This window comes from Beta vulgaris, chromosome 3 (assembly GCF_026745355.1).
Source record: "Beta vulgaris subsp. vulgaris cultivar EL10 chromosome 3, EL10.2, whole genome shotgun sequence".
Lineage (NCBI taxonomy): Eukaryota > Viridiplantae > Streptophyta > Magnoliopsida > Caryophyllales > Amaranthaceae > Beta > Beta vulgaris.
In genome coordinates this window covers 45230686-45302774 of record NC_079204.1, presented here as the reverse complement: position 1 = coordinate 45302774, position 72089 = coordinate 45230686, and the positions used below count along the sequence as shown (strand labels likewise).

The 72089-nt window shown below is 35.0% G+C and overlaps 3 protein-coding genes and 1 long non-coding RNA gene across 4 annotated transcripts; 2 read left to right on the top strand and 2 right to left on the bottom strand.

Moving 5' to 3' along the window:
- Positions 1-31876: 31876 nt before the first annotated feature.
- Positions 31877-32453, bottom strand: LOC125495909 (uncharacterized). The gene is made up of 2 exons (XM_057393273.1): positions 32135-32453; positions 31877-32061 (listed from the first exon to the last, which is right to left on the bottom strand). Exons 1-2 carry the CDS (start codon positions 32445-32447, stop codon positions 31952-31954), a joined length of 423 nt encoding a protein of 140 aa, XP_057249256.1. The 5' UTR covers positions 32448-32453; the 3' UTR covers positions 31877-31951.
- Positions 32454-39257: 6804 nt separating this feature from the next.
- Positions 39258-40110, top strand: LOC104888707 (hypothetical protein). Its single transcript, XM_010673742.4, has 2 exons — positions 39258-39621; positions 39716-40110. The coding sequence occupies exons 1-2, from the start codon at positions 39451-39453 to the stop codon at positions 39818-39820; spliced, it is 276 nt and encodes a 91-aa protein (XP_010672044.1). The 5' UTR covers positions 39258-39450; the 3' UTR covers positions 39821-40110.
- A 306-nt stretch (positions 40111-40416) lies between these two features.
- On the bottom strand, positions 40417-45903 carry LOC104888708 (uncharacterized). Its single transcript, XM_010673743.4, has 3 exons — positions 45427-45903; positions 41351-41419; positions 40417-41216 (listed from the first exon to the last, which is right to left on the bottom strand). Exons 1-3 carry the CDS (start codon positions 45667-45669, stop codon positions 40599-40601), a joined length of 930 nt encoding a protein of 309 aa, XP_010672045.2. The 5' UTR covers positions 45670-45903; the 3' UTR covers positions 40417-40598.
- Positions 45904-46017: 114 nt separating this feature from the next.
- Positions 46018-49254, top strand: LOC130590643 (uncharacterized). Its single transcript, XR_008968478.1, has 3 exons — positions 46018-46640; positions 48640-48747; positions 49112-49254. It is a non-coding gene; the product is annotated as an uncharacterized LOC130590643 (long non-coding RNA).
- The last annotated feature ends 22835 nt before the right edge of the window (positions 49255-72089 follow it).

The window sequence follows — 72089 nt, the reverse complement described above, 5'->3', positions numbered from 1 at the left end:
CCAAGAAAGAAATTTAACTCACCCATCATACTCATTTCAAATTCATTCTCATGAGACTTGAGAATTCTTTGCACAATGTTTCATTAGTAGCTCCGAATATGATGTCATCAACATATATTTGAACAAGAAAATTCAGTTCCTTTAGATTTTAGGAACAAGGTTTTATCAACCTTTCCTCTTTTAAAATGTTTTTCTAAAAGGAACTTGATAATCTCTCATACCATGATCTAGGTGCTTGTTTTAACCCATAAAGAGCTTTATCAAGCTTGTAGACATGATTTGGGAGATTATTATTTTCAAAGCCGGGGGTTGTTCAACATATACATCTTCTTTAGATAGCCATTTAAAAATGCACACTTAACATCCATTTGATATATTTAAATCCCATGTAAGCAGCAAATGCAATTAAAATTCTAATGGCTTCTAATCTAGCTACAGGAGCAAAGGTTTCTTCATAATCTATTCCTTCTTGTTGATTATAACCTTTTACTACAAGTCTAGCTTTGTTTCTTACAATGGTTCCATATTCATCTAGTTTGTTTCTAAACACCCATTTTAAGCCAATTACTTTTTGTTGTTTAGATGAGGGAACTAGATGCCATACCTTGTTTCTTTCAAACTCATTTAATTCAGCTTGCATTGCAGTAATCCAATCAGAGTCAGTTAAGGCTTCTTCATGATTTCTTGGTTCCATCATTGATAGGAACGCATGAAATGCACAAAAGTTCCTTAACTGAGATCTAGTTTGCGTACCTTTGGATATGTCGCTGATTATGAGTTCCATGGATGTGACTTTTGTATTCTCCAAGGTTTTGGTTGAAACTCTCTTATAGGAACATGTTGTTCCTCATGAGTTCCTTGAGTAGATGAGGAACTCTGTCAGTTGTTCCTCTGTTAGCCTCGGTGGACTCAGTTCCTTCATTTGAGGAACAGGAGCATCTTCTCCTCCTTGAGGAACAGGAACATCATGATGTGATTATCAATTCTCGTTCCTTTCCTCTTTCACTTCTTCTTCTTCTTGTGAATCTCTTTTTTCACTTGGTTGTCCAACCCTATCTCATAGTCATCAACCTGTATGCTTGGATTTATTTGTCAGATTCATCAAAGATTACGTGAATGCTTTCTTCAACACACATAGTTCTCTTGTTATATACTCTATAAGCTTTACTATGTGAGAGTATCCTAAAAAATTGCTTCATCACTCCTTGCATCAAATTTTCCAAGATTATCTTTTCCATTATTATGCACATAACATTTGCACCAAATGTTCTAAAATAGTGATATTGGTTTCTTTCCAAAATAAAGTTCATAAGGAGTTTTATTAATGATAGGTCTCATCATGGCACGATTAATTATGTGACAAGCAGTATTAACAGCTTCAGCCCAAAAGTTCCTTGGAAGTTCACTAGCAATTAACATGGTTCTAGACATTTCCTCCAAAGTTCTATTTTTCCTTTCTACAACACCATTTTGTTGTGGTGTTCTAGGGGCAGAAAAATTATGATCTAGGCCATTATCTCTGCTTAAGTCATCAAATTTATAATTTTCGAATTCTTTGCCATGATCTGATCTAATGTGCATTATTTTATGACCACAAGTTTTGAACTCTTTTAGCAAAGACAAGGAACTCATCATAAGTTTCATCTTTACTAGTGAGAAAAATAACCCAAGTATACCTAGAGTAGTCATCTACAATACAAGTACATACCTCTTTCCACTTCTGCTTTGAATTCTCATGGTCCACATAAGTCCATATGAATTAATTCTAATGGTTTAGTGGTACTTACAATCGTTTTAGATTTGAAAGAGGATCTTACTTGCTTACCTCGTGCACATGCATCACAAACTTGATCAATATGAAATTTTATGGATGGTAATCCTAAAACAAGATCTTTTGATCTAAGTTTCTCAAGTAATAAAAGCTAGCATGTCCTAGACGCTTGTGCCAAGAAGTGAATCATCTTCAATAACACTAAGACAAGTTAAATTGATTTGAGGAACAAGGTCTAGATCCACAATGTATGTGTTCCCTTTCCTTGTTCCTTCCAAGATAACCTTCTTAGTTTTAATGTTGATGATCAAGCATTTTTCTTTATCAAATTTTACAGTATTTCCTTGTCACAGAATTGAGAAATGCTTAATAGATTATGTTTTAGACCTTCAACTAAAAATACATTTTCAATGGAGTGTAGTGGTGACTTACCAACCTTACCCATGCAACTATGTTACCTTTCTTATTTCACCAAATGTTACACTTCCACCTTCATAGGTTGTGAGTGAGAGAAACTTGTTTTGTCTCCTGTCATGTGCTTGGAACAACCACTATCGAGATACCATGTGTTGTTCCCCCTCACTCCAACCTGCAAAAATCAACTAGTGTTAGTTGTAGGAACCCCATCTTTCGTGGGTTCCTGTTCTTGACTAGGATTTGTTTTGACAACCCATTTTTTCTTACTTATTGTCACATTTTTCCAATCATTCAGATTTTAGTTGACATTGATTTATGTAATGACCTACCTTCCACATAATACAAAATTATCACTAGGTAGATCAACATATTTCTTGTCTTGTTCCTTTTCTTGTAGTTTCAAAACCAAGACCTTCCTTCCTTTGGTCTGTGGTTTCTCAATCCACTTAGGAAACTTCATGATTTTGCCTCTGTTCCTTGCGACAACCAGTTCCTTTTTAAGATTACAGATCTGTTCCTTTAAAAATTTTTCTCTTTATTAATTTTCAATCTCAGATCTGTATCCTTTCAAAGGGTTGATCTTATATCAAAGGAACTCAGAACAGGGACAAACTCCTTCAAGTGTGAAATCTCTAAATTAATTAGATAATTTTCATTTTTCAAACTTTCATATTCTTTGATTTTTAAGTTTTTATCAAATAAATCAAAGAATCTTGTTTCAACATCTGTTCTCATTTTCTTAAGCCATTCTATGTGTTCCTTGCAGACCTTTAAGGCTTGTTCCGTTTGTTCACGTTTTTCACGTTCATCTCTACATTCAAGAATTGCATCATAAAGAAGATCATATATTTCAGGCCTAGTTTTACATCTAAGTCTGACTCAAGACCATGTTGACTTACCTCAACTTTTTCTTCATCTTCTTTTTCGTCAGTTTTGCCATGAGGCAAAGGTTTGCTGTTTCTTCAGTTGTTGTTCCTCTTCTTCTTCCGTCTCTGAATCTCCCCAAGCAGCTATCATAGCTTTGCGCACTTTGCCTTAGAGAAAGGTGCTTTGATTCTTTGTTCCTTTCAGCAAAGCGTTCCTTGTTCCTTTCTTTGGTTTTGTCATTTTCCCAAAGAGGACATTCCTTGATGAAGTGATCTGTAACCACATTTATGACAAGCAGCTTTGTTTGAAAATTTCTTAGTTTTATGTTTGAAGTTTCCATTCTTCATCTTTCGAAATTTTCGAACCATGAGGGCTGCTTCTTCTTCTTCTGAGTCCGAATCATCTTCATCATCTGCTTTGAGAGCAATTGATTTTGATTTGGAGCTTTCACCATATTCAGTATCAAGGTGAAGCTCATGAGTCATAAGTGACCCTGCCAGCTGTTCTAAGTTGAACTTAGTGAAGTCTTTTGTTTCTTGAAGAGCAGTGACTTTAGCCATCCATCTGTCCTTAGGAAGACTCCTAAGAACCTTTCGAACCTGTTCCTCAGATGAAATAAACTTTCCAAGAGAAGCCAACTCATTAATAATGTTAGTAAAACGAGTAAACATTCTCATTTTTTAGATTTCATGCAGAACAGTTCATATTGATTCATAAGTAAATCAATTTTCGATCTTTTAACTTCATTAGTTCCTTCATGGGTTACTTCTAGTAAATCCCATATTTGCTTTGCGGATTTGCATCCCATGATCCTATTATGTTCATGGGGTCCAAGTCCACAATGCAACAGTTTAATAGCCATGGCATTTACTTCCATTTTTTCAAAATCAGATTTGTCATAATCAGAGAGGGGTTTTAGAGTTACCTCATTTTTGTCATTTGTAGTTGTGACTTCGAAATCACCAACTTCAATGACTCTCCATACCTGATAGTTTTCAGCTTTGATGAATATCTCCATGCGGTTCTTCCATAGTTGTAGTACTTCCCATTGAACATAGGAGGCCTTTGAGTGAATAACCTTCCTCAAGTTTCTCGGTGGTATTCATTGTTACTTGGATCTTTTTCTCAATAGGGTTTCCTATGTGTAGAAATAAACGTAACTTTTTGCGGAAATTTAAACTTAAACAAATAAACAAGCTAGAGGAACACAAGGGATTTTTACGAGGAAAAACTTCTTGGGCCCAACAAGAAGAAACAACCTCGACCACTAGGGATTTTAAACTCAACTCTTTCACTAATTAGGCCAAACAACTTTGTTACAACCTAATTCTATTCTTGAGCCACACCTTGAGTTCCTAAACTCAAGTTCCTGAGACATTGTTCCCTTAACAGTAGTTCCTCTCAACTTCACTCGAAGTTTTCTCACTCTTACTAGCTTTACTCAAAGCTTCTCTCTTACAGAACTTCACTCAAAGTCCCCTTACCCCAAAAACCAAAATACGATTGATCGAAATAAGCTTAGTGGAATTAGAGTAAGAAAGCAAAGAACAAATGGCTATCATGAGAGAATGAAGGCACTGACACTTAATTAGTTAAACTCACTTAATTACTTAGTCAGGCACACTCTGGAACTTATTTAGACTTCAATATTTATAGTGACAAACATATAGAACGTGGGAATTAAAATCGAGTTCATGTTAAATCCATTATCCCATGATGTTCCTTCCCTTAAGGAACACGTTCCTTAACATATCCCATGATCCCATGATCTCATTTTGGACGTGGACATGTTTTAGCCACTGCTCCTAAAGATTAGGAGTTTTTTGAGCTTTATCCGAAAATTAGTTAACTTTAAAACAGATTAAAACTGAATTTTAATCATTAAGAAAATATTATCTTTTAAATAAAATCGTCTTAAAAACCGGATAATTATTTTCTTTTCTTTTTCAAAAAACAAAATCTTTTCTAAAAAGATTTTCTATAAACTGATTTTCACTTAGATAAAAACGGTTACCTATATTTAGGCATGACTTACTCAACTTCATAATCGAACCGTTATACTGCTTCAAGCCTAAGTCTAGTTCCTTTTATTTGTTAAGTTCCTTTAACATATTCGTTTAGTGCCATTTAGTTTGTTCCTTAGAAAGGAACAAACTCTCATTCTCAAATAAGACTACCAATGTTCCTTACCATCCTTACTTGTTCCTTTTACAATGGAACTAGAAAATAAAACGCCTTGCTTTTATTCTTCTTGATCCAATGCTGCTCCAGTATCAACTTCTAGAAACATATTTACTTAGTCTTTGAAATCCTCTCTTGACTTCTTCCTTGACTTCGTATCTCCTAGTTCCTTTCACTGATACCTTAAAAATCATACACTTTAAATAACTCATTAGTTCACTACTTAGTTTGCATCTTTGTTTCTTTGTCATCATCAAAACTAGGGTTCAACATTCTCCTTTCCGCTTTCATTTCTCGCTCTAGTTTCTTTCTTTAATGATAATTTTTCGAATTACCAAAATAGTTTAAGAAATAATGATGTTTAACATATTGATATTGAAGCATTATATATCTTATAATAGTTTGGTACACAAGGAGTTATTTATATAGTCATTAATACGAAATACAGCACCCCTTGAACATGTAAAAGATCCAAAATTTATCAATTGTCTTTCTCATAAATGGTTCATTCCTCCCGCTTTTAGACATGAATTTTATTAAATTAATATGAGGTTTATTTCACCTTCCAAATCGAACATATGAGCAAATTGGCGACAATAAATCGGTAATTTGTAACATCAAATTGACTATATCTCGGCAACACTAACATGCAAAATATCTGCAATATACTTTTTGAAAATTAAGAGTGTCTTTCATTGCAGAAAAAAATATAATCAATATAGTATGCCTATCATATTGTTGAGAAATAAACCTAACCTAAAATATTAATCAGATGCTTTTATATGGAAGTTGATAGATTGGTTATGGTTGTCCCATAATTTGAAAATTTTTCGTTTTGATCTTTTTCTCAATTTTTTAAAATGGACTAAATTAGAAAATTTAGCCTCAATGATTCCCCAAATGTAAGAATTATTATTTCAATTTTTGTGTGTGTGTGTTATTCCTATATATTTTCGATACACAGAGATATTGTTTCTCATGATTGGCAAAATTACTTTCTAATTCACATAGTTTTCTCAAAAGTAGAATGTTATTCATACATTTATGCTACACATGGACATGATATATATAAAACATGGTTTGTATGAAAATTGGGCCTGTTATTTTATTTTCATATAATATAGCTTCTTTGCTATCTATTTTACGTACCTTTTATAATACACTCAAAAAAGAAGTAAAAAAGTAGTTAATTACTTACAACAATGGAATCTATTCAAAGAAACTACATTTAAATAGAGCAATGTGGATAATAATAATCCTATGTGAGTGTCCACTGATTTTGAGTTTTGGAAAACATATGATATATGGTCATAACAATAATAACAGTTTTTCAAACTTATATAATAAGTCAAATATAATAATTTATATAAGTTTTGGTATATGTTGTCAAATGCCAGCTTACTAATTAATTATAATTTTGCATTACAGGGTGTGACTAAGGTATGTTTTGATGCATTGTCTAGTTTACTTTATGTACAAAGTTGTGGAATGAGATATTGTTGCATATGGCTATAGAACTAAATTTGTAGGAACAGATGTTTGGCATTGGGTACCACTAAGAAATGCCTTGCACCTTTTACTAGTTTGAAATAAGTTGTAATTTAACATAATTCAATATCGTGACAAGATTAAATTTTATGTGGAGGGGAAATTGTATTTGTAGATTAATGTAAAATAGAGGTTCACACCTTTTACTAGTTTACTCGTTGATTTAAGCAAAGCGTAGACACAAAATAACCAATGATGAAAACCACTATTATAGAACACAACCTCCAATCATCAATGAGCTTGAACATTCAAATTTTTCTTCCTCATTTCTCCTTTGTGATTTTACAATTTTTATCCATTTAAGTTAGTCAAACAAGTCATAAGTCATTTGAATCTTCTCTAATCCCTTTGGTATTGGTAGTTTTACTTTCATTTGTCTAAGAAATTTTTGAACTAGGTTGATCAAAAAGAAGACAAATGAACTATTATTCTGCCGTGTTAATCATTTTTATGGTCATTGAACCTAATTGGATATTATGAAATCATAAGGACAAGTTAGAAACTTATACAATGTAAATTTCCCAGTCATAGCTTCATGATTGGTCATTGAATGGAAAATTGAGTTTGAGGGTGAGGGTACGAACATGATCATGAATCAGGTTGTCCCATTGCTGGCCTCTATTCAACATGATTGTAGACAAGTTTTATGCAATTATACAATTAAGAAGTAAATTTCAACGCACTAAAAAGAATTGTTTAAATCGGTTCATTAAACACAAAAAAGACTAATTTTTAGTGACATGTTATTAAGCAATCATATTACTGCGATCTTACGTCAATTGTCCAAATTATATTATTAGAAGTTAGAATATTTGTTTAGGTATTGTACTTGGAATTAATAAGCATCTCAAGTTATAAAAATAATAAACATGGAAACAAAAAAATATAAATAAAAGTATAGAGAATATATTAAGGAAAATAATATACACAAGTCATGAAATTATATTGAGATCTACATCATAAAAAGTGCGTTAGTAACTTTAAAGAAATAAATATAAAAGAAAAATAATGACCCTCAGGAATATACCAGCGTCGCCTAAGTATTATAGAGTAAAGATCTTTTGAAGGAGCAATCGTGGATCTTGTAACAAAACAAATGCAAGACCGAAAGTATGTATGTGTTTAAACTGTTTAAGAGCGTATTTACATTAAGTATGTAGGAGTAGATGGTATTAAGATGAGTATAAGAGAGTACAAACGCATAAGAAAACGTGCCAAAATTTGGGGGAGGCTTAGCCTATTTATTGTTAAAACCGAGAAAAATAAAAGATAAGATCCAGCGTTGCACGGTGCGCAATAGTGATGCACCACGTGCAGCACTGTGCGCTGATGCATCCTCCTACGCGTTTCTGGATTTTGCTTTCTGTCTCGCAGTTGTGTGTGCGCAAGAAGTTATGTCATAAAGCATTGAGATGAAGCGCATCCGCATATCTGACCCAGTTTGTAATTAAATCATTCTTTAAATGATACTTATTATCTTTATCAAATATTACCATTTAAATCCGAAAATCAATTATTTAAAAAGACAACATAATATTTTAATCCAAATCCGTTATCTTAGAAAATATGTATTAAAAATTGTTTTTAAAAATAATTAGTTATGAAGAATAATTATTTGGACTCCTTTAACAAAATGGGTTGAGAATACAATTAATTATCATGAATAAGTAATTGGGTTTTTTTTTCTGAATCTTTAAAATAAACAAACCTTTTGCTTTTGAAACGGTTTTTCGCCTATCTCTTCGGCTTATAATATATTTCTGATCGAACCAATTAGGATGGTGGTATGTATAATCATTGGGTACTCAAATGAAAAGACATGATTATGTGTCTACAATAATTGAATATGTGATCCTCCAACATTAGAAAGACCCAAATTGATATTTAATAAAAATAGGTGATAAATCATTCATATATAGTATTATAAAGAAAATAAATAGAAATAGTGATTTTTAAAAAAAAAAAAAGTATATTGTAATCAATGTAAATATATAGAAAGAAATGAAATCATGATTATCTTTAAAAAAATCAACAATAATAGAACTGCCCAATTATATAAAGAGCAAAAAGTATGTAGATTTTTTCTCATATCTCTACATACTAGTTCACTGCTTTATCTTTACTTTTCCTAAAACCAATTTACTCTAAAAAAGTTTTCAAGTCTCAACCAATGGCAGAAAAGACATCATTTATGCGCATTGTAATAGTGTTATTAATCATCTTATCCTTTGGTAAGCGAAAAAGTTGTTAGTAGCGGTACTTACCATCATTATTATTGTTGTTGAATCATATTTTAAATAATAGTAATTAAAGATTATATTTTATAAAATATATATGGCCCTCTCATCATTTAACATGTTAATAATAATTAAATATTTATATGTATAGCTCAAACCACACTTTTTGATATTTCATAATATGATACTTATTTATAAACAAGGATTTCTAATATTTTAATTACATATAATTTTGAGAAATTTTGGATTGAAATTTTTTAATTAATTTTCCTAACTAAAACAACTAAAAACAATGAAAAGATATCACCTAAGGCCAGTTCAACAAAAGTAGTTCTATGGATTGTGATGGTATTTTTCTTATCTTCGTAGAATTTTATCGGGTTTTATTACATTTATTATTTAGTTTATGAATTGGTAGTATCCTATTTCTTTTTTTTTTACTATTAAAGACATGGACTCCCAAAAAAGAATAAATGAGATTTATCTAATAAGTACAATAATTGATTAATATGGAATTTTATCAGTCTAACTATAAGATAAAAACTAACAATCAAAACCACACTTGATTCAAAAAAAAATTGAAAATTGAGATTTGTAGCGGATACATGATGTTTGATGTTGATGTACAAAGTTATTTTGGTTTTCCTTTGAATAAAAAGTTCATTTGCTATATCTAAGGGGAAAGAAACTTACAAAAGAATTCTGATTTTTAATGCATGAAAGATATGGTCACGTAGATGCAACACTTAAATAAAACAAATTTCATCATCTATATATGATACATTTATTATTTAGAAATTGCAAAAATTGGAGCTTTAATTAGACAAACATTATATACGCTTCTTCAATATTCTTATTGACATTAAGGGAAAAAAATATATGTAGAAACAAATTGGATTTGTCACAATACGTATAATCTATACTCAATCACGTAAGAACAGAAAGCTAAAATATAACAACACCTAAATGACAGCCTACAACCTTCATTTGTAAAGTAGAGCTAGTTTTGTTTTGTTTTTTTTACTGTATGATAGAATTTTCATTTGCCTAATATTTTATTTCATGGCTCAAGGTACTTGTGTTATGAGTTCAAGATCTAACGGACATTTTGGAGTCGATCGATTTGACTCTTGTGTTCCCCAAAGCAACTGTACATTTGATACATGTACGCAATATTGTGGAGTGAGCTCTCTTAATCGTCATTGCGTAACAAGCAACCTTTGTTGTTGTACTTAAAACAATGCAAAAAACTGTGTTTTACATATATGTATTCTTAAAACCATTACTGAATAAAATAAATGTGGCACATATTTGAATTGAAAATAAATATTTATTGTTGTTATTTACCTTTTGTTGTTGTTCTCCTTTTCGCTATCATTTCTCGCTCTAGTTTCTTTCTTTAATGATAATTTTTCGAATTACCAAAATAGTTTAGGAAATAATAATGATTAACATATTGATATTGAAACATTATATATGTTATAATAGTTTGGTACACAAGGAGTTATTTATATAGTCATTTATACTAAATGCAGTACCCCTTGAACATGTAAAAGATCCAAAATTTATCAATTGCCTTTCTCATAAATAGTTCATTCATCCCGCTTTTAGACATGAATTTTATTAAATTAATATGGGGTTTCACCTTCCAACTCAAACATATGAGCAAATTGGCGACAATAAATCGGTAATTTTGCTGTAACCTCAAATTGACTATATATCGGCAACACTTACATGCAAAATATCTGCAATATACTTTTTGAAAATTAAGAGTGTCTTTCATTGCAGAAAAAAAATATAATCAATATAGTAAGCCTATAATATAATTGAGAAATAAACCTAACCTAAAATATTAATCAAATACTTTTATATGCAAGTTGATAGATTGGTTATGGCTGTCCCATAATTTAAAAATGTTTCGTTTTGATCTTTTTCTCAATATTTTAAAATGGATTAAATTAGAAAATTTCGTCTCAATGATTCACCAAATGTAAGAATTATTATTTCAATTTTTGTGTTGTGTGTGTGTTATTCCTTTATATTTTCGATACAGAGAGATATTGTTTCTCATGATTGGCAAAATTATTTTTTGTTTCACATACTTTTCTCAAAAGCAGAATGTTATTGATACATTTATGCTACACATGGACATGATATATATAAAACATGGTTTGTATGTAAATTGGGCCTGTTATGTTATTTTCATTATACATATAGCCTCTTTGCTATCTATTTTACGTACCTTTTTCAATACATTCAAAAAAGAAGTAAATAAAGTAGTTAATTACTTACAACAATGGAATCTATTCAAAGAAACTACATTTAAATAGACCAACGTGGATAATAATAATAACACTATGTGAGGAGTCCACTGATTTTGAGTTTTTGGAAAACATATGATATATATGGTCATAACAATAATAACAGTTTTTCAACCTTTTTATAATAAGTCAAATATAATAATTTATATAAGTTTTGGTATATGTTGGCAAATGCCAAGTTACTAATTAATTATAATTTTGCATTACAGGGTGTGACTAAGGTATGTTTTGATGCATCATCTAATTTACTTTATGTATAAAGTTGTGGAATGAGATATTGTTGCATATGACTATAGAACTAAATGGTAGGAACAGATGTTTGGCATTGGGTACCACTAAGAAATGGCTTGCACCTTTTACTAGTTTGAAATAAGTTGTAATTTAACCTAATCATCTATCGTGACAAGATTAAGTTTTATGTGGAGGGGAAATGGTATTTGTAGATTAATGTAAAATAGAGGTTCACACCTTTTACTAGTTCACTCGTTGATTTAACCAAAGCGTAGATACGGAATAATCAATGACGAAAACCACTATTATAGAACACAACCTCCAATCATCAATGAGCTTGAACATTCAAATTATCTTCCTCATTTCTCCTTTGTGATTTTTACAATTTTTATCCATTTAAGTGAGTCAAACAAGTCATAAGTCATTTGAATCTTCTCTAATCCCTTTGTATTGCTAGTTTTATTTTCATTGTCTAAGAAATTTTCGAACTAGGTTGATCAAAAAGGGGACAAATGAACTATTATTCTGATGTGTTAGTCATTTTTATGGGTCATTGAACCTAATTGGATATTATGAAATCATAAGGACAAATAAGAAACTTATACAATGTAAATTTCCCAGTCATAGCTTCATGATTGGTCATTGCATCGAAAATTGAGTTCGAGGGTGAAGGTACGAACATGATCATGAATCAGGTTGTCCCATTGCTGGCCTTTATTCAACACGATTGTTAGACAAGTTTTATGCAATTATACAATTAAGAAATAAATTTCAAGGCACTAAAAAGAATTGTTTAAATCGGTTCATTATATAGTACACAAGAAAGACTAATTTTTAATGACATGTTATTAAACAATCATATTACTGCGATCTTAAGTCAATTGTCCAAATTCTATTATTAGAAGTTCGAATAATTGTTTAGGTATTGTACTTGGAATTAATAAGCATCTCAAGTTATGAAAATAATAAACACGGAAACAAAAAAATATGTACAAAAGTATAGAGAATATATTAAGGAGAAGAATATACACAAGTCATGAAATTGTATTGAGATCTACATCATGAAAATTGCGTTAGTAACTTGATTGAAATAAATGTAAAAGAAAAATAATAACGACCCTCGGGAATATACCAGTGTCGCCTGAGTATTAGAGATTAAAGATCTTCTGAAGGAGCAATCGTGGATCTTGTAACAAAACCAATGCAAGACCGAAAGTATGTATGTGTTTAAACTGTTTAGAGCGTATTTACTTTAAGTATGTAGGATACATGATATTAAGATGAGTATGAGAGAGTACAAACGCATAAGAAAGCATGCCAAAATTTGGGCGAGGCTTAGCCTATTTATAGTTAAAACCGAGAAAATAAAATAAGATCCAGCGTTGCACGGTGCGCAACAGTGATGCACCACGTGTAGCACTGTGCGCTGATGCATCCTCCTACGCGTTTCTGGATTTTGCTTACCGTCTCGCAGTTGTGTGTGCGCAAGAAGTTATGAAATAAAGCACTGAGATGAAGCGCATCCGCATATCTGACCAAGTTTGTAATTAAATAATTCTTTAAATGATACTTACTATCTTTATCAATATTACCATTTAAATACTAAAATCAATTATTTAAAGAGACCAAATAAGATTTTAATCCAAATCCATTATCTTAGAAAATATGTATAAAAAATTTTTAAAAAAAAATAATTAGTTATGAAGAATAATTATTTGGACTCCTTTAACAAATTGGGTTGAGAATACAATTATTTATCATGAATAAGTAATTGGGCTTTTTTTTAATCTTTAAAATAAACAAACCTTTTGCTTTTTAAACGGTTTTTCGCCTATCTCTTCGGCTTATAATATATCTCCGATCGGACCAATTACGATGGCGGTATGTATAATCATTGGGTACTCAAATGGAAAGACATGATTATGTGTCTACATTAATTGAATAAGTGATCCTCCAGCATTAGAAAGACCCAAATTGATATTTAATTAAAATAGGTGATAAATCATTCATATATAGTATTATAAAGAAATTAAATAGAAATAGTGATTTTCAAAAAAATGAAGTATATTGTAAATCAATTGTAAAATATATAAGAAAGAAATGAAATCATTAATCTTTAAAAAAATCAACAATAATAGTATTGCCCAATTATATAAAGAACAAAAATTTTGTAGTTTATTTTCTCATATCTCTACATACTAGTTCACTGCTTTATCTTTACTTTTCCTAAAACCAATTTACTCTAAAAAAGTTTTCAAGTCTCCACCAATGGGAGAAAAGCCATCATTTATGCGCGTTGTTATAGTGCTATTAATCATCTTATCCTTTGGTAAGCAAAAAAATTGTTAGTAGCAGTACTTATCATCATTATTATTGTTGTTGAATCATATTTTGCATAATAGTAATTAAAGATTATATTTTATAAAATATATATGGCCCTCTCATCATTTAACATGTTAATAATAATTAGATATTTATATGTATAGCTCAAACCACACTTTTTGTTATTTCATAATATGACACTTATTTATAAATAAGGATTTCTAATATTTTAATTACATATAATTTTGAGAAATTTCGGATTGAAAATTTTTAATTAATTTTCCTAACTAAAACAACTAAAAACAACGAAAAGAGACATCACCTAAGGCCAGTTCAACAAAAGTAGTTATATGGATTGTGTTGGTATTTTGTTATCTTCATAAATTTTATCGGTTTTATTACATTTATTCTTTAGTTTATGAATTGGTAGTTCCTATTTCTTTTTTTTACTATTAAAGACATGGACTCCCAAGAATAAATGAGATTATGTAATAAGTACAATTGATTAATATGGAATTTTATCAGTCTAACTATAAGATGAAAACTAACAATCAAAACCGTACTTAATTAAAAGACATAAATTGAAAATTGAGATATGTAGCGGATACATTATGTTTGATGTTGATGTACAAATGTATTTTGGTTTTTCTTTGAATAAAAAGTTCATTTGCTATATCTAAGGGGAAAGAAACTTACAAAAGAATTCTGATTTTCAATGCATGAAAGATGTTGTCATGTAGATGCAACACTTAAATAAAACAAATTTATCATCTATATATGATACATTTATTATTTGAAATTGCAAAAATTGGAGCTTTAATTAGACAAACATTATATACGCGTCTTCAATATTCTTATTGACATTAAGGGAAAAAAATATATGTAGAAACAAATTGGATTTGTCACAATACGTATAATCTATACTCAATCATGTAAGAACTAGAAGCTAAAATATAACAAAACCTAAATGCCAGCCTACAACCTTCATTTGTAAAGTAGAAATAGTTTTGTATTTTTTTACTGTATGATAGAATATTCATTTGCCTAATATTTTTTTTCATGGCTCAAGGTACTTGTGTTATGAGTTCAATGTCTAACGGACATTTTGGAGTCGATCGATTTGACTCTTGCGTTCCCCAAAGCAACTGTACATTTGATACATGTACGCAATATTGTGGAGTGAGCGCTCTTAATCGTCATTGCGTAACAAACAACCTTTGTTGTTGTACTTAAAACTGCAAAAAACAGCGTTTTCATATATGTATTCTTAAATCCATTACTGAATAAATAAATGTGGCACATATTTGAATTGAAAATAAATATTATTGTGTGTTATTTACCTTTTGTTGTTGTTCTCCTTTCCGCTATCATTTCTCGCTCTAGTTTCTTTCTTTAATGATAATTTTTCGAATTACCAAAATAGTTTAAGAAATAATAATGTTTAACATATTGATATTGAAACATTATATATGTTATAATAGTTTGGTACACAAGGACTTATTTATATAGTCATTAGTACTAAATGCAGCACCCCTTGAACATGTAAAAGATCCAAAATTTATCAATTGTCTTTCTCATAAATAGTTCATTCCCCCCGCTTTTAGACATGAATTTTATTAAATTAATATGAGGTTTATTTCACCTTCCAACTCGAACATATGAGCAAATTGGCGACAATAAATCGGTAATTTGTTGTAACATCAAATTGACTATTTCTCGGCAACACTAACATGCAAAAAATATCCGCAAAATATACTTTTTGAACATTAAAAGTGTCTTTCATTGCAGAAAAAAAATATAATCAATATAGTACGCCTATCATATTGTTGAGAAATAAACCTAACCTAAAATATTAATCAAATACTTTTATATGGAAGTTGATAGATTGGTTATGGTTGTCCCATAATTTGAAAATGTTTCGTCTTGATCTTTTTCTCAGTTTTTTAAAATGGACTAAATTAGAAAATTTCGTCTCAATCATTCACCAAATGTAAGAATCATTATTTCAATTTTTGTGTGTGTGTTATTCTTTTATATTCTCGATAAAGCGAGATATCGTTTCTCATGATTGGCAAAATTATTTTCTAATTCACATGGTTTTCTCAAAAGCAGAATGTTATTCATACATTTATGCTACACATGGACATGATATATATAAAACATGGTTTGTATGAAAATTGGGCCTGTTATTTTATTTTCATTATACATATAGCTTCTTTGGTATCTATTTTACGTACCTTTTATAATACACTCAAAAAAGAAGTAAATAAAGTAGTTAATTACTTACAAAATTGAATCTATTCAAAGAAACTACATTTAAATAGAGCAATGTGGATAATAATAACCTATTGAAAGTCCACTGATTTTGAGTTTTTGAAAAACATATGATATATATGGTCATAACAATAATAACAGTTTTTCAACTTTTTATAATAAGTCAAATATAATAATTTATATAAGTTTTGGTATATGTTGTCAAATGCCAACTTACTAATTAATTATAATTTTGCATTACAGGGTGTGACTAAGTTATGTTTTGATGCATTGTCTAGTTTACTTTATGTACAAAGTTGTGGAATGAGATATTGTTGCATATGACTATAGAACTAAATTGGTAGGAACAGATGTTTGGCATTGGGTACCCTAAGAAATGGCTTGCACCTTTTATTAGTTTGAAATAAGTTGTAATTTAACCTAATTCAATATCGTGACACGATTAAGTTTTATGTGGAGGGGAAATTGTATTTGTAGATTAATGTAAAATAGAGGTTCACACCTGTACTAGTTCACTCGTTGATTTAAGCAAAGCGTAGACACGGAATAATCAATGATCAAAACCACTATTATAGAACACAACCTCCAATCATCAATGAGCTTGAACATTCAAATTATCTTCCTCATTTCTCCTTTGGGATTTTTACAATTTTTATTCATTTAAGTGAGTCAAACAAGTCATAAGTCATTTGACTCTTCTCTAATCCCTTTGGTATTGCTAGTTTTAGTTTCATTTGTCTAAGAAATTTTCGAACTAGGTTGATCAAAAAGGGGACAAATGAACTATTATTCTGCCGTGATAGTCATTTTTATGGGTTATTGAACGTAATTGGATATTATGAAATCATAAGGACAAGTTATAAACTTATACAATGTAAATTTCCCAGTCAGAGCTTCATGATTGGTCATTGCATCGAAAATTGAGTTCGAGGGTGAAGGTACGAACATGATCATGAATCAGGTTGTCCCATTGCTGGCCTTTATTCAACACGATTGTTAGACAAGTTTTATGCAATTATACAATTAAGAAATAAATTTCATGGCACTAAAAAGAATTGTTTAAATCGGTTCATTATATAGTCACAAGAAAGACTAATTTTTAATGACATGTTATTAAACAATCATATTACTGCGATCTTAAGTCAATTGTCCAAATTCTATTATTAGAAGTTCGAATAATTGTTTAGGTATTGTACTTGGAATTAATAAGCATCTCAAGTTATGAAAATAATAAACATGGAAACAAAAAAATATGTACAAAAGTACAGAGAATATATTAAGGAGAAGAATATACACAAGTCATGAAATTGTATTGAGATCTACATCATGAAAATTGCGTTAGTAACTTGATTGAAATAAATATAATAGAAAAATAATAACGACCCTTGGGAATATACCAGTGTCGCCTGAGTATTAGAGAGTAAAGATCTTCTGAAGGAGCAATCGTGGATCTTGTAACAAAACCAATGCAAGACCGAAAGTATGTATGTGTTTAAACTGTTTAAGAGCGTATTTACTTTAAGTATGTAGGAGTACATGATATCAAGATGAGTATGAGAGAGTACAAATGCATAAGAAAGCCTGCCAAAATTTGGGCGAGGCTTGGCCTATTTATAGTTAAAACCGAGAAAATAAAAGATAAGATCTAGCGTTGCACGGTGCGCAGCAGTGATGCACCACGTGTAGCACTGTGCGCTGATACATCCTCCTACGCGTTTCTGGATTTTGCTTACTGTCTCGCAGTGGTGTGTGCACAAGAAGTTATGTCATAAAGCATTGAGATAAAGTGCATCCGCATATCTGACCCAGTTTGTAATTAAATAATTCTTTAAATGATACTTACTATCTTTATCAAATATTACCATTTAAATCCGAAAATCAATTATCTAAAGAGACCAAATAATAAGATTTTAATCCAAATCCATTATCTTAGAAAATATATATATATAATTTTTTTTTAAAAAATAAATAGTTATGAAGAATAATTAGTTGGACTCGTTTAACAAATTGGGTTGAGAATACAATTAATTATCATGAATAAGTAATTGGGCTTTTTTTTAATCTTTAAAATAAACAAACCTTTTGCTTTTGAAACGGTTTTTCGCCTATCTCTTCGGCTTATAATATATTTCTGATCGAACCAATTAGGATGGTGGTATGTATAATCATTGGGTACTCAAATGGAAAGACATGATTATGTGTCTACAATAATTGAATTAGTGATCCTCTAGCATTAGAAAGACCCCATTGATATTTAGTAAAAATTGGTGATAAATCATTCATATATAGTATTATAAAGAAATTAAATAGAAATAGTGATTTTCAAAAAAAACGAAGTATATTGTAATCAATGTAAATATATAGAAAGAAATGAAATCATGATTATCTTTAAAAAAATCAACAATAATAGTACTGCCCAATTATATAAAGAGCAAAAAGTATGTAGTTTAGTTTCTCATATGTCTACATACTAGTTAACTGCTTTATCTTTACTTTTCCTATAAAAAAATACTCTAAAAAAGTTTTCAAGTCTCCACCAATGGTAGAAAAGACATCATTTATGCGAATTGTTATAGTGATATTAATCATCTTATCCTTTGGTAAGTGAAAAAGTTGTTAGTAGCGGTATTTATCATCATTATTATTGTTGTTGAATCATATTTTGCATAATAGTAATTAAAGATTATATTTTATAAAATATATATGGCTCTCTCATCATTTAACATGTTAATAATAATTAAATATTTATATGTATAGCTCAAACCACACTTTTTGTTATTTCATAATATGACACTTATTTATAAACAAGGATTTCTAATATTTTAATTACATATAATTTTGATAAATTTCGGATTGAAAATTTTCAATTAAATTTCCTAACTAAAACAAATAAAAACAACGAAAAGACATCTCCTAAGCCCAGTTCAACAAAAGTAGTTATTATATGGATTGTGATGGTATTTTGTTATCTTCATACAATTTTATCGGGTTTTAGTACATTTATTGTTTAGTTTATGAATTGGTAGTATCCTATTTCCTTTTTTTTTTACTATTAAAGACATGGACTCCCAAAAAAGAATAAATGAGATTTATGTAATATGTACATTAATTGATTAATATGGAATTTTATCAGTCTAACTATAAGATCAAAACTAACAATCAAAATCATACTTAATTAAAAGACATAAATTGAAATTTGAGATCTGTAGCGGATACATGATGTTTGATGTTTGATGTTTGATGTTTGATGTTGATGTACAAAGTTATTTTTGTTTTCCTTTGAATAAAAAGTTCATTTGCTATATCTAAGGGGAAAGAAACTTACAAAAGAATTCTGATTTTCAATGCATGAAAGATGTTGTCACGTAGATGCAACACTTAAATAAAACAAATTTTATCATCTATATATGATACATTTATTATTTAGAAATTGCAAAAATTGGAGCTTTAATTAGACAAACATTATATACGCTTCTTCAATATTCTTATTGACACTAAGGGAAAAAATATATGTAGAAACAAATTGGATTTGTCACAATACGTATAATCTATACTCAATCATGTAAGAACTAGAAGCTAAAATATAACAACACCTAAATGCCAGCCTACAACCTTCATTTGTAAAGTAGAACTAGTTTTTTATTTTTTTTACTATATGATAGAATATTCATTTGCCTAATATTTTATTTCTTGGCTCAAGGTACTTGTGTTATGAGTTCAATGTCTATAGGACATTTTGGAGTCGATCGATTTGACTCTTGCGTTCCCCAAAGCAACTGTACATTTGATACATGTACGCAATATTGTGGAGTGAGCGCTCTTAATCGTCATTGCGTAACAAACAACCTTTGTTGTTGTACTTAAAACAATGCAAAAGAAACTGTGTTTTACATATATGTATTCTTAAATCCATTACTGAATAAAATAAATGTGGCACATATTTGAATTGAAAATAAATATTTATTGTTGTTATTTATCTTTTGTTGTTGTTCTCCTTTCCGCTATCATTTCTCGCTCTAGTTTCTTTCTTTAATGATAATTTTTCGAATTACCAAAATAGTTTAAGAAATAATAATGATTAACATATTGATATTGAAACATTATATATGTTATAATAGTTTAGTACACAAGGAGTTATTTATATAGTCATTAATACTAAATACAGCACCCCTTGAACATGTAAAAGATCCAAAATTTATCAATTGTCTTTTTCATAAATAGTTCATTCCCCCCGCTTTTAGACATGAATTTTATTAAATTAATTATGAGTTTATTTCACCTTCCAACTCGAACATATGAGCAAATTGGTGACACTAAATCGGTAATTTGTTGTAACCTCAAATTGACTATATCTCGGCAACACTAACATGCAAAATATCTGCAATATACTTTTTGAAAATTAAGAGTGTCTTTCATTGCAGAAAAAATATAATCAATATAGTACGCCTATCATATTGTTGAGAAATAAACCTAACCTAAAATATTAATCAATACTTTTATATGGAAGTTGATAGATTGGTTATGGTTGTCCCATAATTTGAAAATGTTTCGTTTTGATCTTTTTCTCAATTTTTTAAAATGGACTAAATTAGAAAATTTCGTCTCAATGATTCACCAAATGTAAGAATTTTTATTTCAATTTTTGCATTGTGTGTGTGTTATTCCTTTATATTTTCGATACAAAGAGATATTGTTTCTCATGATTGGCAAAATTATTTTCTAATTCACATAGTTTTCTCAAAAGCAGAATGTTATTCATACATTTTTGCTACACATGGACATGATATATATATATATAAAACATGGTTTGTATGAAAATTGGGCCTGTTATTTTATTTTCATTATACATATAGCCTCTTTGCTATCTATTACGTACCTTTTATAATACACTCAAAAAAGAAGTAAATAAAGTAGTTAATTACTTACAACAATGGAATCTATTCAAAGAAACTACATTTAAATAGAGCAATGTGGATAATAATAACCCTATGTGAAGAGTCCACTGATTTTGAGTTTTTGGAAAACATATGATATATATGGTCATAACAATAATAACAGTTTTTCAACTTTTATAATAAGTCAAATATAATAATTTATATAAGTTTTGTATATGTTTCAAATGCCAACTTACTAATTAATTATAATTTTCATTACAGGGTGTGACTAAGGTATGTTTTGATGCATTGTCTAGTTTACTTTATGTACAAGTTGTGGAATGAGATATTGTTGCATATGACTATAGAACTAAATTGGTAGGAACAGATGTTTGGCATTGGGTACCACTAAGAAATGGCTTGCACCTTTTACTAGTTTGAAATAAGTTGTAATTTAACCTAATTCAATATCGTGACAAGATTAAGTTTCATGTGGAAGGGAAATTGTATTTGTAGATTAACGCAAAATAGAGGTTCACACCTTTTACTAGTTCACTCGTTGATTTACGCAAAGCGTAGACACGGAATAATCAATGATGAAAACCGCTATTATAGAACACAACCTCCAATCATCAATGAGCTTGAATATTTAAATTATCTTCCTCATTTCTCCTTTGTGATTTTACAATTTTTATCCATTTAAGTGAGTCAAACAAGTCATAAGTCATTTGAATCTTCTCTAATCCCTTTGGTATTGTTAGTTTGATTTTCATTTGTCTAAGAAATTTTCGAACTAGGTTGATCAAAAAGGGAAAATGAACTATTATTTCTGCCGTGTTAATCATTTTATTAACTTAATTACGGGTCATTGAACCTAATTGGATATTATGAAATCATAAGGACAAGTTAGAAACTTATACGATGTAAATTTTCTAGTCATAGCTTATTACTGGTCATTGAATCGAAAATTGAGTTCGAGGGTGAGGGTACAAACATGATCATGAATCAGGTTGTCCCATTGCTGGCCTCTATTCAACATGATTGTTAGACAAGATTTATGCAATTATATAATTAAAAAGTAAATTTTAACGCACTAAAAAGAATTGTTTAAATCGGTTCATTAAACACAAAAAGACTAATTTGTAGTGACATTTAAAGTAATCATATTACTGTGATCTTAAGTCAATTGTGCAAATTATATTATTAGAAGTTAGAATATTTGTTTAGGTATTGTACTTGAAATTAGTAAGCATCTCAAGTTATGAAAATAATGAACATGAAAACAAAAAAATATGTACAAAAGTATAGAGAATATATTAAGGAGAAGAATATACACAGTCATGAATTAATTGAGATCTACATCATGAAAAGTGCGTTAGTAACTTAAAGAAATAAATATAAAAGAAAATAATGACCCTCGAGAATATACAGCTGTCGCCTGAGTATTAGAGAGTAAAGATCTTTTGAAAGCAATCTGGATCTTGTAACAAAACAATGCGAGACCGAAAGTATGTATGTGTTTAAACTGTTTAAGAGCGTATTTACTTAAACTATGTAGGAGTACATGATATTAAGATGAGTAGTACAAATGCATAGGAAAGCGTGCCAAAATTTGGGCGAGGCTTGGCCTATTTATAGTGAAAACCGAGAAAATAAAAGGTAAGATCCAGCGTTGCACGGTGCACAACAATGATGCACCACGTGCAGCACTGTGCGCTGATGCATCTTCCTACGCGTTTCTAGATTTTGCTTATTGTCTCGCAGTTGTGTGTGCGCAAGAAGTTATGTCATAAAGCATTGAGATGAAGCACATCCGCATATCTGACCCAGTTTGTAATTAAATCATTCTTTAAATGATTCTTATTATCTTTATCAAATATTACCATTTAAATGCGGAAATAAATTATCTAAAGAGATAAATAAGATTTTAATTCGAATCCATTATCTTAGAAAATATGTATTAAAAAATTAATAAAAAAATAATTAGCTATCAAGAATAATTATTTAGACTCCTTTAACAAATTGGGGTTGAGAATACAATTAATTATCATGAATAAGTAATTGGGCTTTTTTTTTTTTGAATCTTTAAAATAAACAAACCTTTTGCTTTTAAAATGGTTTTTCGCCTATCTCTTCGGCTTATAATATATTTCCGATTTGAGCAATTAGGATGGTGGTATGTAATCATTGGGTACTCAAATGGAAAGACATGATTATTTGTCTACAATAAGTGATCCTCCAGCATTAGAAAGACCCAAATGAACATTTAATAAAAATAGCTGATAAATCATTCATATATAGTATTATAAAGAAATTAAATAGAAATAGTGATTTTCAAAAAAAGGAAGTATATTGTAATCTATTTAAATATATAGAAAGAAATGAAATCATGATTACCTTTAACAAAATAAACAATAATAGTAATGCACAATTATATAAAGAGCAAAAAGTATGTAGTTTATTTTCTCATATCTCTACATACTAGTTAACTGCTTTATCATTACTTTTCCTAAAAAAAAAACTCTAAAAAAGTTTTCAAGTCTCCACCAATGGCAGAAAAGACATCATTTATGCGAATTGTTATAGTGCTATTAATCATCTTATCCTTTGGTAAGTGAAAAAGTTGTTAGTAGCGGTATTTATCATCATTATTATTGTTGTTGAATCATATTTTGCATAATAGTAATTAAGGATTATATTTTATAAAATATATATGGCTGTCTCATCATTTAACATGTTAATAATAATTAAATATTTATATGTATAGCTCAAACCACACTTTTTGTTATTTCATAATATGACACTTATTTATAAACAAGGATTTCTAATATTTTAATTACATATAATTTTGAGAAATTTCGGATTGAAAATTTTCAATTAATTTTCCGAACTAAAACAACTAAAAACCACGAAAAGACATCATCTAAGGCAAGTTAAACAAAAGTAGTTATATGGATTGTGATGTTATTTTGTTATCTTCATACAATTTTATAGGATTTTAGTACATTTATTCTTTAGTTTTTGAATTGGTAGTATCCTATTTCTTTTTCTTTTTTTTACTATTAAAGACATGGACTCCCAAAAAAGAATAAATGAGATATATGTAGTAAGTACAATAATTGATTAATATGGAATTTTATCAGTCTAACTATAAGATCAAAACTAACAATCAAAACTGTTGGGCCCTCGATTTTCTGGAATAGGCGGGCTTCCCTAAACATTTCGAATTTCTAATTGATGTTGCAGTTGGCGAAGGAAGTGGGGAGACTGGGTCAAGCGACGTTACTTGGCGTCATTTTGGGCGGTTGAGATATATGCGGGATTGTGTTAACAGAACCCCCAAATTGTGGAACAACTCTAAAGCAGCTGGGGATATTTTCTTAAGTAGTATATATGCATAATTTGTAACCTAGTTCGCTTACGTTCTTTACTCTCACTCTCATCATCTCTCTCTCTCAAGAAAACTCCACCTGTTATTCTTCTCTCTAAATATTTGAGTTCCATCATCATTGTAATCGATACTATATTGTAACATCTACTTCAAGACGTCATATTAGTGGATTGGTGATCAAAGCATCACCCGGTCGTTTTTCCCTTTTGGGTTTTCCGCGTCAACAATTTCTTGCTTTTTCATTATTTTATTCTTTACGCAATTATTCTTTTTATCATGTCATTTAATATCAGTATGATGATTTTGTTGTTGGCACCTAAACCTTTTTAGTACTTGGTACAAAATCGGCATAAACAATTTGGCGCCCACCGTGGGGCCACAGCAAGATCTTCATACGTTTATTGACAATCGCATCTTTTTGTTTATTTTCCATACTCTTCCATCTTTTCGTATTTGCTATGGCAGGACAATGGGTTACCACCCAGGAAGTCATTGACGAACTCAATCGCGTCAAAGCGGAGATGGCGACGTTAAAGGAAAGCTACGTCGCTCATGCATGGAGATCCAGAGCTTGAAATCCGCCAAGAAGACGTCCAAGGGGCCCAAGCCTCGCAATGTCGCGGCGTCTCCAGGATGCAAAATCTGGACGCGAAGGGTTCGAGACCCCAGGAAATCGTGCTGATCTCGGAGATGCTGATGATTCAGAAAAGAAGACGTCAATGACGGCGAGAATGACGGCGCTGACCCTTCGAAAGAGTTCGCCCAAGGCCGTCTTGATGATCCCATCCAGCAGCGTCTCCAGCAATTAGAAGACATGATCGCCCGTATCCCTGGTGTCCCCAGGCCTATGGAAAAAGCTACTCCTAACAGTTATGCTGATTCTCCTTTTGCAGATCCCATAGCATTGATCGAGGTGCCCAAGAGGTTCTCCGTCCCGTCCATGAAACTGTATGACGGCACCACCGATCCTAATGATCATGTCGCACAATACAAACAAGATGATCACCATTTCGATCCCGAAAAATATGCGGAAGCATGCATGTGCAAAGGCTTTGGCTCGACGCTGACGGTCCAGCACTACAGTGGTTCATTAATCTCGATAACGGGATTATTTCTTCTTTTGCTCAATTAGTCAATACTTTTAATATGCAATTTGCTAGGCGCAAAATGGAAAAGCAAGCAGCGACTTGCACAGAATTGTGCAAAAACTGACGAGTCTCTCAAAGAGTTTGTGAACAGGTTTAACAGGGAAAAGGTGTCCATTCCAAATTGCGACGCCTAGACTCGAGGCATTGAAGCTTCAGGCGTGGCTTAGATGAGGAAGTCGACCTCTACAAGGAGCTGACCAAATATCCCTGTCCGACGTTTGAGGATGCTCAAGCCAAAGCCCTGGCGCAAATCAGGCTAGAGGAAGACATGCAGTCCAGAAAGGCTTATGCCAATGCCGACAGCCGGAAAGCAGCGTCCAACAAGCAGGCGTCGTGGCGTCAAAAGCCTTACGAGCGCCCGCAGCAGATTCATAGCGTCCGTCATGACGGACCAACCAATGATTGGAAGAATGATCCCGGCCTTCCCCCCAAACTAAGCGAATATGGCTTCAACGTCACTATGGGAGGTATCATTAATACTTTGCATTCTTTAGGTTCTGCTGTTAAATGGCCTTTCAGGAACGAGAAATCGACGGCCCATCGCGACAAATCTAAATGGTGCGAGTTTCATGGAGACCATGGGCATCACACCGACGAATGCGTCGCCTTAAGGCGAGAGGTGTCCCACCTGCTGAAACAAGGATATCTTAAGGACCTGTTGACGGAGAAAGGGAAGCAGACGGTGTCAAACAATGACGACCGACGTCAACCGCCGTCATCGCCGCCTCATGTCAAGGTAATTAATGTTATTAGCGGTGGTTCAGATATTTGTGGACTAACGTATTCTGCAGCTAAACGACATGCACGAGATGGTCCAAATCAAGACGCCATCCCAAAAGAGCTCCGTCACCCCCGTGACGCCGAGTTGGAGGCCATGCCAATTACTTTCGATGACGCCGATCTTGGCGACGATAGGGACATACATCACGACGGTCTGGTAATATCTCTAACTGTCAGTAATTGCTTGCTTAAACGTGTGTTAGTGGACAATGGCAGTTCAGCAAACATCCTGATGAGAGGCGCTCTTGAAGACATGGGTATAGATGAACGTGACGTCATCAGAAAATCCACTGTCCTTGTGGGATTCAGTGGGGAATCAAAGCATACCATGGGAGAAGTGACCCTGCCGACCTTCGCCAAGGGAGTTAACATGCCAACTAAATTTTATGTCATTGACTGCCCTTCCTCTTATAATGTGATTTTAGGCAGGCCATGGATCCATAGCATGAAAGCTGTCCCCTCGTCCTTTCATCAATCCTTAAAGTTCCCTACCAAGTGGGGAGTGCAGGAAATCAAAGGAGACAGACGGATCGCGAAGAGAATGCTACAAGACGTCCTTGAAGCCAGAAAACTGAAGCATAGCAATTACAGATCAGGGACGTTGGGGAACAAGACTTCGACGAGCAGCAAGTAGATGAGGTCATCTTGGACCCCAGCACACCAATCAAACGGTCAAAATAGGGGCCGCCTTATCCCTCGACGTCCGTCAACAGGTAATCGATTTTCTAAAAGCTAACGCTGACTGTTTTGCATGGTCCCATGAGGACGTTACAGGGATAGATCCCGACGTGATCACACATAAGCTCAACGTTGATCCAAACCACAAACCGATCAAACAGAAAAGACGCAAGTTCGCCCCAGAACGAAACCAAATTATCAACGACGAAGTACAAAAGTTTTGACACCGGTAAGGTAAGGGAAGTAAAATATCCTGATTGGTTAGCTAACGTCGTTGTTGTAGGAAAGAAAAACGGGAAGTGGAGGGTCTGCATAGACTTCACTGACCTCAACAAGGCATGTCCCAAAGACTCGTTCCCCCTGCCCACATTGAGCTCTGGTAGACGCCACAGCCGGACATGAGTTGCTGTCATTCATGGACGCCTTCTCAGGGTACAATCAAATACTCATGCATCCTGAAGATCAAGAAAGACGTCATTGCTCACCGATCGCGGCATTTATTGCTACAAGGTCATGCCTTCGGCTGAAGAATGCTGGCGCAACCTACCAACGGCTGGTCAACGCCATGTTCAAAGACCAGCTAGGGGACACCATGGAGGTGTACATAGATGACATGTTGGTCAAATCTAAAAATTCCCATGACCATGTGTCACACTTACAACAATCATTCGACGTCATTCGAAGGTATGGCATGAAACTTAACCCCACTAAGTGTTCTTTTGGAGTGTCTGCAGGTAAATTTTTAGGGTACATGTCACGAAACGAGGCATAGAGGCTAGCCCAGATCAAATCAAGGCTATCCTCAACATTCAATCGCCGCGAAGTGTAAAGAAGTGCAGAAGTTAACAGGACGCGTCGCTGCGTTGAATCCGTTTCATCTCTAAGTCCTCCGACAAATGTCGACTGTTCTACGAGTCCTAAAGAAAAACAAAGGATTTAATTGGACGCCAGAACACGAGCAGGCTCTCCAAGATCTCAAGCAGTACCTCATGACGCCACCATTGCTGTCAAAGCCAGTGCCGACGAGCCATTACAGCTGTATGTCGCCGTCAGCGAATCATCGGTAAGTGCCGTCCTGGCCAGAGAAGGGCATGACGGACAATTGCCAGTGTACTATGTAAGTAAGTCCTTGGTCGACGCCGAAATCAGGTATTCTTCTCTTGAAAAACTTGTCTTGGCAATCGTAACGGCGTCTAAAAAATTAAAACATTATTTTGAAGCACATTCTATCTATGTCAAAACTAACTATCCCGTCAAGTCTATTCTAAGACACCCAGAACTAACGGGCAGAATGAGCAAGTGGGCAATAACGCTGAGCAGCTACACATCACTTATCAACCTCGGACAGCAATAAAGTCGCAAGCATTAGCGGATTTTGTGGCGACTTTAGCCCTACACTAGAAGCAATAGCCCAAACAGAGGTAAGTATGCTTGAGGTTAATACGACTAACAGTAAATGGATCTTGCATGTAGATGGATCTTCCAACTTTCGAGGCGCCGGTTTAGGCGTATTGCTAAAGTCGCCACAAGGGGACATCATAGCCCGAGCTGTCAGTTGCGACTTCAAGGCTACCAACAACGAGGCAGAGTACGAGGCATTGTTAGCAGGATTAACACTGGCTAAAGACTTAAAAGCTACCGAAGTTGAAGCATATAGTGATTCATTGCTCATCGTCAGCCAAATAAAAGGGGAATTTGCCGCCAAAGATTCCAAAATGACGGCATACTTGGACGCCGTCCAAGCAAAGGTAAAATTGTTTGACAAATTTGACATCTTTCAGATTCCCAGGGACCAAACACACAAGCAGATGCATTGGCAAACATTGGGTCAGCCATGAGAAAGTCAGGGTTCAAAAGCATACCTATAGTACACCTGTCGCACCAGCGGTCCAAAAGCAACCACAGCGATAAAGCCAACGACGTCGGAGACGGATTAACGACATTGACGTCGTAATACTGCTACTGCGTCAACAAGCTGGCAGACCCCGCTTATCCAATATCTTAAGGATGGCACTCTCCCCGAAGACAACTACAAGCCAGAAAGGTACGATTCAGGGCTTCTATGTATGTTTTACTTGACGGTATACTTTTTCGGAAGTCCATTGCAGGACCATACCTAAGATGTCTCGACGGCGACGAATGCCGGCAAGTGTTACAAGAGATGCACGACGGATGTTGCGGCAATCATTCGGGGGACGCAGCCTGTCAAACAGGACCTACGCATGGGATATTATTGGCCGACGTTCGCCAGACGCGTCGAGTACGCTAAGAAGTGCGACGCCTGCCAGCGACATGCCCCATGTCACACAAACCTGCGAACGGCTACACCCTACTATCACCCCTTGGCCCTTCATGAGATGGGGAATGGACATCGTCGGAAAACTCCCTCAAGCACCGGGCAAAAGGTGTTCATGTTAGCTCTGACGGATTACTTTTCCAAATGGATCGAAGCTGATTCCTTTACCCAGGTACGCGACAAAGAGGTTATTACTTTTATATGGCGTAAACATATGCAGGTTCGGCGTTCCTTCCGAAATCATCTGTGACAAACGGTTCTCAATTCATAAGCACGCCCACAGGAATTTCTTGGCTAAGTGGAACATACAACTTAGCACCGCGACGCCTAGGTATCCTCAGACCAATGGTCAAGCTGAGTCTAGTAACAATCAGTCCTAAAGTCGTCAAAGGCGTCTCAAAGCAGCCAAAGGTAAGTGGGCAGAGGAACTTCCGTCAATTCTGTGGGCGAACAGAACCACCCCAGGACGGCACGGGCAGACCCCTTTTTCCCTAGTCTATGGTGTGAAGCTGTCCTTCCCCCTGAGGTACGTATCCCGACATCGTTATGGATTACTGACGCCAGACAGGAACGATGAAGATTAAGTCATGACATCGTGACAAGTGAAGAATTGAGGGAAGCGGCCCTTGTTCGAATGGCGTCACAACAACAGATAGTGGCTAGAAGCTTTAATAAAAATGTCAAGCTAAAACATTCAACGTCGGAGATTGGGTCTTGAGGGAAGTCTTTCAAAATACAAGGAAACAATGCAGGAAAGTTAGCACCTGCATGGGAAGGCCCATACAAGATCCAGAAAGTAGTAGGCAACGGCGCCTATCGTCTCTGGCCAAGGATGGCAAACTCATACCAAGAAGTTGGAACGCCGTTCACCTTAAGCGCTACCATTTTTAACTGATAGTGTCGACACGTACTAGATAATTAAGTAGGTAATTTACATTAACATGTCATGACATTGTTTCATTCAGTTTCTAGTATGTCTTGTATCATTTTCTTGGCTAACATTTGCATGTGAGTATGTTGGCAGTATTACAGGCTCATTCATTGACAAATAAAGAATATGACATCAGACATCGACGTCGTCGGGTCTAACGTCTTACAGTTACGATTACAAACGGACAGGGCAATCCCCACATGGTCAGATAGACGTTCTCCCCGTCCGATTTCCTACGACATTTACATTCATGACATCGCAAAGCCAGTGTGTTTGGTTGGAAGTGGTGATTATCCCTTCATTGCAACCAAAACATCACGTGGTTCACACTACCAAGGTACCTTACAACGTTGTACAACATACATACATGTATACTTGTGTTCATGAATTAAAAAACGACATTCATTGCAAACAAACACACCACGACGTAACATAACACAATTCTTGAACACAACATAACATCGTTTCGAAAACCACAAAGCAAAATTACTAAAGTGTAGCAAAAGAAACATCACAAAATATAAAGTTTCGGTGACATATCACCTTGAACCAACTACTGCAAAAGTAATTAACAATTATCGGTGACACAGCACCTTGCAGGAACTAGTGAGAATCAAGCGGCGCCGTCAGTTTCAGCATTGACGCCTGAATCCGCCGTCGCCATGACGTCGGCGTTTACTCTCGCCCTCAGGGATCAGATCTTCCGGCGTCCCAAAAACTTCCAGGAACTGCTGAATGTCTGCTTCAGGCGTCCACTTCGACGTCTGCCCTTCCAAAACTGCTTCATCAACCTTGCCTTAGTCTTCCAGGTGTATCGGCTAGCGGCGTCCATCAGCTCTTCACGAAGGCTGGCGATGTGGCGTCCGTCTCTCCTTCATCGACGCCAGGCTGATCACGTGGCTAGCATTCTGGCCTTTCTCCTTAGCCAACTCCTCGGACAGCTCTGCCACCTTCTTTTCTGCTGCCGTCAACGACGCCGAGACCGGTCCAACTTCTCGCGGAGTGTCTTGCACTCCTTCTCTAGAGTGAGGGCAGCAGAGCGAGGGCCAGAGAATGTTGTGACGCCTACACAAATGGCTGACGTCAGTAAGTACTAATGAAACATTTAAATGACATAACATGTGTTAGTTGGCTTACATGTATTTGCAGGGCCAATCCTTCATTCGCCACTGTGAGCAAGGGCAGGCTGGCTAGGCGACGCTGAGGTGCGGGAAACGCCAGCTTCTCCGCCGACGGGAAGATTGTCGGGGCGGTGATTTCACAGAAGTTCTTGGGAAGGGAGATAGTAAAAGTTTCCCTTCTCCAAGAGGCGTCTTCACAGGTTTGGGGGTCTCTGTCGGAGGCGCCGTCCTAGCAATCTTGGGAGCGCCCATGGATGACGGTGTCACAGCGGAAGCAATTGCGGCCTGTTTTCTCTTCCTGGCCCGTTCTAGCATTTCCGCTTCAGAGAGGCCGACGGTAGGGGTCTTTGATCTAGTAGACATGGTGTTCTCTGGAAGACGTCTGTGGTGTCAGTTTCTCACAAAAAAAAAAAAAAAAAAAAAAAAAAAAAAGAAAAAAAAAAAAAAATGAAGAAAAAATGACGAGACAAGTATGCAAGAGACATTACCTGACGCCATAGAGGGACTGGTGTTGGTTGTGTGTTCTTCTGTTGATTGGGGCAAGACGTCTCCTTCTGACGACGTTAGTTCAAATTGTTGCGGAATGTTCTTTCTTTGGGGGAGTATTTCTGGAGAAGTTGGTTGATTTTGGCTTTGCTAAGAGACGAATCCTCGACGGGCAGAGGTAGGATTTCTGCAATCACAGGGGAAATTAGACAATGTCAACAGCATAAACAAGAGAATGTATTCGACGAGGAGAAAATTACCTTCGGAATTCCATCCGTCACGTAAGTATTCAAAGCTCTTCCCCAAAGAATTCTTCTCTACAAAAAAGTATCTTTTCTTCCATCCCCTGTCATTAGCCCCAGAATTTTCTACCAAAGATGGTTTTCCTGGTTTTAAGAAAAAAGTATACCTAGACACCTCTACTCTTTTAATGTCATACATGTATAGAAGGTCTTCTAGGGTGAAGTCCACATTCGAGTCTTGGGCCAATTTGTCAATTACATGAACTACACGCCAAACAAGTGGCATGATTTGGCCTGGACTGACTTGCATGACAGTTAAGAGTTGAGTCATGAGAGAGTTAAAGGGAGGGAGTACCCAATCTTGAAGGGTATTCATACAAACTACCCACCCACTGGGGCAGTCGTCGGGTCGTTGTTCTTCATCGGGAATCCTTGTCATACATTTTCGGGCATATACGTTTTTCTATTAAAGAAATTACTCATCTTCAGAAATTCGCTGGCGATACTTTTTCCCCCAATTACCCCAGTTTCTAAAATAACTACTTCATCAGAGCTTTCTGCCATTTTTGAAGTTCTTTTTGATTTTCTAATCTTGGGAAGATTTTCTTTGGGGGCCATTTAAAGAAACAAAATTCGGAGGAATTTAGGAAGAAGGAGTTACCTGGTTCTTGGGTCTTCAAGAGGTTGAAGAAATCACCTGAGGAAGTAGCCGTTTGGAGAGGAAACAAGTTTAATGAAGAGAGAGAAGTGGGTTGGTGGAGAAAAGGGGATGTGAAAGGACAAAGTGGATGATGGGACTCTCTTAAATAGGGAAGCGTGTGGAAGTGGAGAAAGTGGGCGGTTTTTCCCAACGTAATGATTGACGGTTTTCTTACAACTGGGTTTCGGACACGCGTCAATCAGGGGCAATTGTTGGGCCCTCGATTTTCTGGAATAGGCGGGCTTCCCTAAACATTTCGAATTTCTAATTGATGTTGCAGTTGGCGAAGGAAGTGGGGAGACTGGGTCAAGCGACGTTACTTGGCGTCATTTTGGGCGGTTGAGATATATGCGGGATTGTGTTAACAGAACCCCCAAATTGTGGAACAACTCTAAAGCAGCTCGGGGGATATTTTCTTAAGTAGTATATATGCATAATTTGTAACCTAGTTCGGACTTACGTTCTTTACTCTCACTCTCATCATCTCTCTCTCTCAAGAAAACGTCCACCTGTTATTCTTCTCTCTAAATATTTTGAGTTCCATCATCATTGTAATCGAATAACTATTGTAACATCTACTTCAGACGTCATATTAGTGGATTGGTGATCAAGAGCATCACCCGCGGTTTTTCCCTTTTGGGTTTTCCGCGTCAACAATTTCTTGCTTCTTTCATTATTTTATTCTTTACGCAATTAATTCCTTTTATCATGTCATTTAATATCAGTATGATGATCTTGTTGTTGGCACCTAAACCTTTTTAGTACTTGGTACAAAATCGGCATAAACAAAAACCATACTTAATTAAAAGATATAAATTAAAAATTGAGATTTGTAGCAGATACATGATGTTTGATGTTGATGTATTACCAAAGTTATTTTGGTTTCCCTTTGAATAAAAGGTTCATCTGCTATATCTAAGGGGAAATAAACTTACAAAAGAGTTATGATTTTTAATGCATGAAAGATGTTGTCACGTAGATGCAACACTTAAATAAAACAAATTTTATTATTTATATATGATTCATTTATTGTTTAGAAATTGCAAAAATTGGAGCTTTAATTAGACAAACATTATATACGCTTGTTCAATATTCTTATTGACATTAAGGGAAAAAAAATATTTGTAGAAACAAATTGGATTTGTCATAATACATATAATCTTTTTTTCGGTTTTTTCACCAGGTACCCCTGTTGTTTTTCAAAATTCATGGGGTACCCCTATTTTTTTTTTAATGCACCAGGTATCCTTATTATTTCAGTATAATGCACGAAATGCCCTTAATGACTAACGGTGTCAAGTTTCCGTTAATCATTAGGGTTAATTAACCCCTCTAACCCTAATTAAACCCTAATTAACTAATTAAACCCTAACCTCTAACCCTACCCTAACCCCATAACTTGAAACCGTAACCCCACAACCACCACCCAACCACCACTACCACCCAACCACCACCACCTCCCTTCCCCCTCCCTCCCTCACCCCTTGTAGCAGGCCTCCTCCCCCCTTGATTTCCCCAACCCACCGCCACCCCCCACCCCCAACCCCATCCCCACCTTAACCCCCGGCAGCATCCCCCCTCCCCTAGCAGCAACCACCACCACCTCCCCTGCGTTGTAGAAACCACCAGATTCTTGATTTCAAAAACTGATTTCAAAAATCAATTTCGAAATCATTTTCGAAAATCAATTTCGAAAACATTTTCGAAATCAAGAACAATTTTCGAAAACCTTTTGCGAAATCAATTTGCGAAAACCTTTTGAAATCATTTTCGAAATCAGTTTTTGAAATAAAAAAAAAATCAATGAAGAAGAAGGAGAGATAAATCGACGGGGGTGGGGGTGGGGGTGGGGGTGGGGTAGGGGAGGGGTGCTGCGAGGGAAATAGACGAAAGTCGACAGGAGTGGGGGTGGGGGAAATCGACGGGAGTGGGGAAGGGGAGAGGGCTGCGAGGGATGGGGAGGGTGGCTGCCGCGGGGGTGGGGGAGGGGAGGGGTGCTGCGGGGGGTGGGGGAAGGGCGGCTGCTGATGCGAGGGGTAGGTAGAGGAGGGGAGAGGTGTTGCAGGTGGTGGTGGGTGGGTGGGTGGGGTAGGGGAGGGGTGGTGGGTTATAAGTTAGGGTTTAGTTAGTTAATTAGGGTTAATTAGGGTTAGAGGGGTGAGTTAAGGTTAATGACTAACGGAAACTTAACACCGTTAGTCATTAAAGGCATTTCATACATTTGTTTGAAACAGTAAGGGTACTTGGTGCATTAAAAAAAATTAGGGGTACCCCATGAATTTTGAAAAATAACAAGGGTACCTGGTGAAAAAACCCAAAAAAAAAAGATAAGATATAAGGGGATACAAAATTTGGCTATACAACTAATAAGAAAGGATTAATTAGAACTGCAAATAACAGGGTCGCCTCCCCTTAACTTTCTTTTCTCTCTTCTCTCTCCTCTCCCACAAAACCCTAATTTTCAACCTAGGGGCTACCACCACCCTTTTGGGCGGTGGTAAGCCCCCTTTCTCCTTTTCTTACTAGTTTTTTATGTTTATGTTTCTAATAAATTTTAGTCTCTCTCTAATGGAGAGTTTTTATACCCATATATTGGGTTATATCTACCCATATATTGGATTTTATCTCTCTACATGTGAGAGTTTGGAGACGTTGTTTTTGGGTTTTTGTGTAATTCTTGATGTTAATTTGTTGATCAAACTTTGTGCGGAGTTGCAACAGATGTCAAGACTTCATTTACAATCAATTGAATTAAATCCAGTTTTACTTCAAAACTACAAAAGATCAACAGACCCCCTTGCAGAAGGCTGCATCAGACAGCGATGTAAAAGACGAGGATGTTCAGAAGTGCTAGATCTACTCAACGATCGTGGTTTTATCATATTAGAATTGTATTTATTTCATTTTGATATGTATTTGTTTAGTTTCTACTTCTATTGTAGATGTCGTATGACTTTGAATCAATGAATTAATGTTATTTTCAGAAAAAAGAAAAAAAATTAGAACTGCAAATAGAAAGTACTGAAAGCAAATAAAATCTAAAAAACAAATTTAGGAAAATTACCATTAAACTATTGAAGCTTTTCCATAGTGAGAGAGATATAATTGGGTTGGAGTGGAGAATTAATGGAAGACACTGTCGGGAAGTAGGTTGAGAAATTGAGAGACGAATATACTTTTTGGAGAAACTCAAAAGGTAAGTTATTGTTTCGCAAACGTATATATACAGAAAAGATGTGTGCACTGTCCAATATTAAGTTTCAAACCTGTATATAAAAAGAATTGAACACAATGTATTCTAGAGAAAGTATACTCCCATATCCGGTATGGGAAAATTTTTCCCATACCATTTGCTTGATATGATAAGATGTAGCCCAAATATGATTTCATAGCTAACTAATATGATAAGATATTGTTAGGATATGATATAATATTTCAACTAATAAGCCTCCCAAAAAGAATGAAAAACAAAAAAATAAATTAATTTTTTAATATTACTTTTGTCATAAAAATTATATAAATGCCATGGTATTGGCCCATATCCGATGTAGGAATATCATTGCTCAGGTATTCTATGCCAAACAGCATTTATGGCCCATGTTCAGGCCATTAATTTTCATGGAATCTTCTTTTCTATATTGCAAAAACTAGAATCATATTCATGTGCGGCTCTAATATTCCTGGGGCCCTGCGCGGTCGTGCAATTCGCACTGCCCAAGAATCGCCTCCAGGTATGAGGAAGTCTTCTTATTGGTTAAAGTTTAAGACAATCAACATGAAGATATTGGAAAGCTGGGATGTGGTCAACATTGTTAGATAAAAAATGTTCTTTTCCAAACTATATCAAAATGATAGACGGATCCATTAATAGTAGAGCTGATCATTTTGGCCCTGCCCGGCCCGATTTTGGGCAGAATTTTTCGGCCCGCGGTCGTGTATGCCCGGATTTTTTTTGGCTTTGGGCAAGCCAAAAACAACTTTTTAGTCATTTTTTGGCCCGGCCCGATTTCGTCCCAAAAAGCTTGCTAATTTTGGCTCGAAATAACGGGCTTTGGGCACAAAAATTCGGTCCGGCCCGACCACCGGGAATTTTTTTTTACCGCAGTCCGGCCCATGATCACCTCTAATTAATAGCTGCAAGATTCAGCAAGTACAAGGGGTTTGTGTTACTTTGGTCGATCTAATTCATTGTAGTTTCATCGAAGACGAGTTTGATTTAATCTTGTTTTATTATATTTTGTTTTTCCTTAATACATATTGTAGATGTTGTTTGGCCTTCAATTAATGAAATTTCTCTTTAAAAAAATATACAACCAAAGAATATTTGATTTTGAAAAATGTAAAAGAAGCATTAGAAATTATAGGAGAGAGAAAAATAGAGTAGATGAGAAGGTTTGGGATCGATTATTACAATGGATGGTGGGGCATATGAATTAACTAAGTGTAAAAAGTTGATGTATAGAGTACCATATAAGGAAAAAGTGAAAGTGTAATAATTAAATAGAAACGGCAAAAAAAAACTTAACAATTAATAAAAACGAGGTAGTATATGATATAAAGAGCAATGAAACTTTTTACTCTAACATTTGAAATTGTAATTTTCACTGCAGCCACTGACTCAAATGACCCAAGTCTTGGAGCCTTAACCTTCTCATTTTATCCATTGTCGACAAGACTCAAGACAACTTGTTGTGGATGTTTTAATTTGAGATATTTTGTAGAATACTGGCTATTATTTTGGTATTTTATCATTTTAATAACTAAAAAACAGACGTAAAAAAACACGACTTAAAAAAATAATGAAAACTCTTAATAGGCTTAAGACCCATATTAGACTCAAGATCAGCCAGACCCATTAAATCTGGGTGAGAGTCCAAATTTTTAGACTCATGACTCTGAGGTATGTTTGGGTCCAAATCAAAATTTATAGGTATAGCTCTAAATGGACTCGTCATATCCGATCCACGCCCAATTGCCCATTACTAATTCTGAATCCGCCTATGATATTCTCCTTTTATTACACAATCTAATGATCTATCATATTATCACCACCTTTGTCCGAGACTCCGAACAATGCAAAGTTGCAAACTATAAAATGTTCAAGTAACAAGTAAGCACTACACCTAAAACTAAAAGATAATGGATCCAACATTGTCGTTATCTAAATTTATACCCACACGACCCCAAATAATCACGTCACCTTCAATTTTGTCATTTTTGTGAATTTTCAAAGACTACATAGAGGGTACAGCTGATGAACTTAATTGGGTAAGGTAGCAGTGTACCCTAATTTCCTTAAATTTTTTCTTTGATTGAGACAATCACAAGCTCAAATTAAACACAAAAAAACCAAAAAAAATAGATGAAATGAAACTAATTGGACCTTCTCGAAATTATGAAAGTAGTTGCGGACCACGTTGGATATCAATAGTTGGTGGCGTAACAATTTGACTTTGTAAAAACTTAAACAAATAACAAGTCAAAAGAAGACAATGTGCAACTTCCAAACGCGTCACCTAATACACAAAACTTTTATTATTTTTTTCTCAAGATAATTTTAACCTAAAAATTTTGGTGGATCGATCAATAACTTATTATACATCAAAAAATCATATAACATACCCCCTTCGTCTCATAATATAGTATTTATTTTTTTTACACGGTTTCCAAGACGTAACTTTGACCTTTAATATCTTTAATTCCGTATTAATAAAAAATATAAAAAATTGATATTATGAAACTGAGACGAATCTAACAAGATCCCACATGAATATGTTTTTTTATATATACAAATGAGAATATTCTGTCAAAGATTTTAAATTTGACCCACCAAAAATGAAGTAGGCACTATATTATGGGACGGAGGGAGTAGTTAGTTTTTATTTAATATGATTAGTTTTTATATGATAATCATCTTTTATATACTTTCTCTGTTTTAGTTTAGTTGTGCCACTTTTAAAATTACGGAGTTTTAGATAATTTTTAGAGAGGAGAGTGATAGAAAAAGAAAATAAAAGTATCACATGTCATAAGAGAAAGATAGAGAGAAATTATTACCTTAAATGAAAGTGTCACAACTAAATTGAAACTTTCTAAAATAAAAAGTGACATAATTAAATTAAAACGTAAAAAATAATCAATTTAATATAATATAGTCAATTTTTTTAATACTGTCAATTTTCGTATAATGTAGTCCTCTTTTCCTAATATAACTAGTTCTTAGGCCCGGGCTATGCCTCGGGTAAGGAAAATTTTCATTCATTAATATTATACTTTAAGATGATAACAATAAATGTTATTTGGTCTAGTGGTTAAGATTTTAGTATATGTTCGTAAGGTCTTGGGATATAGTAATGAAATCAATTTAAGTTGACAATAATCTACTGTGAAAGGGTCCATTCAAGTTTTCTAATATATTGGCTCGTTCTTACAAAGATTACAAAATATACTTACGCACCAATAATAATAATAATACAACCTTGCAATTATCCAAGCCAAACATCCCGTCTGTCTTATTCTTCCTGCAAAAAAAATTTCAATGATCTTTCTCTCTCTCTCATCTTGCCGGAATTAAGGAGGGAGAGGAAAGTTCAAGAAAACCCAGAAAATATTTCCAAAAAAAACAAATAAAAAAATGTGCCCTTTAAGATTCATTTTGGTATTTTTCTCTGCAATTTTGGCAGGATTTTTGGCATGGAGATCATTTCGTTCTTCACCTGAGCTTGATTTTGCAATTTCTGAAGATTCAACAGCTGATAAAACGACATCATCAAAGGATGATAAGCAAGAAAGGAATCTCAAAATGGTAAAAAGATTTCTTCTTTTTCTCTCTTTTTTTTTTTTGTGGGTGGTAATTTTTTTTATGTTTCTAAAATTTGGGAAATTGTTGGAATTTCCAGATAATTCAAGATGGTTTCTGGGTATTTGTTGACATGGCAAGTGGGAAATACTTGTGGCGGAATTTTAAGGAGATGAACACAGTGGAGAAAGTAAAGAGTTGTTAGAATTCTTTTCAAGTAATTTGAAATCCTTGTATCTGAGTATTTCCACTTTGTTGAATATGATGAGTTAACTCTGTATAAGTTGCTAAAAACTATAGTGTGTAAATTTTGTGCACAAATTGCTCTCCTGACTTTCTTGAATTTTCATGTGTCAAATTTACATTGTAATTGCAATTTGGTGTGACTTCTGGTGAAGAGATTGTAGTATTAGACCGAGTAAAAAAAATTACTTGCAAAATGTGACAATTTTTATCTTGGAATAAATTTCTGGCACTCTTCTGCTGTTTTTGTTATCTGTAATGGTTGATCCTTAAGTCAACGAATAGGTTAAAGAGATTGTAATTTACCCTTTTGCAGCTTTACAGCTAACACAATCCTGAAATGTTTTGATTGTAATTTGCTCAAAGTGCAACTGCAATCTGAGAGATCACCAAAGAGTGATGAATTTTCACCATTTTTTTCCTAAATTGAGGATGATCAGGACAACTGTATAGGGAGTAATCTAAGTTTATCTCCTTGGTTTCCAAATTCGCCAACCAAATGACATTTTTGGTTGTTTTTTTCGTAATAAAATCAAAATAATATACAGTCAAAAGATCGAATATGAACTCCATAATCTATTAATTTCCATATAAAGTCCAAGTCATAGTTGCTTAATGTACAGTTTACAAGGCAGCCCTCGAAGAGAACATTCCTTGAAGGAACATATGGAAATGGATTCATTTCAACACAAAATATGCACAGCTTAGAAGAAAATATTGATACAAAAGAAAGCAATCTTCTAGCTTAGATCAACCTGTAGTTTAACAGACATGTACAGAAGTGCAAGGAGTGCACCTTGAGGAAGTGATGCATAACTCAAAATATTTGAACCAACCCACATAGCTACGACCACTAGAGTGACTACGCTGCTGCTGTTTTTGCCACACACCCAGCTTGCAAACGAGAGGCACAAGGAAAGCATAACGCCACCTCTACCGCCCAATACCAAAGCAATCAAGTAGCCCAATTTATAGCCAGCATCTAACTTCCCATCAAACCATGCCATTAGGGTGCTAAACATAAGAGAGAGTTGGCAACCCACTGTTTGCATCAGAAATATGGAGAGGAGAGCAGATTGAAGCACTTCAATGAATGAGGCTCTTTCAACCTCTTCTGTAATTTCTGGCTCTTCATCTGATTCTGTGTCGAAAGAAAAATTTTCTCCTCCATCATTATATCGTCTGTGGTATCTATCATTTCGCATTTTTTGCCTTACTTCACTCCATCTGTGCATTCTTATCTCATCTTCAAACTCGAAATCCTGATAAGTATTTCTTCTGACGCGCTCAGAGGCGTACATTTCAGATTTATTGAGCACTCTATCATACTGAATCCTTGTTGCTTCATCAGATAGCACCTATATATCAGATTAAGCAAACATAAAGAAAATACATCAACAGAAGGGTGATGATTTAGTCAAAAAAAACCAGGAAGGCTCCATATACAAAACTATAAATACACAATCCACAGAGGAGAAAAGGACTTGCTCACTTGATAAGCGAGATGAATATTTTTAAATACTTCACCAGCTTCTGCGTCTTTGCTAACATCAGGATGCCACTGCAACAAAGACAGGAATACAACATTTCTCATAATGAAGTGCCTACATGTTGAGACAAATTTTCCCATACTCACGAATTGGTTACTAAGTTCTAACCAATCAATCTTTTGGAAGCAATTCCCAAATAAACCAAAAATAAGCCTCAAATCAGATAAAATTATAAGTTGTGCACTTCCAAGTATAATAAGGTAATTTAGCTGAGTGTTTGTGCAACTTCTGAATGCCTCATGATTCATGAACACCGAGTCTTAACATCACACAGCTTCAAAGTTAATCGAAATGTATGATGTATCTATGATTTGACAGTATGTGGTAGTCACGAGTCACCACCACAACAGATACCTGTTCCAAGCATCCTTTACTGGTGACCGGTGAGGTTGTTAACAAGGGGCAGACTGATGGTTTTGACAACACCAGAATATTCACAGAGATCAGAATGTATGGTCATCATAAGATAAAAGCAATTTTAAAACTGAGCTCATCATAGTCCAACATTAATTATAATTGGACTTCAGCTGCCATATTCTTGAAAACCCACATTATTGTATTCTCTTGCAATTTTTGTTTGGCTAAATGCTAAATAGGGAACAATAGTAGCCTTTGGGATTTTATATAACTCAGGAACAAGTTGTTTCTACGATGTGCAAGACGAGCTTATTGTGTCTCCAAATGTGATTTGTTATCAGTATGATTCACCAAATTGCACAGCATAAGTTACAGGGTAAGCATGTTGTGTCCACCAAACGATTCAAGCTTTAACCCACTAAGCATGCTTAGTATGTTGGTTTCTTATTGTTGACAGAAATATAAAAATAAACAATTCACCCAGGTAAAAGAATTATACTATGCATTGCCTCCTATTACGCGTCCTTTGGTTTTTGCTCCACCACAAATGCAATCCAAAAAGTATTAAGGGCTTAAACTTTAAAGCATATGGTCTAGTTTCCAACCCACCTTAGATATAAAATGACGAGATTCAGTTACAAGCATGGTTTATTACCATCAATAAAATTCTATGATGAATCTGTCATGGAACTCTACATCAAGGACAAGTTAAAGAACAACTGACAACTGTTCATGATTCAGAACATGGTACTTGGTGTTGGGTATGTGTTGAAGTCTGGAAGACATGTTACAAGTCAGTTATCCAAGCATCGATGAGAGTGGTTGCCGAGCGTGCAATGTTGAGCATCAAGCCACAGCACGTGATGTAATGCAGCGCACAGCAGCAACTACTGCAGCAGCAAGCAAGCTGGGCCCAGGCGGGCTTGACCACTGCCTGTGCGGGCTGGTGTCGGTGCCGTACGGACGGTGGCTTGCTCGGACAAGTGTTTTGCGTCTGGGAGTTCCTGCCTTGGGCAGTAGGCTTTAAGCCCAGGCAGCTGTGGAGCTGGCGGGTGGTTCTCTGGCCTGGGCTTGCGATTCGTTAGATCGGTTTTGCAATGTGGATTTCTAGGTTTACTCGGCTTATGTTTGTGCACTATTATAAATATGTTTGAGGCCGTTTTATTACATATGCCATAAGTGAGAGAGAAAATCATCTAGAGAGACTTCTAAAGAGAGATTAGAGAGTCTAGAGAGATCGAATTGTCTCCTTGTATCATTATCTCATATTGAAAGTCCTGATTCGGTGTCGTGGTTTAAATCTCGTGTGTTCTTTATTGTTTAATTTCTTTAAACCTGTCGTACTTGATTGCTTGATTTGTTAGCGACCACAATACTTATTCTAAACAATTGGGCATCCCTTTAAACCCGATTCCTCCTAACATTAAGAACCACTCTAAGTAACAGAAGTTTAATTGCAGAGAAATTTGAAAGTCAAGTGATGAGAACAAAGATAAGCTAATCTCTTAAGGTTTCTAATCTCATTGTCATGGCAATACATTTCTAATGAGGAGAAACACTTTGGCCTTCTCCAAATTGTCTCCGTGATTGTTGAAAAACATAAGCACTTTTGACAAGATTGGCCACTAAAGGCAGGTTTCTGGTAAGATAAGAACATGAACAAGAGCTTGTGTCCTAAATATTAATGTTGTTTCTTTGTTTTCTCCCCCCTACTTTTTAGTTATCGGGCAACAAAAGGACATACAAGTTTCTCCCTTCCGCTCTCTCTCTCTCTCTCTCTCTCTCTCTCTCTCTCTCCTTCCTGCACTCTTCTCTCTCTCATACTATTTTCACTGGCTGCTTCTTATTCTGCCCCTCTATATCTCTCCCTAGTCCCTTCCCCCCTTTCCTATCTATTCATCTCTCTGTTTATTGTGTGTCTAACTGTCTATCTATCAAGCAATACATTTCCAGTCATACAAATGGAACACAATTCACTTTCATGCTAATTTACATATTCTAGGGAACTTGTGGAATGGCCCGCAACATTAACTCGACATTCACATGCTTCAATTCACATAAAATGTGCTACTCAATGAGCCCTTTTTATAGCTAGGAGCTTGAAAGAAAATAAGACCCCTGGAGAAAAAGACAGGAAGAGGAATACTGTTATGCATCTAACTGCACCATGATAGACTTGGGAGGAGATCTGAATGCTGCGGAGAGCTGTAGTAGACTTCTTTAAAAATTACTGAATCAGTGCTGGCCATTCTACAATAATCTAAAAGTCTTCCCACAATTTACTGGTTTATTTTAGGTTTCAGATGCCTATCTTGGCCTCAGAGACTCAAAGCTCTCCTCCTTCGGAAAAATTAGGGGAAATGGAAAACCTTTCCACTATTTCAAGTCTACAACAAATTACATTTTTAGTAATTCCTGAAAAATTAGGGAAAATGGAAAACCTTTTCACTATTACAAGTCTATAACAAATTACATTTATAGTCACTGGAAATTACTACAGTGAGAGCTTCTGGTTGCAAATTGTTAAACCATTTACTATGAGCATGCTATAGAACAATAGGAATGCACGGCTGGCTGATTCCAGACCACCACTCCGAGGTTTGGCTCTGATACCATTTGTTATAGAACAATGGGAAGTGCATTCCTAATGTTCTATAACAGAGCATTGGAAGATCATGCAAGTAAGTTAATGACAAAAATAAAAGAACAGTTGCTGCAAACAACACAAACCTATTCGGTTTAATTAATTCTTTAAGTGGCAACAATGCAATAAAAAACTAACATTTCTAAGAATTCTGTTCACTGCTTAGCAACCTCAGGTTTTCCCAACTCAATTGAACAAAAGCACATATTAATATAGATTAAAGTGATGTGCTTTCACTTGAGAAGAACACTATCTGGACGTCATAGGTAGACATATTCAGTTATTACAGTCATCATATCATCATTCTCTCTTAGCTTTTACCGACTATACGAAACAAACAGACATGAAATTCTCAGATAAACGCCAACTATACATGTTACAGACTGCTAGTTTGTGTTTAAAGAGTAAAAGAATGCTTAGGAAAATCAAATAGTCGGTAAATGCATAATCTGACCAAATGATTGCAAAAGGTATTAAATCCTTGTCACGACAAATCGTATTTTCCTTTTCTGTACTTACTTTTTGTTTCCCTTATTCCAACCCTTGTAGTTCCAATACCACATACTTGATACTCCCTCCATCAATAGCCATTGACCGTGAGAAACAAGTCCTCATTGCATACATTATACATATCCCACTATTCCATAGTTCATACTACCTTTTCCAAATAGCTGAGTGCTTCGATGAGCCTACTCCGCAAAATGCATCTCTCCTTACTAGCAATTGATGTAAAACATCCTCTATATGTTCGAATTCTATTCTGGTTAGTGGTCACTTGTCCAAATTTTCAGTTTCTTAGACTAAGGAAGCCATTCCCTTATTAATCATTTTTTCATGACATGATAAACTTTGATCCTTAATCAGCTAATTTCATTGTTAGAATTGGCATTTTTCACAAAAAGTAAATTTCAAAGTTCAATTTCATTGCACACAAAATCATTTCCCATTCAATAAGTAATTGATCAATTGCAAATCAAAGTAACCTCATACCTTCAATATAGAGAGAAAAGAGATTACCTTACGGGCGAGAAGGCGGTACGCCTTCTTGATATCAGTAGGAGAAGCACAAGGAGAAATCCCCAGAATTGCATAGTGATTCTGCTGCTTCTTCTTCTTGTGCCTGTTGATATCATCAATTGCTGAAACCAAGAATACCTCTTTCCTCCGCCGCCACCGTAGTGGGCTCCACAACAACAACCCACCACTGCCGCCGAATATGGTGCTCGAACTGGGTCCCACCGCAAGCTGCCCAGAAAGCATTTCTTTTTCCTAAAATTCTAAGGTGTAAATTAAAGTAGTATACTTTGTTGGGTAGTTTTTTTTCTGTGTTATTCAATCAAAGTGATCTAAACATCTTACTGAACAGGATTGTAACTTATAATAGATGATTTAAGAGATTGTCTTTTGCAAAGTGCGAGAGATTCGGGAATTTTGGCGGAGGGGAAGAGAGAAAGGACAGCTGAAGAAGCAGCTTTGCCCCAGTTCATGTCTTTGTGTTCATTTTTTTTTACACGGTTAATACAAGTTAACCTATGATATATTAATGGATTTTTTTTATGGGAATAATCCTACCTTAGCCCGATCTCTTCAAAACAGTCTTACTTTTTAAAAAATTCAGAATAATCTCACTTTCGTGGGATATATTTTCAAAGTGAAAGTATTGGGTCAGACCGTCTGACCCAATACCTTCCGTCGGACGGGCATAGCCCATCAAAACGCGCGGGCTTTTTTTTCATATTTGTTTTCTTTCTTTTTGTTGATTACCAGTTTTGTTTATTTTAAAAAAAACATTTAACGGTTATTAGGTCATATCTTTTTACGAGTTTGAAACTGTTTTTTCGATATCTGCTTGATTCTCGCTAGTTTTAAAACTGATTCTTCTTCTTTTCAAAGAAACCGATTTTTCTATATTAATTACTGATTATTTCTAGAATTTTTCTGGTTCTCTGCTTCTCTGCTGTTGAAATTTAGCTTGTTTTTTTTGTTCGTAATTCATTACTGTTGCATCGCAAATATGGTGAAGAGGATCAGAGATGATGATTCTAGGTATAGTTTCGTTTGATTTTTGCTACAAATTTTTTTTTTTGTTTTCAAATTCTTAGCGTTTTGTTGTTGTAATTGTAATGTAGCCCGAAGTCGAAGAAGGAGAAGACTGTCGCATCCTCAGGAAAAATTTTGGTACTGTCTACTGCTGGGAAGAAGAAAGAGAAAGATGGTGATTATGATCCAAGGTATATTTCAAGTTCTTAGTGTACTTGAAATATTTATTTTGTTTTTTTTCTATTTTTGGATGTTTTCAGTTTATTATTGTATTTATTTCATGTTGTTAGGATTTGTGTTTCAGTTTATGTTGTTTTGTATTATTCACATATGTTTTCAGTTGTTGTTGTTTTTCAGTTGATATTTATATTCTTTCAGTTGATTCTAGTATTCTTTCAGTTGCTACTTATATTCTTTCAGTTGATGTTGTTTTTCAGTTGATATTTATATTCTTTCAGTTGATTCTAGTATTGTTTCAGTTGCTTCTTATATTCTTTCAGTTGATGTTGTTTTTGTTTCATTTAGACATTTCTATCTTTCATTTGGTGTTTTTCATTTGTTTTTCTTTACTTTTTTTTAAAAATAAAGATGTGTAACTGAAAAATGAAGAACTGTAACTGAAACAATGTAAATTGTAACTGAATATTTTTAGTCTCATTGGAATACAATGAAATGAAAGAATCATTATACTAAATGAAATAATAAGAAGTCTAACTGAAAAAATATAGAAGTCTAACTGAAACAATGTAAATGATAACTGAAATTTTGTAGTCTTTATTGGGAATACAATGAAATGAAGGAGTCATTATACTAAATGAAATAATAAGAAGACCAACTGAAAAATAAAGAAGCCTAACTGAAATAATGTAAATTCCAAATGAAAATTTTAAGTGTAATTGGAATAGAATGAAATGAAAGAATCATTGTACCAACTGAAAAATAAAGAAGTCTAACTGAAGCACTATATAGACTACCTGAAAAACAAACAAGTCTATCTGAATCACTATATAGACTAGCTGAAAAACAAACAAGTCTAACTGAAGCACTATATAGACTAGCTGAAAAAACAAACAAGTCTAACTGAAGCACTATATAGACTACCTGAAAAACAAACAAGTCTAACTGAAGCAATGTAAATTTTAAATGAAAATTTTAAGTGTAATTGGAATAGAATGAAATGAAAGAATAATTATACTAAATGAAATAACAAGGACTAGCTGATAAACAAACAAGTCTAAGTGAAGCACAATAAAGACTAGCTGAAAAACAAAGAAGTCACTTTGAAGGACTGTAAAGACAAGTCTAACTGAAGCACTATATAGACTACCTGAAAAACAAACAAGTCTAACTGAAGCACTATATAGACTAGTTGAAAAATAAACAAGGCTAACTGAAGCACAATAAAGACTAGCTGAAAAACAAAGAAGTTACTTTGAAGGACTGTAAAGACTAGCTGAAAAACAAACAAGTGTAACTGAAGCACTATATAGACTAGCTGAAAAACAAACAAGTCTAACTGAAGCACTATATAGACTAGCTGAAAAACAAACAAGTCTAACTGAAGCACTATATAGACTACCTGAAAAACAAACAAGTCTAACTGAAGCACTATATAGACTAGCTGAAAAATAAACAAGGCTAACTGAAGCACAATAAAGACTAGCTGAAACACAAGCAAGTCTAACTGAAGCAATATAAATAGTAATATAACTAACTGAATCTCGAGTAGCTGAAAAATAAACAAGTGTAAATTTGAATACAATTAGTGACTGGAATACAATTCGAGTAGCACCATATTCATTCGGATGCCTTGTCTTCATTTTACGCTGCTCACAATGTCCTTTTACTCTCAAAATAAACAAGTCTAACTGAAGCAGAATAGAATGAAATGAAAGAATCATTATACCAAATGAAAGAATAAGAAGACCAACTGAAAAAGAAGTGACCTTTGTATTTTCTTAGTTGCTCTTTGTATTCTTTCAGTTGATGGTGGTCTTCTTTCAGTTGATGTTTGTATTCTTTCAGTTGCTCTTTGTATTCTTTCAGTTGATGGTGGTCTTCTTTCAGTTGATGTTTGTATTCTTTCAGTTGAACTTTGTATTCTTTCAGTTGATCTTTGTATTCTTTCAGTTGATGTTGTTTCTTGTTTTCAGTTAGTCTTATTGTTTGATTAAACTTTCTTTCTTTCAGATGTGATAAATCATTGTCTAAGAAGAAAGGCAAAGTTGATTTATTACCAGTGAAGTTTTCATTTTCAAGGTCTAATCCAGATGAACAGAAAGACACTTTTGATAGATCGTACGTTTTTTCACTATTCTCCTTTTATATTATATGATTGTTTCTTTTTTTTTTAATTTATTTTTGTTCACTTTTCTTAGGAATTTCACTTAGTAAGAAATGAAGTCTATTAGTCTACAAGTATTGTCAGACTATTCTCATTTAAATGAAGTTGTTAGTAACTTCAGTGATGAGCAGAAAAGAGACATTAGAGAAATTGGGTTTGGGAGTCTCTTAGATATTAGGATAAAAAAGTTCTGTCCTAATCTGAATTTGGAGGTGTTGTTGAATTACAATGCTTCCGGAATGATGTTTTCGACAAAGAATGGTAAATTGATTTTTAATAAGTTTACCATTAGTGATGTTTTGGGTTTACTTGTGTCAGATAAACCAGTTGAGGTTATAGATGATGATGCCTTTAGGAGGAAAGGTAGTCAGGTAGAGGTTGGAAGTGCCAGGAAAGATTGGCATAGGTTCCTGGGTATTTCTGACCCCAAGAAGCCATACATTGGTAGAAAAAATTGGGATGATTTGTTTAAGAAATACATTAGAAATAATATGAAGACCAACTGAAAAATAAAGAAGTCTAACTGAAACAGTGTAAATGCTAACTGAAAATTTCATTAGACTACATGAAGTAATAATATGAAGCCCAAATGAAAACTAAATGAGTCTAACTGAAAACTAAATAAGTCTAACTGAAAACTAAATAAGTCTAACTGAAAACTAAATAAGTCTAACTGAAAACTAAATAAGTCTAACTGACAACTAAATAAGTCTAACTGAAAACTAAATAAGTCTAACTGAATAATAAATAAGTCTAACTGAAAAATAAAGAAGTCTAACTGAAATAGTGTAAATGCTAACTGAAAATTTCATTAGACTAAATGAAGTAATATGAAGCCCAACTGAAAACTAAATGAGTCTAACTGAAAACTAAATAAGTCTAACTGAAAACTAAATAAGTCTAACTGAAAACTAAATAAGTATAACTGAAAACTAAATAAGTCTAACTAAATAATAAATAAGTCTAAATGAAAATGCTAATTGAAAAATTTATACCTTTTCAATTGCATTGCCCATGGCCTTATCTTGATCAGTGAAAATTGTCTTTGGCTCTTGTTGGCACATTGCTCTCTTGAATGTTTCTAGTAGCCATTCAAACCTCTCTTCCTTTTCATTAGTTATGAAAGCACATGCAAACATTGTTATTTTCAAATGGCAGTTTATGCCAACAAATGGTACACATATTAGTCCATATTTGTTTGTCCTATAAGTTGTGTCGAATATCATAACATCTCCATATGCTTTGAAGTCCTCCAACATCATTGAATCTCGCCAAAAGTAGCTGACAATGTTGTTATGTTCCCCAAATTTCAGCCTGTAGAAGAATGCCGGATCATCATCCGCTCTTTGCTGAAGTAAGTCCAACACGCTCTACATATCCTTTCCTTCAACCAATCTTGTTCTGTACTGTGTGATATAGTTTAGATGGTCCCTTTTTGTGTGGCCTACTACTTCCTCTGATCCAGCCTCATGACACAAAAAGTTGTATGCATGCATTGACTTTATGCCAGATTCAACCATTGTTTCTATTGGTTGTCCTTTTTGTTCAGTTATCTTCCTTTTTAATTTCAGATGATGTATTTCTTGTTATATTACCAACTCATGGTTGTGCTGCAACTCATGAGCTACTACAACAAAGTCTTGACCAGGTTTTTCTTGCTTAAATCTGACCATGGCTTTGCATGCTATTCTTGTCTCATTGACTACTCTTTCCTTTCTGTTATTTCCCTAGGAACACTACAAGAGGGGGGTGAATTGTAGGTGTAGAAATAAACGTAACTTTTTGCGGAAATTTAAACTTAAACGAATAAACAAGCTAGAGGAACACAAAGGATTTTTACGAGGAAAAACTTCTTGGGCCCAACAAGAAGAAACAACCACGACCACTAGGGATTTTAAACTCAACTCTTTCACTAATTAGGCCAAACAACTTTGTTACAACCTAATTCTAACTCGAGCCACAACTTGAGTTCCTAAACTCAAATTCCTGAGCCATTATTCCCTTAACAGCAGTTCCTCTCAACTTCACTCGAAGTTTTCTCACTCATACAAGCTTTATTCAAAGCCTCTCTCTTACAAAACTTCACTCAAAGTTTCCTTACCCCAAAAACTAAAATACAATTTGATCGAAATAAGCTTAGTGGAATTAGAGTAAGAAAGCAAAGAACAAACGGCTATTATGAGAGAATGAAGGCACTGACACTTAATTAGTTAAACTCACTTAATTACTTAGTCAGACACACTTTAGAACTCATTTAGACTTTAATATTTATAGTGACAATCACAAAGAACGTGGGAGTAAAAATCGAGTTCATGTTAAGTCCATTAACCCATGATGTTCCTTCCACTAAGGAACACGTTTCTCATCATGTCCCATGATCCCATGATCTCATTTTGAACGTGGATATATTTTAGCCACAGCTCCTAAAGTTTAGGAGTTTCTTGAGTTTTATTCGAAAATCAATTAGACATAAAAACAGATTTATATTTAAAACTGGATTTTTAATCTTTAAGAAAATATTATCTTTTAAACAAACTCTTTATAAAACCGGATAATTATTTTCTTGTTTTTTCCGAAAAACAAAATCTTTTCCTCAAAAAGATTTTCTATTAAAACTGATTTTAGATAAAAACTAATTTCCTATTATTTAGGCATGACTTACTCAATTGCATAATTTATACCATTATACTTTTGCATGCCTAAGTCTAGTTCCTTTTATAAACCAAGTTCCTTTAACAGATTCGTTTAGTGCCACTTAGTTTGTTCCTTAGAAAGGAACAAACTCTCATTCTCAAATAAAACCGCCACTGTTCCTTACCACCCTTACTTTGTTCCTTTACAATGGAACTAAAAAATAAAACGCCTAGCTTTTATTCTTCTTGATCCAATGCTTGCTCCAGTATCAACTTATAAAAACTGCTTTACTTAGCATTTGAAATCTTCTCTTGACTTCTTCCTTGACTTCGTATTCTCTTAGTTCCTTTCATTGATACCTTAAAAATCATACACTTAAATAACTCATTAGTTCCCTACTTAGTTTGCATCTTTGTTTCTTTGTCATCATCAAAACTAGGGTTCAACAATTTCCCCCTTTTTGATGATGACAACAAAGGTACAAACTAAGGCAATAACAAATAATATAAGTGAATGAAGACGATAAAATAATAAAGAAGAAAGTGAAAAATAAAACACAATTATGTAAGTAACTGAATTTTGATTTTTCATTTACCTTAACCTATTTTTGATTTTTTATTTACCTTAAAAAATGAAAAATAAAACACAATTATGTAAGTAACTGAATGTTTGAATTTTGATTTTTCATTTACCTTAACCTTTTTTTGATTTTTCATTTACCTTATCCTAAGTTTTTAATTTTTTTAATTTTTTCAGATTTTTCCAGATTATGTAGATTATATACAGTTTGTTCCTTAAATCCTTTCCCCCTTTGTCATCTTCAAAAAGAATAGACTCTGCATGTATTCATGAATTGATTCAACACCTTAAGACCATATGCAAGCACCATTGGTGGTTAAGTTAGATTTTCAAAGGTAAACTTGCTCAAACATCAATCACATAATACTAGCCATTCCAAGGAAGAAATTATGCATAAACATTCATAAACACAAACATAATAGCGAAAGTCATTATTTATATATATAGCACTTATTCCATAACAAAAACAAATAAAGGAAAAGAAAAAGGATTAAACAAAAGTCGTGTTCCTTGAAAAGGAAACAGGAACAACAACAACAAACAAAAAAAACTAAGAAAGGGAAGGGAATGGTGTTCCTCTACAACTCTTCTTCAACCACATCTCTAGCTTCTTCATTACCTCCCATGATTTACACCAACTTGTTCCTTCAATCCTCCAAAGCTAGGGCCATAGATATCCATCTTCTTTTGTTGCGCAACACCGTATCACTTAGATCTTCATAAGACTCAGCATTTGTCAGTTTTAGCATCCAAAGTCCAGTGAAGGTGATTATAAAATTTTATCATGTGTTGAGCAGGAAGACAACATCATTAACTCAGCTACAGTCAGCCGGAGATTCTTGTTCCTTACCCTTGGAACCTGAGGCAGAAGGTTGATTTTGTGGAGGAACTGGGGGAGGTTGAATGGAAGGCTCATCAGTTCCTGAAGTGGAAACAGATGGAGAAGGGTTGTAAAGGGAGGAAGAAATGGTGTGTTGGTGGAAGAGTTGTGGAGGTGGAAGCAAAAGGGTTAGGTCCTTTATTTCATCCTTAATCTGCTCAAAACTGGAAGGAACAGAGAAGGATGAGGAGAAATGGAGGTCAGTTTTGTGAAAGGAACAGAGATTTGGGGATGTGGTGGAGTGGGTTCCTTGAGGTGGAGGGTTCCTGTTCTCTGCATCCGAAAGGACTAAAGGGAGTCCTTGTTGAAGGAACAGAAACAGTAGAGCAATTTTAAACGATTGCTCTTCCTCACTCTCAGAGGAACAGGTGGTAGGCTTTTGGCTAATGTGTTTGCGCCTCTTTTGGTTTCGGTTCCTCCGGCTTAGGAACAGTTCCTCCAAGATAACATCATCATCTTGTTCCTCTATGTCAACTTAGGCATTTTCTTTTGCTTGAGGAACTAGGAGCTATTCTCCTTGAATGAGTACTCCTTCTTGGACAGACGAACCAAGTCCATTAAGAGTCTTCTCATTCAAGATGTTCCCTTGTTTGACTCCTAATGTAGGCCAACCAGTGAGTCTTACTTCAAAGTGATGAAGTAGAGATGTTATCAAGGCCCATACCAATAACACATGATTTTCAATACAGTGGGTAGATGTTGATAAAGAGAGAAGGGAAGTTGATTTGTATGTGGTGGTCTAAAAACAAACATGTAACACATATCTAAGAGACCCACTTCATTCCTCTTTTCAGTGCGAGGAATGAGTGCTCTCCATACCAAGTTGAATAGACTTTGTGAAGGGGAGAGAGTAGGTTATGGTTTATTTTTTTGACCAGCAGTTCCTCCAAAATATTCACAATTTTGTCCTGAGGAAAATTCGGAAAGAAACAGTTCCTTTCCGTTTAAATATAAATCGTTCCTTTGCAAGGAACTTCCCAAACTTTGCCCAATGTGGCTTGATTAAACTTAATTTTCTTTCCTCTAACCTCAGTTGTGCAAGCCATCAACATTTGTAAAATTGCACAAAATTCGTCCATGCTAAAGGAACAAGTGCGTTGTTAAAGGCGAATTCAAACAAGAATTCCATGCCCTGTTCCTTTAGAATGGTAGTTAATTCATGAAATTCTACTTTATTTGCCCATTCTAAATCTACACAAAAACCCAATACATCGCTTCTTTCAACCCGTTTCTTGGAAGATGAAGAAACAGTTCCTTTGGAAGGAACAGGCGTATTCTTCTTCTTCCCCCTGTGTTTGTTCCGGGGTTTCTTCTTCATCATCTTCCCCAATTAATTTTCTTCTTCGCATGCTCCTTCTTGGAGATTCTAATTGTTGTTCTTCATGGGGTTTCTTGAATTTGGTCGTTTCAAGGGTTTTGGTAGGAGAAGAGAATTTTCCATTTTTGAGGTTGGATTTTTGGATGTTGGAAAAGGAGAGTTTGGTGAGGTTTTTGCCATGATTTGAGAAAGGTTGAGGTTTTTATGGAGTATGAAGAGGTGTGATGAATTTTCGGCTATGGTGAAGATGAAAGGTTGGAGGAACACGGTTTCTATAATGGTGAATTAAGGAGGAGTTTGCATGTAATAGTGTCTTTGACACGCGGGAAAAAAAACAAATAAAAAAAAAAATAAAAAAAAAAAGAAAATGAAAAGATGATAAATAAGAACCAAGATTTAACTAAATCTGATTCCTTTTATTTTGGGATTTTTCGGATTTTTCGGATTTTTATGAGTTTTAATTTTTGAAAGAAAATAAATCTAAGGAACTTGTGCTATAGGAACAACTAATGCTACATATCAATGTCCTTCATATCATGCATGTTTCTTAACCTTAGGAACAGTAAGGGGAGTATTATGTGACATTTGTGAGTTGTTTAATTTCTTTGAATTCATGTTTATGTTTTGTAACATTCCAAAATGGTCTTAGGCAATTAAACACAATTATTTTTAGCACACAAAGTCACTCAAATTGATTCAACATGGGGGAATGACATAGGAACAATCACTTAATTTTTATTAACCCAACTCAAGCCTTAATTTTTCATATCTATCTCTTTGCAAAGGCTTAGTTAGTATATCAGCAATCTGATTCTCAGTTTGACAAAACTCAAGTTTAATCAAACCTTTTTCAACATTTTCTCTTAAAAAGTGATGTCTGATATGTATATGTTTAACTCTAGAATGATGCACTGGATCTTTAGAAATACTAATAGCACTGTATTATCACAATAAATAGGAACACAATCAAAGTTTATTCCATAGTCACTAAGTTGTTGTTTTATCCAAAGCATTTGAGAGCAACATGCAGCAGCAGCTACATATTCTGCTTCAGCAGTGGATAAAGCAACTGTGTTTTGTTTCTTGGTACTCCAAGAAACTAAACTATGACTAAGGAATTGTGCCATACCTGAGGTGCTTTTCCTATTTACAAGATCTCCAGCATAATCTGCATCTGCATATCCTTTTAGCTCGAATGTATCACTTCTTGGATAGTAGAGTCCAAGATCATCTGTTCCTTTAAGATATCTAAGAATTCTCTTACAGCTGTAAGGTGAGACTCTTTGGATTTGCTTGAAATCTAGCACACAAACCAACACTGAAAGCTATGTCTGGACGACTAGCAGTTAGATACAAAAGTGAACCAATCATTCCTCTATATTTTGTTTGATCAACACTTGTTCCTATGGAGTCTTCATCTAATCTAGTTGAAGTTCCCATAGGAGTGTGATTTATCTTTGAGTTTTCGAGGCCATATTTTTTAATAGTTCCTTTATGTATTTTTGTTGGTGAACAATTATTCCGCTTTCAGTTTGTTTGATTTGTAGTCCAAGAAAGAAATTTAACTCACCCATCATACTCATTTCAAATTCATTACTCATGAGACTTGAGAATTCTTTGCACAATGTTCATTAGTAGCTCCGAATATGATGTCATCAACATATATTTGAACAAGCAAAATTCAGTTCCTTTAGATTTTAGGAACAAGGTTTTATCAACCTTTCCTCTTTTAAAATTGTTTTCTAAAAGGAACTTTGATAATCTCTCATACCATGATCTAGGTGCTTGTTTTAACCCATAAAGAGCTTTATCAAGCTTGTAGACATGATTTGGGAGATTATTATTTTCAAAGCCTGGGGTTGTTCAACTATACATCTTCATTTAGATAGCCATTTAAAATGCACACTTAACATCCATTTGATATAGTTTAAACCCATGTAAGCAGCAAATGCAATTAAAATTCTAATGGCTTCTAATCTAGCTACAGGAGCAAAGGTTTCTTCATAATCTATTCCTTCTTGTTGATTATAACCTTTTACTACAAGTCTAGCTTTGTTCCTGACAATGGTTCCATACACTAGTACAAAAAACATCAAATGCTCCGGTTAAAAACCCTTCAAATGCTCCGTTTTTAACGCGTAGCAGACGTCATACGAGCAATTGGACAAATAACAAATGCTCCGGTTTTCAACCGGAGCATTTGATGGGACAAATGCTCCGGTTGTCTTGAAAACCGGAGCATTTGTCCAATTTTTGCCTTCAAAATTTGTCAAATGCTCCGGTTTTTAGCTAATAACCGGAGCATTTGTCCCATCAAGTGCTCCGTTTTTTGCTAACAACCGGAGCATTTGTTCTTTTTTTTTTTTTTATAAAATTAGCACCGTTTTCAAATATGATTTATAGAGCTGTTACAAATATATTGCGCACGCAGACTCTGTTACAATTCTCCACCTCGTGCCCTCCTCATTGCTATACAATATTCATCCAAAGTATATCCAACAAATTGCATACAGAAATTCAATAATCCAACAAATTAACTTTCAAATTAAAATTATATTATATGAAGTGTAGAATTGAATTACAAAATACTACTCTAAATTCAAAGTATGCATGTGTTTACATCATAAGTAACTACATACATATCAAAATCAAAGACAACTATCGGTAAGGAAGGAAGCAAACTTGTCTCGAACTTCATTGATTTCCTCAATAGTGAATGACTCCTCCTTTGACGTGTTGTAAATCTAATAAGAACAAAGACAATAATATATATGTCAAAATTTATCCGTTATTAAGTCGTTTTGCCATTAATTATATCCTTTTCATTCCATATCATGTATTTTTAGCTTACAATCTATTCTAATAAGTTGTTTTGGGATTATTAGGATAATTACAAGTCAAAGTTGATCGTTCAAGTCAATTTTGAGTAAGTAAATCCCTTTAGAAGGTCAATTTAGCCCGTTCGGGTCCAATGCATCCATTTCATACACATCATGTAATTTTAGTTTAGAATCTACTCTAATATGTTGTTTTAGGATTACTAGGATGATCAAAAGTAAAAGTTGATCGTTCTAATCAATTTTGTGCAAGTAAAGGTCATATCAAGTTCGTTTTAGATCATTTTAGATGCAATTTACCCATTTATATACCATAGCATGTAATTTTTGCTTATAATCTACTCTAACATGTTGTTTTAGGATTACTACGATGATTTCAAGTCATAGTTTGTAAGGGGGATGAAATGTTACAAACCTTCTCTAGATCATCAAATTCCGTGCAAGAAGAAATTATATCGTACATAAACCTCATCACATAATAGCCGCAAGCAACCCCGTCATGTTGTTGTGCACACTAAATTCAAAAACATAATCAAAAAATAATTCTCAAAATCTGATCAATAAATCTAGGGAGACTAATAACTTAAAGATAGATGACAACCGAAATCATTTACTTACCTTCACTGATTTCCATTGAGGAAGTGTGGCTCTTCTGGGACCAGAACCACGCAGTTTCTTCATCACACTACAACACCACATTTTATAATAGTGACAACAATGTCATGCATGCATGTTATTGAAGACTTAAAAGAAAATGAAAATATAACAATACCTATTCAATATGCTTTTGACTAGTAAGCCTCGGGGTGGTTCTTGACGCACAGAATCAAAATGGTATATTGTATGATTTGAAGGAGATATCACCAAAAGCATCCAATGAAGACTAATAATAAAAATTTAAATTCAACAATCATATATATAAATATAATATATATATATATATATATATATATATATATATATATATATATATATATATATATATATATATATATATATACATATTTGTACCAATAATATTTATCCAAAATAGCATTATGAAAAGACATTATCAATTAAGTACTAAAACATACTCTTCAATGTATGGAGCGATAATATACTTATCTCCCGATCGAACACATTGTCTAATACTCCGTTCAATGTACTCATTTGCTTCTGCATGGTTGTGCAAACAATTGGCATCACGAATCTCTTGTGGACATAACCACCCAACTTTCGAAACAGAATCACATCCAAGTAAATCTTCGTAAAGTGCACTAAAAGAATAATCAAGTAAAGTTAGAATGAAAACCGTCAACAACAAACAAAATATTGAAGTAGTTACTTTAATTATATATAACCTCATGAAGACTTGTAATATGGATATATTTAACATCGCTCCACAGAGGAATTCCCGAATATCCACTTTATATACCCAAGTAGCCGAATCTTCACCTAGGTAATGGAATTGAGACTTCTCCAAATCAACCTTTATTGGGGAAGAATCGGGCAAGTTGCTAACCCGAGCATGTAGCCAAAGACATGACTTGCTAAGAGATCGGATCACTTGCTCATCACACACAAGTGGCGTTCCTTTTGGTGTTGCATCAGGAGATGAGCCCTTGGATGAAATCTTTCCTTCAATTGCAAGAATAGGTTGTGATTTCGCCTTGTTACTGTTAGCTTTTGAGTCCACCTCATTCGATTTTGAACGGTTTCCTTGCGAAACCTCTTTGTTCACATCCAAATTTCTCACATTTTTTGCCTTTTTTGTCTTCAAAGCCTATTTAGAAACAAAAAGACACAAAAAAAACATAGTTGAAAAGATCATTTGGTATGTTTTCATGCCAGTTTTATGAAAAGGAGAGGAAATAAAATATCTATAAAGCGTATGGTGATTATAAACAACAAATTGAACAGATAAAGGAAAAAACTACAAATCAACTTCATAATGTGCATATATTTTTGAGTTGGGCAAAACTTTTATATCACTATCATCATGCTTAGTCACATATATTTTACCTCATCTGTAAATCGCACCCAAGCACGAGGCCATAACACAAAACTACCCTCTGCGTCATTAAGAACAAAGAGGCTCCATTCCTCCCTAGGGACCGGCAGTGAGAAATCTTCAAATCCACATATAATGGTGTCTACAGACACATTAAAATAAAAATTTGCTACCGACAGCAAATGCGATGTTTGGCCCACTCTCGATGGTTGTGCCCGACCATAAGCTACCACAACCAACTCCCCCTCTTTTGATTTGGGAAGTAAAAGATCACAATGTGTCTCCTCCTATTTAAAACATAATTGGCTACATCAAACTTTAACAACATGATATAATATATTTTGTTAGAAAAGAAACTGAAAAAGTAATTATTTTTTTACCTCTAAATCAGGTATCGGGGGATCAAGTAGTGGAGGATTAGGTATCGAACCAGGTACTTCTCTGAGTGTCTCTTTAAGTGTCTGAGGATCTTGCTGGCTTAATTTGTCCCCAGGAGTGATATTGAGCTCGTCAAAGCTAGGTAATCCCATGTGTTCCAAGATGGCACTGAATTGATTCTTCATCTTCTTCTCAAGCTCCTCTATTGCAGATTTCATTTTGCGCTCCATATCTTGTGATGCATTAGAAATTGAGCTTGATCTTGTTGCGGAGTACTCTTCACCGTAAACTTTTTTCAAGCCTAGTCGTACCCCTCCTTTCCCTTTCACGCGTCCATCATGATCCTTACCTAGTACCATATACAAGGCATCCTTGTTCGCTTTGGGAACGAACTCCCCTGTAACCTCTTTGTGCTTCCATCCAAGCTAGTGAAAGAAGGAACACATAAGAAAACGGTTAGTTGGAAACTGAAAAACTAAACTCAAATGAAGTGACACTAAATACTAACCACAGCATCGGCTATCTTCTTCGTTCCCGGATCAGAAATGGTTCTTCTCCCACTTGCATCTCGACTATGAAGTGAACAATACCAATCGGCAACTCGATCAATCTTCTTTGTCGTAATTGTAGAGCTAGAAGTTCCCCCCGACGATGAGCTAATGCTTGGGTATAAACCATCTACTTCAAGCCACTCCTTTCTACTCTGCTCATAAGTTTTAGGACCCATATGATGATAAAACTTCTTCTTCCCTGAGCTTATATAAGCTTTAGCGCGCTTTTCCTGTAGAACCAATATAAAATATATAAATTAAAGGTAACTATAGTCAATTAAGGCATATTAATATAAAAAAAATTGACTAGTTGGCTCATGACTAGTTGGGGTGGCAGGGGGTAAAAGGAGGGTGGCAGGGGGGTGGAAGGGGGGTATATTATTTAAAATATTAAAAAAAAGAAATGAGATTTGAGAATTGTGATTTTGGACTTGTTTACATTTCTAAGAAGCTTGATCTAGTGACCCAAAAACCTCTGAAACTGTGCTGCAGTTGACTTAGATGTTAATATCAGAAAGAGTTAATGCTCTCAGATGGTAATACAAGTGTACGTGAACTTGTCCAATATGATCAATCTTCATGATGTAAAACTGGAAGGTGACCTCCTGATATTAATTGATTCTTTGTAGTATTAATAAAGATATATTCGTAACGGTTATGAAAAACTCTGGTCTCTCACAATAAAAAAATATGCACGAAAATAGTAGTTTATCTAATCAATAATGTACTACCTTATCAATTCCATATATTTTTTTCTGTGTATTTTGCTTTCTTCCAAGAAATGGTAACTTAATATCAAGCAAACATTTCCCAAATGAACAAAATTGGTATTTTTTTTTCTGTTTTGACTTCCCTCCAAATATTGGGAAGAGGAGATTGATTCAAACTAAATCCTGAGATTCATATTTTCATTTGGACCTCTAGTCAAGCACATCAAATGCAGTTGCAATGAATGGATGACATCTAGTAATCAATACATCATTAATTGTGAATACCATCAACACAGACAATGTCAGTCAATGTACATGGTAAATGATACACTCATATTCAAATAGCTGCAACAGTATTCTGTTCATATGTTATGAATGAGTTTGACTTATTAGCTGTGTGTTCTTTCAGGTCAAAGTGGTAAGGTCTGGCTGTAAGTGAAAATAGCTGTAAGTGAAAAATATGTTATGCAAATAGCTGCACATAAGTTCAATCTGGCTGTAAGTGAAAGTCTCGCTCTTAAACTCTTCCCTGTTGTAAGGTGCACTTGGGCTGAACAAACAGATGAGAGTCTACTTGATGTTAGTCTCACAAACTGACAGATGTAGACACAGATTCATCTCAGGAACCTTAATTTATTGTTCAGAACTCGGAAGTGTATGACTAGGTCCTATAGTTTTTCTTGATTGACAGTTTCAATTGGGTACATGAAGGGACTGGAAATAAAGTTTGGATTTATTCCAACCACCTCGTGCTTCTTTGTTAGTCTCATTTGACCTTATTGAGTAATTTATATATTTCAAAAAAGATATATAGTCATGCAAGGTTCTATTATATCTGTCATAATCTGTTTTCGGAAGTATACACTGGAGACAGCATATTCCAAATGGGATTAACAAAAAATGACAGAGGTATTAGATACAAATAATTGAACTATGTTTATAGTGTTTTGTTCAACATGTTTTTCTTATTAAATAAGTTAATGTAGGTTTCATAAAGTTATACCAACAACCAATAAGTTGACGTAACTTCAGATAAGTCGAAATCAATTGAATAGAACCCACCCATGATGTGCATAAGAGCTTCAATCATGATCTAACCAAGTTCACCATCGTTCTCTGCTTTGGAGAGAAAGAGGATTTTATCAAAAAAAAAAAAATTCCATGTATCTTTCAGGTGGTCATATTCAATCAAGCGGCAACCAAGTATACAGAAGGTTCATGTCAACTAACTTTAGAGATCTGCCAAATATTAATTGTGATTTATTTTAATGGTTTTGAGTAGCAGCAATAACATCATAAACTAGGAGGAAGGTATGCAGCTGGTTTAGAGGAAAATATGAGATAAAAACTTACAACTGCTTTCGGAGTAGTTTTTTGGGCAACAAATGCTTCCCAATCCTCTTTTGTGATGTGATCCCATATCTCATAAGGCAACTCCACCGGTCCTTGCTTCTTTTCCAATGCCTTTTCATTTTCCCCTCCCTCCTCATTTTCCTTTTCCTCTCCTTCCTCATTCTCCTTTTCCTTTTCCTCTCCTTCCTCATTCCCCTTTTTCTTTCCTTCTGTCAACTTCTTAGACTTGGTTCTTTTTCTTCTTAAAGTGATCCATCCACTCACTAGCTTTGTCTTGAAGTCTCTAAATCTCTCTGCAACAGCTGATAAAAATACTTCCTTCTTGGCTTCATCAGGTTCAATATGAAATAAATTCTACAAAAAGAAAAACAAAAAAGTTGCATAAAAAGTATGGTATAAAATGCAGCCAAATAATTGTGAACTCTTATAAACTTACCACAGTATCTTCCCACAATGCCTTCTTCATACCCTCCGTCACTTCTTTCCATGTTGTTAAAATGGAAAGTTTGCGCATGCAAAGGCCAACTTGTTGCCCATACATATGATGCCACTTACCACATGGTTGACCAAATTTATCGTATTCAAGGTGCATGGGTTCCTTGTTCTTAAGTCCTTTTGTGGGACCTCGCCCTCTTTTCTTTTTTGGATTGTGACTCACAATTTCACTTGCGGTACGCGTTGTAGTATCGGTCTCCTCCTCACCTTTATCCTCTTCCATCTCACCTTTATCCTCTTCCATCTCACCTTTATCCTCTTCCATCTCACTTTTATCCTCTTCCATCTCACCTTTATCCTCCATCTCTGGATCATACTCAGCATCATCATCACGCTCCATTTCATCATTCTCAATATCATCCTCCTTACTCCTGCATTTGCGTTTTGTGCCCTTTTTTTATTGAGTTTCATATGCGGCAGAACAAATCCCCATTTCTTGCATTTTTAATTTATTTTCCGCTATCCTCTTTTCTCTACATTTCTCATAATCTGTCATCTTGAATGTCTAATGTGAGATTAGCTTCTGCACAAAGAGGTCATAGACATTCAGTTTTAAAAAAAAAGGACAGAGAGTTATGGTTCTAGTATACTACATACAATAATAAACTATTAAAAATACAAGTAGGTGGGTGTGTGAGGGAGGGGGAGGCAGTGAGTGCAGGCAGTGGGAGGAAATGCAGTGAGTGCAGTTGGGTGAGTGAGGGTCTTTGAGGGAGAGGGAGGCAGTGAGTGCAGGGAGGGGCAGTGGGCAGTGGGAAGGAGTGCAGGTGGGTGATTGAGGGTGTTTGAGGGAGGGGGAGGCAGTGAGTGCAGGGAGTGGCAGTGGGGCAGTGAGGGGATTACTGTGCAGGGCAGTGGGTGTTTGAGGGTGTTTGAGGGAGGGGGAATCAGTGAGTGCAGGGAGTGGCAGTGGGTAGTAGGAAGGAGTGCAGGTGGGTGAGTGAGGGTGTTTGAGGGAGTGGGAGGCAGTGAGTGCAGGGAGTGGCAGTGGGCAGTGAGGGATTACTGTGCAGGGCAGTGGGTGAGTGAGGGTGTTTGAGGGTGTTTGAGGGAGGGGGAATCAGTGAGTGAGTGTAGGGAGTGGCGTGAGTGAGCTGTTGCTGAGCCTTCCGGAATCATACCGCAAGTCCCAAGCAACATAGCTTAGAAGAAGTTTACTGAACTTTAAGTCCTTTTTCTTCTCCCAACAAACCAACTTCAACAAAAACAACATGAAACAACCAGATGAGAATGATGCAAGCAGCATCTCCAGTTGTAATAAACCTGAGAATAGATCAAATTCTCCTTATATCTTTCCCAATATTACTCATTTCTTTCCGTTTCTTTTTTAATGGTCATGAAATAGATGCATCCTAAGTTGAGATATGTATTATTACTATATTATTACTCCTATTATTATGCATCCTAAGTTGGGATAACAGTTTAGTTAGTTCAATAATGAGAAAAGTAGTATTAGGCAAAGTCAAAAATTGATTGCTTGACGTTTTCAACAATTATCCAAAGTAATTAATCCATCAGAAAGCTACATTCCATGCATGAAGAGTAAACTGCATGGGTTAGCTACGTAAATCGGCTTAAATTAAGCACGTCCATATTTGCAATATTGAAGCATACAAGTTGAAATAGCTCAAATTGTGCTCATTGAATGTGTTCATTTCCTTTATTATACAAAGTCACGTGACATTCCACCGTCTAGAGTCTAGACTATAAATGACAGAAATTATAAGTAGATAAACTTTTAAAGTAAAAGTAACAGGTACTTTTGGTGGCATTGAAAGGTAAGCAAAAAACAAAGACTCCTTACAGCAGAATAGCAGGTACTATTTATTGGATCCACACAAAAATATGAAGAACATTGCTAACTTGAAGTTAATGGATCAGGAATATCAAAACCAATTATGCTCAACATCACATGATCTATGCTCATTGCTCAAATAAACATCCAAGCAATATCTCTTCAACTAAAACAAACCAAGAACTGATTATGCAACAGCAACAACAAGTCAACAACAACAATCATAATAACCACAACAACAACAACAACAACATAATTCGAGGTCGATCAACATGAATCGTCATAAGAAATCGAATCACACTTAAAGTGATAGTAATATGTATACCTTCTTCAATGAAGACAGAGAGTCCAAAATCAGTAGCTTTCAAAGCGGCATTCTCATCCTTATTAGCAAGTAAAAAATTCTCAGGCTTCAAATCCTTATGCATAACACCCATAAAGTGACAAACATGAACAACATTAAGAATCTAACTCAACATAGTAGCAGCAGCTTTCTCACTATAAATCAACAATAATAATAAAAAAAGCAGTTTCAATGAGTAATAATGTGTTACCTGCGAACTGGATGCTAGAGCGCTAGAGTGACTGTAAGCTAATTGGATTTGTGACAGCTAGAAGACCAAATGTAGTAGGGCATCAAACAAAAAAAGCAAGCAGCTACACATGACCTGCAGTCAAGATAGCTTGTTATCACTTGTTTATATATGATGTACATATGCTTTACTAGGAAACAGAAGAGGTTCTTTAAAAGATCAAAGGTGTCAACGTCAAAAACTCAAACAAACTCATTATATAAAGTATCATATGAAAACTGCAAAGTAACGATATTCAAAGATAGAAAATATATAATATGAGAATAGGAACCACAAAAATATGTTTCATATCTCCGAAATAATAAAAGACATTCATAAACTTGTACATATAATACCTCGTGAATATATCATTCTCAGAAGTCGACAAGTATCCCTTCCGTGTGATCTACACGCATATAATTTGTGTCGACATCTGCATCGCATGTTACATCGATTTTGGGATTGATGAAAGGCGGGCTATCCTCAAATGCATCATATTCTTCCTCATCATCAACATCGCCAATGCCAAGGATACTTCTTTTTCCCGGTACAACAATACACCACTTATGATCAGCAGGGTCTCTTACATAGAATACTTGCTTAGCATGTGTTGCAAGTATAAATGGCTCGTCACTTTCACGCAAATGACCCAAGTCTACAAGAGTGAATCCACAAGGGTCATCGTTTCTTACAAAACGCCGATTATTACCTATCCATTTGCAACAGAACAACAACCTTAAAACTAGAGTAGTTAAGCTCCCATATTTCTTGAATTCGCCCATAGTATAACAATTTGGCATCCACTGGATTCCGATCCTTAGCGCTCGCATAAAATGTAGATGACGCCAAAACAGAAACACCACTGTTTTGTAATGATGATGACTTTTCATCTTGACCTTCACTCCAAAATGTAAATCCGTTGATATCATACCCCTCGTATTTGTTGACAGCTTCACGAGGACCAAATGCTAACCACTTAATAGTTTCAGATACATCATCTTGTTGTTGACATATTACTCTATCATGAAACCAATCAATAAACGTCTTATTGTGCAACTGCATCAATGCCCTATCCCCTTTGGAAGGATTTTCAGCCCGTAGCACCTCCATATGCTCAGCCAAATACGGATGCACTGCTGCAACGTGATGCAACACATATAAGTGTGCTTGTAGGCGCCTATCCCTTGGAGGTGTGACTAATTTTGAGCCAATCGTACCGTGGCCTCCAAGTCTTCCATCATGTCGAGATGTAGGAAGTCCGATAGGTTCAGCACTAGCCAAATACTCGGCTACAAAATTACCAACTTCATCGCCCACGGTGCCTTGAATGATACTAGTTTCAGGTTGTGCAGGATTTCCACTTTATCTTGTAAAGTACCCATTCGTCTTTCAAAAGGATAACACCACCTCAAAACACTGGACCACAAAGCTTTATTCACGAACTAGATGGACGATAAGATGAACCATTATGTCAAAGAATGTAGGTGGGAAATACATTTCAAACTTACAAAGAGTCTCTACCACATCAGCTTGAAGAGCATCAAGTCTTGTCGGATCAAGCACTTTGCTACATATTGTGTTGAAAAATGAGCATAGTTCAGTAATAGCATACCTCACATGTTTTGGTAGTATCCCACGAATAGCAATCGGTAAAAATACTTGCATCATAACATGCAATCATGAGATTTCATAAACCCTAATTTTAACTCGCCATTCAAAGATACAAATCTTTTCATATTAGATGAGTACCCCGACGGGACCTTAATGCCATACAAAGACTCACAAAAAATCCGCTTCTCTTCCTTGGACAACGTATAACAAGCTGGAGGCAAATAATTTCTATTGTCGACATTTTTTTTGTTCTTTTTAACCTTAACTTTCTCGAGATTTCTGTTTTCTTCTGATTCTTTCCCTTCTTGTCTTCCTCAATATTTGTTTCTTTTTCAGATTTCTTCCTCTTCTTACCTTTCTTGTCCTGGGGCCACAATTCTGGCCGAACTCCTTTTTCTTCCAAGTACAATCGTGAGGCCTTGTTATCCTTTGTCTTATTGGGAATATTCATAAGCGTTCCAAGAATAGCATCGCATACATTTTTTTCTATATGCATGACGTCGAGACAATGTCTAACCTTTAGGTCTTTCCAGTAGGGGAGTGTCCAAAAGATAGACTCCTTTTTCCATAATCCTTTCTCCTCTTTCATTGTTTTACCAAAGATCGTTTCAACACCCTTTAGTTGCTCATAAACCTCTTTACCAGTCAATGGTCTACGAGCTACACCCTCTTCAACAGACCCATAAAATGCCTTCTTCTTCTTACGAAACGGGTGGGTCGGTCGTAAGAACTTTCGGTGGGGCATGTAGACATGTTTGCAATTAGGAATGAATGTGGATTCCATGTCATCCATACATATCGGACATGCTTTCTTACCTTTATTCTTATACCCAGATAAGTTACCGTACGCCGGGAAATCGTTAATGGTGCAGAAAAGCATTGCACGCAAGGTGAACATCTCATTAGCATGAGCATCAAACACAGAAACCCCTTCATCCCATAGGTTTTGAGATCATCGATAAGTGGTGCAAGATAGACATCTATGTCATTTCCGGGCTGTTTAGGACCCGAGATTAGTAGCGACAACATCATGTACTTGCGTTTCATACACAACCAAGGAGGCAAGTTATATATAACTAGAAGCACAGGCCATGTACTATGCAAAGAGCTCATACTTCCGAATGGATTCATCCCATCTGTACATAGTCCAAGCCTCAAATTACGATCTTCATTCCCAAATGCCTTATGCAATCTATTAATACTCTTCCACTCGAGAATCTGCTGGATGCTTCAACAAATTATCTTCTTCCTTCCGTCTGCATGCCACCTTAGATTTTTTGCATCTTTTTTTATGGAACAACCGCTTGAATCTAGGTATTATTGGAAGATACCACAACACCTTAGCTGGGGGTCCTTTCGAACCTCCAGCCCCTTTACGCTTGTAACGTGACTTCCCGCACCGTGGACACTCATCGAAATTGTCATATTCATTCCTATATAACACGCAGTCATTTGGACAAGCATGTATCTTCTTGTACTCTAAGCCAAAGGGACACATAAGCTTTCTAGCATAATAAGTCGACTTTGGAAGTTCATTGCCATCGGGAAACATCTCACTTAACACTTCCAACAGGGAAGTGAAACTAATATCGGTCCAATTTCCCTTTGACTTAATGTTGAAAAGTGTCAACACGACAGAAAGTTTGGTAAATTTTTTACAACCAGGATAAAGTGGCTTTTGTGCTGCCTCTGTCAAAGACTCAAAAACACGAGAATGTTGTCCTAAATCATCCTCAACACCATCCATCATCTCATCCACATGATCATTGTCATCATCATCAATCTTGTCCTCAGTATCATACTCCATTTCCTCAGACGCGTCTTCTTGCTCATGGACATGATTTGCACAAGAATTCCCTTCATACACTCCCTCCTCACCATGCCATATCCACACATGTATTCAGGCTAAACCATTACGAAGTACATGCTCCCTAAGCAACTCAATACCATCGACTTTGAACACATTACTACACTTAACAAAAGGACAATAAAATCCCAAAGCCCCCGTCCTAGCTTGATGTTTTAAGGCAGAATCACAAAATTCCAGTACCCATCCACAAATTTCGACGAATCAATGTTACCATACATCCACGAACGATCTTTCGCCATTCAAACAAACCTTTAACGACTAATTAAACACATATAATAACACATTGTCAATCATTTAAGCATTAAACAATATGAAGATGCAAATTCAAAAGAAGATTTATAGCATGAATATATGCATGTCTTTCAAAGGTCCTTATCACTCCAACCAACCCATCCTTTGACGTCTAACCACTAGTAAATGTACGTCATCTTCTCGATTCTATGGAAAATCCGGCAGCATTTCCCTACAGTTCTCCAAGTACGCAATGTAGGTAATTACTTATCTACATATGCACCCAGAGAACAAATTAGGGAAATGAGTAGCCGTGATTTTCCATAGAGAACGAAAAGAAAACATACATTTACCACCTAAATGAGATCAAACGTCCAAGAACAGTCCCAAAACGGGGACTATCCAAGACTTACTCCTAATGAGTAAGTCTTGGATGGGTATCTAGGCATATGATTATGATGATACTTTAATTGTGCATAAAGAAACAAACTTTTGAATAAAGTCCAGTCCTTGATTCTTAAAGCATTCTTAATGATTCAAAATTAACATACAAAGTAAATCATTTAAACAAAGATGTTAACTAATTTTACATAAGAGTAAGAGGGAGCACAACTAACCTATGGGAGACCAAGAGAGAGAAAGCGCGCGGAAGCAAGTAGACACAGACAAGGTGTAAGATATGTAGGCACCCTGAGCATTATAACCAAAAGGAGAGGATTGATATTAGCAACGACTTTAGCAGACAAAAGTAGTCATTCATCCCCTACTAATAACTTCCTTTCTTAGTTCCACAAATAACTTCCTTTAATAAAACTTAGAGACGGACGAGGTGTAATAGCTCACTGTTAACTATAATTCTCATTTAGTAGTTATATAGTAGGAATGACTCATGATAATTCTCATTTAGTATTACATACCACGGACAACACAGTTTGCTTGATTTATCTTCTTTATACTACTCATGACATCTCCCTGCAATGGTGACGCGGTGTCGACACCACCTCCAATACTATCTCCAATTATCTCCACCTTAATTATCTTCCTACTATCACTTCCTCAAATAATTTCTTAAGTTATGATCATGATATTCGAGGACTAACCGGCCACCTTTTCTCCTCACTTAATAATTCCATTATTAGCACTAATATGATCCTCACATCCCGCCAAGGCCATAATCATGATCAAAATCTCTAATGTTAATGATCTTAATCCAACGACTCCCGCTATCCAAACCTTTGATCATCCTAATGAGATGATTCTTAATGATTTCACCCCTCATAATAATTTGGATAGTTTGATTCCACCCATTATTACTACCTATGATCAATTATTGTCATCATCAGCAAGGTTTCAACATTTGCTTAATGAAGTTGGGATTAATGATCATCATGTAAATGATCACCCATTTTCACGTACACATTATCAGTTTATCCAACATCAATGATGATGATGATCAGGCATTTATGAGGATGAAGTTAGAAAGTGATGTTGATGATAGGAGACCCAATCAGCATATTCACCGACATTACATGAAAACAAAAATCAATTGAAATTGGATGTGTGGAAAACCCCCTCCATCCACAATCTCAGGTCATTTCTCTCTCTCTCTCTCTTTACTCTCTTCACCCTAACCAAAATTTGCTACATTTTACCTTATGTTCTTTGTACAGTAAATTTTTCACCTGCTTTATTTTTATTTTTTTACTAATTTGGCTTTAAATTTGTGACGTTGCATTTGAGTAACCCAGTTTTATTGCTTGTGATTCTATGTTGTGTTTATATATAATAGGCTAATTTGGATATAGGACAAGAGAAAAAAAAAGAAAGAATTCATCTTTGTTTTGAGCTATTGGTTTTTGCTTATTACGATTGATTGATTTAATGCCAAAGTGATACCAAATGTTGTTTGCTTCAGCAATTACATTGAGATTATTAGAACATAAATCCTGTTTTATCTCAATTATTGTCTTTTTTCTCTCATTTTCTTGGTTAATTATAGTAAACAAGTAGATTTTTTTTTCTGTTTTTGAGTTTTCTGCAAAATCAAAAGTGAAATTCAAACGCGGCTGGTGGAGAGAGAAGGAAGAAACCTGATTGAACTGCGCGTAAATGTGGTGGAAGCAGCAACGGCGGCAGACTTCGAACTCGATTGAACCTGAACTGTGGTGGAAGCAGCAACCGCCAGGGACTTCGAACTGCGGCACTTCGAACGGCGGCCAGGGATTGTACGAGCGAGTTCCAATTGAAATCCGGCGGAGGGAGGGAGGGAGGGACGGCTGAGGACGGCGGAGGACGGCTGAGGATGCGAAGGACTTGGGAGTTGGGAGGGAGATGCGACTTAGGAGTTGGGAGAATTGATAACTGAATTAGGGAGATGCGAAGGACTTGGGCATTAATTAGGGACGACTGAGTAATAGCAGGTATATTTTGATAACAAAATTAATAACTCTCGCGCCTACCTATCACAAATGCTCCGTTGATCAACCCGAGCATTTGTATCACAAATGCTCGTGTTGATTAGTCAACCGGAGCATTTGGTATAAAATGCCCCGGTTGACTAATGAACACGAGCATTTGTGATACAAATGCTCGGGTTGATTAATCAACCAAAGCATTTGATAAGTAGCATTTGATGTTTTTTGTACTAGTGATATTCATCTAGTTTGTTTCTAAACACCCACTTTAAGCCAATTACTTTTTGTTGTTTAGATGAGGGAACTAGATGCCATACCTTGTTTCTTCAACTCATTTAATTCAGCTTGCATAGCAGTAATCCAATCAGAGTCAGTTAAGGCTTCTTCATGATTTCTTTGTTCCATCATTGATAGGAACGCATGAAAAGCACAAAAGTTCCTTAACTGAGATCTAGTTTGCGTACCTTTGGATATGTCGCTGATTATGAGTTCCATTGGATGTGACTTTGTTGTCTCCAAGGTTTTTGGTTGAAACTCTCTTATGGGAACATGTTGTTCCTCATGAGTTCCTTGAGTAGATGAGGAACTCTGATAAGTTGTTCCTCTATTAGCCTCGGTGGACTCAGTTCCTTCATTTTGAGGAACAGGAACATCTCCTCCTCCTTGAGGAACAGGAACGTCATTGACGTTATTATTTTCAAATTCCTCGTTCCTTTCCTCTTTCACTTTCTCTTCTTCTTGTGAATCTGCATTCTTTTCACTTGGTGTACAACCCTATCTCATAGTCATCAACCTGTATGCTTGGATTGTATTTGTCAGATTCATCAAAGATTACGTGAATGCTTTCTTCAACACACATAGTTCTCTTGTTATATACTCTATAAGCTTTACTATGTGAGAGTATCCTAAAATATTGCTTCATCACTCCTTGCATCAAATTTTCCAAGATTATCTTTTCCATTATTATGCACATAACATTTGCAGCCAAATGTTCTAAAATAGTGATATTTGGTTTCTTTCCAAAATAAAGTTCATAAGGAGTTTTTTAATGATAGGTCTCATCATGGCACGATTAATT

Coding starts and splice junctions, on each gene's coding strand:
- LOC125495909 (XM_057393273.1), bottom strand. CDS start 32,447: ATGACTCAACTCTTAACTGTCATGCAAGTCAGTCCAGGCCAAATCATG. Junction 32,062..32,134: donor TGACGGATGGAATTCCGAAG/GTAATTTTCTCC, acceptor CTGTGATTGCAG/AAATCCTACCTCTGCCCGTC.
- LOC104888708 (XM_010673743.4), bottom strand. CDS start 45,669: ATGCTTTCTGGGCAGCTTGCGGTGGGACCCAGTTCGAGCACCATATTC. Junction 41,420..45,426: donor ACCGCCTTCTCGCCCGTAAG/GTAATCTCTTTT, acceptor TCTTTGTTGCAG/TGGCATCCTGATGTTAGCAA. Junction 41,217..41,350: donor ATATTCATCTCGCTTATCAA/GTGAGCAAGTCC, acceptor TCTGATATATAG/GTGCTATCTGATGAAGCAAC.
- LOC104888707 (XM_010673742.4), top strand. CDS start 39,451: ATGTGCCCTTTAAGATTCATTTTGGTATTTTTCTCTGCAATTTTGGCA. Junction 39,622..39,715: donor AAGAAAGGAATCTCAAAATG/GTAAAAAGATTT, acceptor TGGAATTTCCAG/ATAATTCAAGATGGTTTCTG.